The sequence below is a fragment of the Neolamprologus multifasciatus genome, chromosome 6, assembly GCF_963576455.1.
Source record: "Neolamprologus multifasciatus chromosome 6, fNeoMul1.2, whole genome shotgun sequence".
NCBI classification, from domain to species: Eukaryota; Metazoa; Chordata; class Actinopteri; order Cichliformes; family Cichlidae; genus Neolamprologus; species Neolamprologus multifasciatus.
Genome location: NC_140444.1, coordinates 28,314,571 through 28,375,518, shown reverse-complemented (window position 1 = coordinate 28,375,518; position 60,948 = coordinate 28,314,571). Strand labels below are relative to the sequence as shown.

General features: G+C 41.4%; 3 protein-coding genes, 2 long non-coding RNA genes and 2 pseudogenes across 9 annotated transcripts; 4 read left to right on the top strand and 3 right to left on the bottom strand.

Moving 5' to 3' along the window:
• The first annotated feature begins 5,540 nt into the window (after positions 1 to 5,540).
• LOC146517209 (uncharacterized) lies at positions 5,541 to 9,224 on the top strand. Of its 2 annotated transcripts, XM_085161613.1 has the most exons (4): positions 5,541 to 5,944; positions 7,343 to 7,882; positions 7,958 to 8,869; positions 9,094 to 9,224. In XM_085161613.1, the coding sequence occupies exons 1-3, from the start codon at positions 5,893 to 5,895 to the stop codon at positions 8,224 to 8,226; spliced, it is 861 nt and encodes a 286-aa protein (XP_085017739.1). In that variant the 5' UTR covers positions 5,541 to 5,892; the 3' UTR covers positions 8,227 to 8,869; positions 9,094 to 9,224. The 2 variants fall into 2 exon arrangements, with proteins under 2 accessions (XP_085017739.1, XP_085017738.1); XM_085161612.1 differs by having other exon boundaries at positions 5,542 to 5,944; positions 7,343 to 8,869.
• Positions 9,225 to 10,577: 1,353 nt separating this feature from the next.
• LOC146517208 (uncharacterized) lies at positions 10,578 to 11,520 on the top strand (annotated as a pseudogene).
• A 5,616-nt stretch (positions 11,521 to 17,136) lies between these two features.
• On the bottom strand, positions 17,137 to 17,906 carry LOC146517207 (uncharacterized). Its single transcript, XR_014874504.1, has 3 exons — positions 17,785 to 17,906; positions 17,451 to 17,638; positions 17,137 to 17,319 (listed from the first exon to the last, which is right to left on the bottom strand). It is a non-coding gene; the product is annotated as an uncharacterized LOC146517207 (long non-coding RNA).
• An 8,711-nt stretch (positions 17,907 to 26,617) lies between these two features.
• On the top strand, positions 26,618 to 29,906 carry LOC146517206 (uncharacterized). Of its 2 annotated transcripts, XM_085161804.1 has the most exons (4): positions 26,618 to 26,916; positions 27,820 to 28,359; positions 28,435 to 29,346; positions 29,571 to 29,906. In XM_085161804.1, exons 1-3 carry the CDS (start codon positions 26,865 to 26,867, stop codon positions 28,701 to 28,703), a joined length of 861 nt encoding a protein of 286 aa, XP_085017930.1. In that variant the 5' UTR covers positions 26,618 to 26,864; the 3' UTR covers positions 28,704 to 29,346; positions 29,571 to 29,906. The 2 variants fall into 2 exon arrangements, with proteins under 2 accessions (XP_085017930.1, XP_085017929.1); XM_085161803.1 differs by having other exon boundaries at positions 27,820 to 29,346.
• A 1,227-nt stretch (positions 29,907 to 31,133) lies between these two features.
• On the top strand, positions 31,134 to 32,053 carry LOC146517205 (uncharacterized; annotated as a pseudogene).
• A 6,157-nt stretch (positions 32,054 to 38,210) lies between these two features.
• LOC146517204 (uncharacterized) lies at positions 38,211 to 40,592 on the bottom strand. The gene is made up of 2 exons (XR_014874708.1): positions 39,804 to 40,592; positions 38,211 to 39,501 (listed from the first exon to the last, which is right to left on the bottom strand). It is a non-coding gene; the product is annotated as an uncharacterized LOC146517204 (long non-coding RNA).
• Positions 40,593 to 48,440: 7,848 nt separating this feature from the next.
• LOC146517203 (uncharacterized) lies at positions 48,441 to 59,582 on the bottom strand. Of its 3 annotated transcripts, none has more exons than XM_085163751.1 (3): positions 58,092 to 58,382; positions 57,947 to 58,009; positions 48,441 to 57,844 (listed from the first exon to the last, which is right to left on the bottom strand). In XM_085163751.1, the coding sequence occupies exon 3, from the start codon at positions 56,922 to 56,924 to the stop codon at positions 53,070 to 53,072; it is 3,855 nt and encodes a 1,284-aa protein (XP_085019877.1). In that variant the 5' UTR covers positions 56,925 to 57,844; positions 57,947 to 58,009; positions 58,092 to 58,382; the 3' UTR covers positions 48,441 to 53,069. The 3 variants fall into 3 exon arrangements, 2 of the variants coding, with proteins under 2 accessions (XP_085019877.1, XP_085019878.1); XR_014874685.1 differs by lacking the exon at positions 48,441 to 57,844 and adding an exon at positions 59,289 to 59,582 and having other exon boundaries at positions 57,852 to 58,009; positions 58,092 to 59,157; XM_085163752.1 differs by lacking the exon at positions 58,092 to 58,382 and having other exon boundaries at positions 57,947 to 58,065.
• Positions 59,583 to 60,948: the final 1,366 nt, after the last annotated feature.

Genomic DNA, 60,948 nt, shown 5'->3' with positions numbered 1-60,948 from the left:
AATCTAACAGCAGTGTACTCAGTAACTTCCTGTTCCTGCATGTGTCTGTGAGGCTGAGCTGCTCTGATGTTGGAGTAGAGAGGATCTGCCTGGTTATTGGAGAAGTGGATGCTGGTATACTGAAGATCATCCTGCTCCTCTGGCTGTCTCTAATCAGCTAAACACTGTATAGGAAAACAGATCTCAGCTACAAATGTGATCAAATGTATTTGAGTTAAAGAACAACAGCAAAGAAGAATTTGTGAGTCCAACAGGAAGTTTAAAACCACAATGTTGGTTATTTGTACAACACTGATGTGACTGTTTTCACCTGTTCTCTGTTGTTTGCTCTTCAGACTTAACAGGTTTCTTGGACATCCTCTTTTTTTCTGGTTGGGACAATTAATGTTGAACAAAATAATGACATTCATAAACTGTTAAAATCAAACTGTATCTCACAAACAATAATGTAACAGATCTGCTCACTGAATCCACAAGAAGACAGACGACTATGACAGGCAGGAGAACAACAGCAGTTACTCCAGCAGCTTCTAATGTTCCTGCTCCTGTGGAAACAAAGATAAAATAAAACACTGACAGTTAAGTTAGCATTACAACAACTGAGCACAGAGTTGATTCAGGCATGAGATCAAGTCAAACTAAGCCACGACATTGTAGAATAAATGTTACTGTGCCTGGAATTTTAGATAATTGTACTCTTTGTAAAACTGCACAGGAACTTGTTCATGCATGAATAGCCAGTAAAATAAGCTACTGTAAGACTTGAGTTCACTGAAACTCATGTAACACTTTCCTTATTTTATGGCCTCAATTATCTGATTGTAACATAAAGTAGAGCCACTGCAGGTTAGAACAGTTAAAGCGGTGCTCTGATCACTGATGTACTGGCATATAGTTAAAGTTAGACAACTTAGATTAGTCCTTCAGCACAATGAGTTAACTGGTGCCATCCCAGCATTGAAAATTTGAGCACTTAATGAACAAAGTTTTAGGAAGACATATCCTCCTCCAGACTCCTGCTACACCACTGCTGATGTCAGAAGTTCATGTGAGAAAAACAGAAACATTACAATTAAATTTGAAGTTAAACCAGCATCACTTCCTGAGTACAGAAAGTAACACTAAGAATGTAGAGTCATATATCATACGTCAACAACTGCTACAAAACTCATTCCCAGTACAGAACAGTGCTGCTGCTTAACTATTAACTATTAACTTCTGAGCTCATGCAGTGAGGAGGATACTGTGTGAAGAAAGGCCATCAGTCAAGTGGAAGTTAAAGTCAAACACTGACAGAAGAACCCAACAATGCAGCCAAAACTCTTCCTCAGAGCAACAGATGTTTTATATACAGAAAAGCAACAGAGCAGGTTAATATATCACCAACAACAACAAGGACAAAAGTATAAGATGTAAAATGTGGAGAGTGTGATCTTTGAGGTAACCAAGTCGCTTCCAACTGTTGGATAAATATCCTCCTCACTGCCATCATCATTAAATCCACATGAGCTGAATGTCATTGATTACCTGCTACAACAGTCAGCTGTAAGGTGGAGTTATGAGTATATATGTACATCTGCATAATGACTGAAACTAGCACCACTGAATGAACAATGGACTGGGAGGTCAGTTCCTAGATCATTAAAATGTAAAGTCACATGACCACTGATCAACGGCTATGAGTACTATTGAAAGAGAGCTGGGGAATGGCAAGGCATGGCATCGTAGCCACAGCTGCCCTGGGGCGTACTGACAGAGGCGAGGCTGCCAGACACCGGCGCCACCGGGCCCTCTGACCACCACCAGTAGGCAACGGGTGAAGTCTCTTGCCCAAGGACACAACGACTGAGACTGTCAGAGCTGGGGCTCGAACTGGGAACCTTCCGATTAGAAGACAAACTGCCACGATCAAAGCTAAAGCTTGGCTGGCCAGTGAAGTGGGAGCCAAAGCACACTTGGGAATGTTCACGTGTTGACAATATGTGATTAGAAAATGAATTAAGAAAAATAGTGTTGCCACGCCGGGGATTCGATGCCGGCCCTCCAGCTCCCGCACAGGAAACACTAGCCGGAAGGCTAGGCTAAAGCTAGCTTAATTCACTGCTTAATTCCTCATTCTTTAAGCATTATTCATCCTTAGTATGTCATTTATAAATAGAGATATACATTCTTAGAAAGAATCAATTCTGAGTCTGATCTCCTTACTCCAAGGACCTTTTCTGAGTTATCATTGTACCAGAGGAGGAGGGCATCTACTACTTATTTCATTTCACCTGAGTTCACCTGTGGGAAAGCACAGCCCCTGAATATTTCTTTGAATTCAGGAGGACTTTGGAACTAATCTTGAGTGATTACTGACTTATCTGACTAAAGCTAATGAACCAGAGAAATTCTAAATTCTATTCTAAAACATCCCAGGTCTGAATTTGTGTCTGCACCTTCACACTCCAGATATGAAGGCTCATACCTGTTTTACCTCCAGTGTTGTGCCAAAAAGTCATTGTTTACCAAAAACTGATTTCCAGTGTTTCCGTGTGTTTTTTATGTGTAATGTTTTTATTTATATTGATAAATAGTCTTTAGTGAACATGATTTACAAAAGGGTTATATGTCAAATTTAATAATGACCCGTTTTTTCAAGTATCTTTATAACTGTGTTATTTTAACTACATTAAAACCAATCCAGTCCTTTTGGGCCACTTCGAAGCTCTCAAACCAGAAACACTAGCCGCTAGGCAAGGCTAAAGCTGCGACCTGGCACGTTTAAAAGCACACAGCTGAGACACCAAAAGACACTTGGGAATGTTCACGTGTTGATAATATGTGATCAGAAAATAAATTAAGAAAGACTAAAGGTGCTGCTACGCTGGGGAATCGATCCCAGCCCTACAGGTCCCGGAAACACTAGCCGATAGGCTAGGCCAGGGGTCGGCAACCTGCGCTTTCGGAGCCGCATCCGGCTCTTTTGTCCTTATACTGCGGCTCCAGATGGTTTGGGAAAATAAATTATAAGTATTTAGCTGAAGTGTATTTTATTTGTATTTAGTTCTTTTTTTAACTTGTAGTTCTAAATTGGAAGATTTTGATATTAAATATAAAAAATAAAATTTTATTTTATTATTTTTCATCGCTCAAAATAAGCGTCACACTCGCGGAAGTCGGTATACCTGCCGAAACGCCGTGTATTTATCGAGACTTCCAACCCCAGATAGGCCAATATGTTAAAAACAAGCACTGCTCACGCCTCACAGATAACAGCTTACAGTGCTGCGTAAGGTGAAAGCAACTTCGTAGAGGCCTGATTTGCAGACGCTGTGCTCAGAGGTTGAGGAGCAAAAGTTCCATTGTAAACATACCAGACCCGCTGCTTTTCAGCATGTCTTTATTGACCACTTTCTTTTGAGGGACAGTGTGTTAGGATCGGAAGCTAATAAAAGCATTTTGTAATAAGCTGATGCCGCTTGTCCACGGCCAAAGATTTTTTTGATTTCCTCCAGAATATCGCAGCTTAAAGGGAACTTTGCGCATGAGCCAAATGTATTAACGATCAAAAATCTTAGTTGCAGGTATTTCCAAAATTCCTGCCAAGGTAAATCAAATTCTTCTGCAAGTTTTTCAAATGATTAAATGTACTGTTTTCGTAAAGATCCCCCAACACTGTTATACCTCTCTGAAACCAGAGCTTCCAAAAGAAGGGTAACTTGGCGATAGAAAGTTTGGGATTATACCAAATACCAGCAGATTGGTTGAGATGTGGGTCAAATTGGAATAATTTGGACATTCTTTTCCATACTTCTTTTAAATGAGAAAATACCAGATGTGATTGGATGTGGGGGGACAGATTAGTTGATAAGCTATATAATGGTGTAAATGGCGAGCATGCAGTACTTTCAATGGAGAACCAAGTAGGCGTTTTCTCAGGGGGTAAAAACCAATGTACCAAATGCCTAAGAGAAAAAGCATAATGATATAAAAGTAGATTGGGCATCCCTAACCCACCTCTGTCTACTGCAGGGGTCGGCAACCTGCGGTTTCGGAGCCGCATGTGGCTCTTTTGTCCTAATACTGCGGCTCCAGGTGGTTTGGGAAAATAAATTATAAGTATTTAGCTGAAGTGTATTTTATTTGTATTTAGTTCTTTTTTTAACTTGTAGTTCTAAATTGGAAGATTTTGATATTAAATATAAAAAATAAAATTTTATTTTATTATTTTTCATCGCTCAAAATAAGCGTCAAACTCGCGGAAGTCCATATACCTGCCGAAACGCCGTGTATTTATCGAGACTTCCAACCCCAGATAGGCCAATATGTTAAAAACAAGCACTGCTCACGCCTCACAGATAACAGCTTACAGTGCTGCGTAAAGATGTAAGCGACTTCGTAGAGGCCTGATTTGCAGACGCTGTGCTCAGAGGTTGAGGAGCAGAAGTTCCATTGTAAACATACCACGGCAGACCTGCTGCTTTTCAGCATGTCTTTATTGACCACTTTTCACACACGGTTGCTGTACGCATACAGCCGGATGTAGCTTTTCAGCTCACAGCCCGACACACACCAACACAACAGCAGAGAGAGTACAGACTTTAAGGCGGCGAGGCATGATTGTGGGTGCCGCTCAGGTGCGTCTGACTCCCCTGCAGCGGCACTGCAGACCACGCCCCGCCACACACATTAACCAGGTAAAATACATATTTAGGCAGAATTTTGCAAATATCTATTTTTCATTTTTTAGCAGCATTGTGCTTTTTTTCAAATTACTTTTTAAAAGTCAGGTCAAGGCTCCAAAAGCCCAAAGGCGGTATAAGGGTGGCGGTTCACAACAGTTTTTGTTTGCTACATGGATCATTATGATTTAGCTGGGTGTCTTTCCTTTTGTTATATTTCTTTAAGAGTTCAAAATGTGTTAATTACATAAAAAAAAAAAAAAGTAATTTTCTCTGTAGCACTTCATGGATTTCATAAGCAACACACTTTAGTTGCTCTGTGGATTCTTTTAAAAACCAGTTAAAAACTTTTCTGTTCAAACAAGCCTTTTGTTGATCTACGTATTTTATATTCTTTACATTATTTACATTTGATCTTTTACATTGTGTATAATGTCTATTGATTGTATTGTTTATTTTAATATTTGTGTACAGCGCTTTGTGACTGCCTGTCTGTGAAAAGCGCTTAATAGATAAACTTTACTTACTTACTTACTTTAGTTGTTCACACAAAGCATGAAGGTAAAAAAAAACAAAAAAACAATCTATACAGTGTCATCTTCAATTTAAATGTCAAAAAAATATTTGTGGCTCCAAGTGCTTTCTTTTGGGCGGAAACCAGGTGGCTCTTTGGGTGTTAAAGGTTGCTGACCCCTGAGCTAGGCTAAAGCTTAACCTGCAGCCTGGCCCGCCTGCAAAGTGGGAGTTTTAAAACACATGGCTGAGACGCCAAAACACACTTGGGAATGTTCACATGTGTACAATATGTGATTAGAAAATCAATTAAAGAAAAATTTAAAGGTGCTGTCACACCAGGGGAATCGATTCCGGCCCTCTAGACACTAGCCGGCAGGCTAGGCTAAAGCTAAAGCTGCGATTTGGCACGCTGGCCAAGTGAATTAACTGTTAATTACCTTGCAGTGAGCTCCGTTCATATAGTTCTATCAGATGCACGTGCACATGCATGTTGGCAACCGTAACCATGGCCTGCCGAGGGTATATAAATGCTGCACAAGGTTCCGTTCGTCCCTTTACACTTGCTATTGGACTTGTTTTGACCTGCTCCAACCTCAGCCTGTGGAAAGTTACGTTTTGGAAAATATTTTTCTGAAAGCGATTTTACTTGCAAGAAACAACAAGTACTTCATCTTTGGATTGTTTGTGCTTGTTTTTCATCTTAACAGCAAAGATGGCTCGTCGTGGACCCCGACTCCTCGACAGTCCCCTGGACTTCGCTGCAGGTACTTTTAACATTTCTTCAGTTATTTTAAGAGTCACTAAATTATTGTTCCAGTGTGAATATCAAGTTTTAATGTTATCAAAATATGTGTATTCCAAGATTTTTCCCCGTAAATTGTTTGTATGCTTTAAATTTTACGGGAGAGGTATAGAAATTATTAACGACTGGTGTAGGAATTTGAAAAAAAAGAAGAGGTGTTACTTTGATTTGAAGACTTTGACCCTTTTTTAATGAAATGGTTAAAAATAGCTTAATGGACTAAAATTTGTAAAATGCCCCAAAATCTGTCTCTGTGGTAACAGCATCTTCAGCGTGTCATGACATCAGAACACAGGTGTAAACACACCAGATCCCGGTCCCCTCCTAACATCCTGTTCTTCTCCGGATCAAATGCTTTATTGAAATTAACTATAACTTTTTCCCAGCTACAAAACGTGATGATAAAAAATAAAAATAAAATAATATAAAAAAAATCTGAAAACAGTAATCATAGTTCAGTAGTAATAATGGTATTAAGACCTACCTTATGTTATGCTAATATTTTTAATAACATATCTTATTATATAGCAAACAGATACACAGGGATAGCATAGTTTGTTTTTTATTTGACCATGGTTTTCAGACATACCTGCAGAGCTTTGTGTGTTTGCAATTTTAACATCTGCCAAGGAGGCTATGTTTTTGGTAACTTTTGCTTGCCTTTTTGTGATTGGTCAAAAATGAACAAAAATCTGTGTGGAGTCTGTGGTCAATATATTATAGTACTGTGTAAAGATTTAAAATATCGCGTTACATCTGACCTCAGTACAACTGCTTTTGTACAAACAAAAGCAGTTGTACTGCCTTTGTTTGTACTGGCAACATTTAGGGGGAGATGGGGAGTCTCAATGTTACATTATAGTTTGCATCCACATATTGAACCTCTGATGAGGTTTCAAAACGTGTTATATCGTTAATGAAAGAATTAGTTAGTTATAAATTTACTGTACTATATTTATACAATAAGCTATTCATGTCCAGTTATTTACAAATCAATACATATTATCCAGTACTTACTCCAACATAGTGTTTACATAAAGGCTTACAAAGAACAAATAAAACAAAATGAATGTATACTAAATACAATAGTGTTACCTTAATAGTACACAGAGTGAGCTGCTTTGGTGGAGGTTTAGAGCTCTTCTATTAAAAATGGATGCTTCACTTAATGATGTGAACTTGGTTGACTTAGTTGTTTTTTTCTTGCATGAACAGGTAGAAGTGTCATTCAGTCTGACATAAATGTAGCCTACAATGCTTTTCTCTCATCATCTGCTCAAACTAACAGATGTAGGTCTGTTGCTTTAGCATTTGGTGTTTATTACATTCCTAATGTTATTTTAAACTTGTTTCCTCACAGGTCGTCTTGACTACGTGGTTGAGCGTCCTGCAGAAGAAGGCCTTCCAGAAGTCATCAGGATCCTGGATGACACTGACAGTGAAGGTGAGTATGGTGAGTATCTCCCTGTCTCACCCTCCCCCTCTTCTCATGAAGCACAACATCCTGATGACAGTGAAGAGGAAGGTGAGTACCCTCCCTACCCACCTGAGGACGTTGAAGAGGTGAGTGAACAGACTGACAATTCATCTGACTGGAACGACTCACAAGAGTGGGGCGATTGGCCTAGCGATGACTCGGGGTATGACACCATGGATGAGAGAGATGATTCTCCTCTCATCCGGGAGCTTTCTCCAGAGCCGTTTTGGCACGATTGGCAACGTCCTATTTCTCCAGGTGATGCCCCATTCGCCATGCCGCCTTTCGGCCACGCCAACGACCCACTCTTCCCTCTAGTCGTTGCCCCAGTCGGTGATCCGTCAGCTGCTCCTCCTTCAGCTGCTCCTTCTTCACCTGCTCTCTTATCTACTCCCTCAGCTGCTTCCTCTCCTGCTCCGTCACCTCCGCCCTCAGCTGCTCCTTCTTCACCTGCTCTCTTATCTACTTCCTCAGCTGCTTCCTCTCCTGCTCCGTCACCTCCGCCCTCAGCTGCTCTTTCTTCTTCATCTGCTCTCTTATTTTTTCCCTCAGCTGCTTCCTCTGCTGATCCTACAGCTTCTCCTTCTCCTTCAACCTCAGCAAAGAGAAAGAGAGAAGACGTCTGCAGTGAAGAGGTAAGTGCAAAGGTAAGCAAGGTAAGTGATGACACGTTCTATGGCCCTTCAACATCATCGGGTTCTTTTGGTGTCAGACGCTTCTGGGAAAGGCCTTTTAACCTTTCACATGATGACAGCGACTCTGACTAGATTATGTTAGAACTTGTTTTTAAACTTGTAAATATCTTTTAATTTTTAATTAACTTTGTAATATTTAAGTTAAGCCTTTGTGTCTTGTGATGTTTGTAAGACAGCTAACTAAGAATATCTGACTTTTAAAAAATATTAACTAACACATGTGAAATGTATTGTTTTTTTCTTAATATGTGACATTGCCTGTGTGACTGTAAGGTAGTGTTTTAGGTATTGTTACTTCTATTTCTGTTGATATCACAGGTAACTATTTAAATGACTTACATATTTTTTCTCAAGCTCTAGCTCAGCATGCAGGACAAAGGTAAGTCCGTACTTAATGTCAACACAAATAATTAGATTGTGTTTACATAAGGTATAGCCTGTGGCTAAGGGATCAGAGGTAAGGTAAAAACACATAACAGAATAAAAGTAAATTGAACAACTCAGTGATCTGTGAATTCATGCTTTTCTCTTTGTCTTTTTGTCTCCGGGTGCTTTACACTCGTCCTCTCCCAGCATTCAGCACTTCAGACACTCAACGTCCAAGACGGAGCTAACACAGAGAGATACTCCACCCAGAAGACAGCCTTACCCCAACCTGATGAGAAGGATGGATGACCAAATGACAAACTGGAGAGTGGTGCTGTGTTCCAGCTATGTAAGTTATCACCTCACATTGGCTACAAACTGTTTTGAAGACTAAATCCTTCCAATAGCTGGTATAAATCATCGTCCTACAGTACTGTAGGTCTAAGTATATTTATAGTTTTTGTGTGTATATGTTGAGTTTAAAATTGCATTTTAACAACATGCTGCAGCTGCCTACTATGGAAATGCTGTTTCGTGTTAAAATGACGTCTTTCTTGTGTTATTACTTTGCAGGGCAGCTGAGAGTGGACAGAGCTGCACAGAGGACCAAAGATCCACTCTCAGCACTTCATACCTGACTGGCCACAGCACCACCCCTCTTCACCCAGGGTGAGGAGGGTCCTGACCCCGCCTGCGCAGAGGGAGTTGTGAACATGCACTTCTGTGTCGGTGGGTTTAGGAGCCTCCTCACACACACATGGATGAAGACTGTCACTGGAAGATGTCTCCATTGCATCAGCAGGACAGGACATAATCATTTGTAAAATATTACAGTTTGTGATGTTTTATACATGTTTTTATTGCTTCATTTCAAACTAGGAGATATAAAATAAACCAGTTTTCAGAATATTTTCTGTGTATTTAGTTGTTTTCTTAATAAGTTATTTGGAACATCATTGCAACCTGTCAGCTTTTTATTGAGGATTTAGAAAGTTGCTGGTGGCCCGAGGCTGTACAGTGGGGTGTTGTTTTTGTCACATGATGAAAGTGACCTCATGGGGAGCAAAAAGAACAACTGAACTATTTGGGGATTCACAGACTTTGGTAATCGTTAAAAAATGGAGAAAAACAGTTCTGTGTGAACAAGAAGCTCAAATATAAACCATCCTGACACACTGACACAAATGATCTGCTATCAGTGTTTTCATGAACCTGGGTAAAGGTAATCTGCATGAGTTTAACCTCCCTGTCAAAAACTTGCATGATTCTGTTAGCACTGAAACAATGAGGTCTTGCTCGAGCTACTGAAAATTAATTTTCAGTAGCTCTGTAATTTCAGCTACTTCTGTAATTAATCAGTAACCAATTTATTACTTTAAGTTACAGTGTGAGGGGCATTAATGAACATAAATTAGATTCAACTGGATTATGTGTTTAGGTCAAGAGACACAGACCTTCATCTTTAAGAGGCTCTTCTTAAATGTCTGATCACTATGTTTGTGTTTGTTTGCAGCATCACTGCAGCAGAGAGGGTATAACACAAGGCCACAGTCATGTGGTATCCTGTCCTGCTATTAAGTGAATAAAATACTGAAAAAAACATCTAGACACTAAATACAGTCACTGGCCACTTCATTAGTTACACCTTGCCAGTACTGTTTTGGGGCTTCTTTCACCTTCAGAACTGCCTTAATTCTTTGTGGCGCAGATTCAACAAAGACCTGGAAACATTCCTCGCAGATTTAGTTTCATATTGACATGATAGCATCACACAGTTGCTTCAGATTTGCCGGCTGTGCATCCATGTTGCAAATCTCCTGGTCCACCACATGCCAAAGATAATCTGCTGGATTGACATCTGTTATAAGATGAGTATACTGTGGTCATAAAACGATGGGCATGGTCAGCAGCACAACTCAGGGAGGTTGTACCTCTGAAGAGGCTTCTTCCCATTACACCTGAAGTTTTGACCAGTGAAAAGTTTCCTCACACAGTGTTTCCTAGTGTTTCATCAACAAAGGAGAATTTGTTCCTCAGACTGTGCAAAAATTGCTTTCATGGTTATCCTGCTGCGAGGGTGAGCTCTGAGATGGGCCCAAGCCATGCTTGCTCCTCAGCAGTCTTTATTTAACCTGATATGTCAAACCCAATTATTGTGGAAGATTCCTCCGACTCCTGAGAAGGAGTTATGCTTTTTGTTTTGTTACTTGTAATAAATGTAGCCTTTCTGCAGCTCCAGAGGCCTGGATTGCTGAATTGGACACTTGCAATCCCACCCTTGAAAACCCCGTAGCTGGTCAGGCCCCTGTAGCCAGAGCAGTGGAAGGTGGCGTAGGCCCTGCTAACTGTCTCCCAGCAGGTTATCCTGAGCAGACGGGAAAACATGATGGCTGGGTGACGGTGAGGAGGAAGCATAGTCTTAAACAGAAGCCCTGACGCACCACAAAACTGTTCATGTGTCTAACTGTTTCCTCCACTCGGCGACACACCGGCCGGGGATCAAACTCTGGTAATTGGTGATTCTGCCTTCTGTTCTGAAGACAGCAGCAACCATAGTCAATTGTCTTCCAGGGGCCAAAGCAGGTGACACTGAGGGAAATTTAAATCTGCTGGCTGAGGGTAAACCTGAATTCAGTAAAAGTATAATTCACATCAGCAATAATGACACCCAGTTACATCAATCAGATGTCACTAAAATCAATATAGAATCAGTGTGTAACTTTGCCAACACAATGTCAGACTCTGTAGTCCCCTCCCCAAGCAGACCAGGAGTGTCATGTTTAGCCACATGTTCTCCTTAAATTGCTGGCTGTCTGACTGGTGTCCAATAAATGATGTGGGCTTTATAGATAATTGGGAAACTTTCTGGAGGAAATCTGGTCTGGTTGGGAGACAATCCCACTTTGGATGAAGCAGCTCTTATTTCTAGAAATCTGGCAAATTTATGAAATCCCCTGAAACATGACTATCCAGTGTTGGGACCAGGAAGCAGAGTTGCAGTCTCACACACCTCTGCAGCTTATCTCCTCCTGTTATCCCCCTAAAACCCCATCTCCATAGAGACTGTGTGTATATATATATAATTTATAGATAGATAAAGTATGTAGTGCCTCCATATTATAACTGTGTAATCATCTGATATTTTCCTACAGTTAAATTTCTTTACGTGTGGACGGTGATCTGTTATTTTGTCAAACTCTTTAGCTGTATGCACATACTGTGTCTTCTTTGAGTATTCAACCTTTTCCATTTAAAGTTTCATTAAATATCAAAAATGATGTTTTGAGACTTTAATGCAGAATCAAAAAAAGAAAAAGTATTTTTTTATTTAGAAACTTTTAAAGACCATCATTTTACACACACACACACACACACACACACACACAGAGTCATGTCTTTGTTGTTGTATTAAAGCTCATCTTTGGTGTTGTTGGCTTTTTTTGCCTCCTCAGCTTTCATGGCCTCGGTGTACTTCCTCCTGTCTTCATCCTCCTGGATACACAAAGGAGAAAAGTATATTTTTAACTGAAAGAAAAAGGCAGCTCTCAAACACACAGACAGCTATAAAAACACACAAAGGCACAAGTGTAAGGAAGATCATTCACCTTAGCACTGTATTTTTTGGCTTTCTCCATCTCCTTCTCTACAAACTTAATCAGGGGTTTCAGCTTCTTTTTTCCAGTGTAAACCACCACCTACGACACAGACCACACAGAGATCTCACTGTAATGAGCCTGGTTTCCTCTAAAGAGCAAATAATTTCTTTTTTAAAATCTGTTTTTCGTGATGATATCATGGGCTTTAATAAAAACGATTAATCGCCTCATAATTGCCTCATACCCTTTCAGCATACAGAGCAGGAAACAAGCAGAGTGATATGTGCCCTGCACTGACAAGTTGATATCATTGGCTGAAGCATCGATACGAGCGATGACCACGTCCTCGCGCTCCTCAAAGGCCTCAGCTAGTTCCTCCCACAGCGGAAACACAGCGCGGGACTCTTTACTGTAGGGCAGATCTTAAATACAAACACATACGATTACTTTAGGAAAATCTCTATGTTTGCACTTTTAATCACAACATAAATTTGAACTTTCCTTGTATCAAATGCCCTAAATAAGGGCATCATTTTTTTTAATCTGTCAAATTTCATCACATTGTTTGGGATGCATCTCTGCAGTCTGTCTATAGATCTTAAATAGAATTTGAGTGATGGTTTTAGCTGAACTACATAAAGGATTGGCACAGACTTGGTTGCTTGTGTTGGTTTGCTCATTTTCTGAAAGGTTAACTGATCATTGCATTGAAGGGGACTTCTTCAAGTGTTTGTATTGCCTGGCAGATCTGTTCAAACACTTTTTTGACTCATCATGTTAGAGAATCGTTTTCCTTATACTCTCAGGGCCCTTTAAATACACTCTGAACAACTCAAATCATGTGCGTTTTAAATTTAAAGGCTTGAAGGTGCTGTTTAGCTTATGGGATTCAGAGGGTCATTGCCAATTTTAATCACAAATTAAAGCATGACATTCAAATGAACAGTGTTTACATACAAAACAGGACAAAAACAGTCTTGTCTGGGTTAAAGGCAACTTTCTCCAGATTCATCCCCACCAGCTCCTTCACTGGTTTTTGGTCCCATCCTTCAGGTATCGGCTCGCTCTGCATCTTAGGCTGTTAGAAATACACAAGTCCATTAAACACATAAAGACGAGCTGCCTCCCGGGTTCTGTCTCTGTGCCACTGTCAAGAGATTTATTCTAAAGACACTTCTTCAGCTAAGAATCTAAAGGTAGAAACACACAGACGCTGCAGTTTTTACTTGCAAGGGCATGATCACAGAACGCTCACACCAGAGTGGGGGCCCTGTGATGTGCGCTCTGTTCCTGCACTTGCCTTTATTTATATACAAAAGTAATACAACAGTGAATACGTCTATTCATTAACAGAGGAATGTTAGTATGTAGGGAGTGAAGATAAAAGTGGTTCAGGTGTATGTGTGTGTGTGTGTGTGTGTGTGTGTGTGTGTGTGTTATTCTGAAGGACGTGGCCCCTCTTCTTGAAGATAAGAGCATCCAGCTCCCCTCTTCCTGGCAGGAGTGAAATGATAACAGCTTGCTCAGCTATTATCACTGTGAGAAAGAATTTATAAAGCAAGTCTTGATTCCAACAACAGTCATAAAAGGGTCATCATGCAGTATTCTATAATATGCAAATTTATATCACTAAAAGATTATACTGACTACTAAGTACAATTCTTTTCTATTGACAGTCCCACACCGTGGGTGCCGCAGCCTGCTACTGAAGGAGCTGCTCAGTGCTGTCAGAGTCTACTGCATGGGGTGGGAGATGTTGTCCAACGGGGATGACAGCTTAGCCGCCATTCTCCTGTCACTCACCACCTCCACTGGGTCCAGAGGGCATCCTAGAACAGAGCTGGCCCTTCGGATCAGCCTGTTCAGTCTCTTCCTGTCCCCAGCAGAGATGCTGCCACCCCAGCAGACCACACCATAAAAGAAAGCAGAGGCCACCACAGAGTCATAAAAGGTCTTCAGGAGTGGGCCCTCCACTCCAAACGACCTGAGTCTCCGCAGCAGGTACAGCCTGCTCTGCCCTTTCCTGTAGAGGGCGTCTGAGTTATGAGTCCAGTCCAGTCTGTTGTTCAGATGAACACCAAGGTACCTGTAGCTGTCCACAGCCTCAATGTCCATACCTTGGATGTTCAGTGGTTGCAGTGGAGAATGCTTGTGCCTGCGGAAGTCTACCACCAGCTCCTTGGTTTTACTGGCGTTGATCTGGAGGTAGTTCAGCTGGCACCAGTCCACAAAGTCTTGAGTCAGTCCTCTGTACTCCTTGTCATCCCCATCAGTGATGAGGCCGACTATTGCAGAGTCATCAGAGAACTTCTGCAGGAAGCACTGGGTGGAGTTGTGGGAGAAGTCTGCAGTGTAGATGGTGAAGAGGAACGGAGCCAGAACCTTTCCCTGTGGGGCCCCCGTACTGCAGACGACCCTGTCTGACACACAGCCCTGAGTCCTCACGTACTGTGGTCGGTCGGTGAGGTAGTCCAAAATCCAGGTAGTGAGGTGATGGTCCACTCCAGAGTTCTCCAGCTTGTCCTTCAGAACCGAGGGAAGAATAGTGTTGAAGGCACTGGAGAAATCAAAGAACATGATTCTCACAGTGCTTCCAGCGGTCTCCAGGTGAGCGAGGGAACGAGGTGAAATCACAACTTAAACTGCTTCATTATGATCGCTCACTCTACAGAGCCCTGTTGCCAGTTTCTGTTTAATATCATGTGACGGTGCTGTGTGATATCGTTCTACCACTGTGGTGCTTTGAACATGTCTATTTGAGCAATAAGTACTTTTGATGAATAAACATTCCTTGTTTAAACATGTGTCATGGTGTGGTCTCTCTTTGCTTTTGACTTCTTGATGTTTGTAAACATTTAGTGAACTTTATGAGTTTATTTCTGCCACACAGCAGACCACGACAGCTGTAACTAGAGAACGGTCGAGGAATCTGTTTATTTGAAGCAGCTACTGCAGTTCATGGAAACTGGTACAGTTAGCAAAGTGTGATCCATGGTCTGATTTAGATGAATGAAATCACTGAACAAAGTGAGGAAGCTGATCCACTTTGACATGCCTGTTGTAAAAAGACTTTATTGGATTCCTACATCCAGGTATTTCTGGATAGCTGCTTGTCCCTTAAAAAATTATTCTTCATTTAAAACCTGCATTTTGTATACACTCAGATCTTGGTCTATTATTAAAAGTGTTACATTTCACAACAACATGTTAGGATGCCTGGGTCGTTGACCCAGAGGTTTGAGTTTATTATATTATTTATCATTTCTAGTCTTTGGTTTCTTTGTCTGTGTTCTGTCTTATGGTTTACGTCTCAGTTCCCTCTGTTTCAGTGCCTGCGTGTGAGTCTGTGTCTTTAGTTCAGTCTGTGTTGTTTTCTGTTTTCCTTTTAGACCTGAGCGCAGCATTTGACACTGTCGACCACACAATCCTATTAAACCGTCTAAAGACATGTGTCGGCATTCAGGGTCCTGCTCTAAAATGGTTTGCCTCTTACCTAGAGAGCAGAACATATTCTGTGATGCTGGGTAACAAATACTCTTCCCCAGCTACACTAACCTGTGGAATACCTCAGGGCTCTATTCTGGGTCCGGTCTTATTCTCCTTATACATGCTCCCATTAGGCTCCATTTTTCAGAAACACCAGATCTCTTACCACTCTTATGCAGATGATACACAGTTCTACCTTTCTCTAAAACCAGGTGCTGATAGTACGCTGCAGAAAGTCTCAGAGTGTCTTAGCGACATACATTGCTGGATGTCTCTGAACCTTCTCAAACTAAATCATGACAAAACCGACATTATAATCTTCGGTAAGCAGGACTCTATTAGTCTCATAAGAAACAATCTGGGCCCATTATCAGCTAATGTACATCCCCATGTAAAAAATCTTGGTTTCATTTTTGATTCCACTCTCAAGCTGGACAAGCAAATAAATTCAGTTGTTCGTGGCAGTTTTTTCCAACTCAGGAGCGTTTCTAAACTCAAAAATATCCTGTCATCTAAAGACCTGGAAACTGTTATCCATGCTTTCATATCGTCACGTCTTGACTATTGTAACTCTCTCTATTTAGGCATTTGTCACTCAAGCCTGTCACGCCTGCAACTTGTTCAAAATGCAGCCGCAAGGCTCCTGACGGGTACTAGAAAGAGAGAGAATATTACCCCGGTACTCGCATCTCTACATTGGCTACCAGTTAAACATAGAATTGATTTTAAGGTTTTATTATTTGTTTTTAAAGCCCTCCATGGTTTGGCGCCAGGTTACATTTCAGATCTTCTTAGCCTGCACTTGCCCACTCGATCTCTGCGCTCCTCCAGTCAGATGGTTTTATCAGTTCCACGCTCCCAGCTCAAATCTAGAGGTGACAGGGCTTTCTCCATTGCCGCCCCGAGACTCTGGAATACTCTCCCCCCCTTCATAAAATTCTCTTCATCCTTGGAAGTCTTTAAATCGAATCTCAAGACCTACTTATTTTCCAAGGCTTTCGGATCTCGTTGATATTACATGTCTTACAATTTTTTTTTTTTTTTTTAAATTTTTAAATTTTAAATTTTTTAATTCTTTTATTATATTATTCCTCTGTTCAGCACTTTGGCCGACACTTGATGTCTTTTAAATGTGCTATATAAATAAAGTTGACTTGACTTGACTTGACTTGACTTATTTTGAAGGTCCATGTCTGATGTTAATGTTTCTGGTTTTGCTTCCCCTGTCTCATTAGGCCTGATTTGCCCCAGCTGTTTTTCCCTGCTGTTGCCCATTCCCTGATTGCTCCTCTATGTATTTAAGCCCTGTGTTCCAGTTTGTCAGTGTTGTGATCTACCCTTATCTAGCTGTGTGTTCTGTCTGTGTAAGTGTATTTTGTATTCCTAGTTTTGGTGCCCTTTTGAGTTCACGTCTGTCTCCGGAGTCTGCACTTCGGGTCCTTTTCCTTCCTGCACACAGCTGTCACATAACACAACAAATATACGAAAAAAAGAAGAAGAGGAAAATACACAACAATAAAATTTTTCTGCTGAACACAACAATATAACACATTTTCACAACTATTTTATGAACCAGTTAGCTACAATTGAGCTTAATCTTTTTTTAAGTCTACATAAATATCACATCATCATCATCATCAACCCGTCCCTTCATCTGGTTTTGTTGACTGTGGAGAAGAGTGCACATGAAGACTCTCCTGTTTCCTGACTTCTGTCTCTGAAAACAGAGAAGAACATTTCATGATTTGGAGGATGTAGCATAAACTGAAATTATTTCCATTAATGGTGAAAAAGAACAGTAAAGGCAGTGAGTTTGTTTCTTAGACATGAGAGGACAGTCTCTCTCACCTCTTGGCTGCACTGCCTCTGTTAAATCTAACAGCAGTGTACTCAGTAACTTCCTGTTCCTGCATGTGTCTGTGAGGCTGAGCTGCTCTGATGTTGGAGTAGAGAGGATCTGCCTGGTTATTGGAGAAGTGGATGCTGGTATACTGAAGATCATCCTGCTCCTCTGGCTGTCTCTGATCAGGTAAACACTGTATAGGAAAAAAGATCTCAGCTACAAATGTGATCAAATGTATTTGAGTTAAAGAACAACAGCAAAGAAGGATTTGTGAGTCCAACAGGAAGTTTAAAACCACAATGTTGGTTATTTGTACAACACTGATGTGACTGTTTTCACCTGTTCTCTGTTGTTTGCTCTGTCTTCAGACTTAACAGGTTCCTTGGACATCCTCTTTTTTTCTGGTTGGGACAATTAATGTTGAACAAAATAATGACATTCATAAACTGTTAAAATCAAACTGTATCTCACAAACAACAATGTAACACAGAACAGCAGCAGTTACTCCAGCAGCTTCTAATGTTCCCGCTCCTGTGGAAACAAAGATCAAAATAAAACACTGACAGTTAAGTTAGCATTACAACAACTGAGCACAGAGTTGATTCAGGCATGAGATCAAGTCAAACTAAGCCACGACATTGTAGAATAAGTGTTACTGTGCCTGGAATTTTAGATAATTGTACTCTTTGTAAAACTGCACAGGAACTTGTTCATGCATGAATAGCCAGTAAAATAAGCTACTGTAAGACTTGAGTTCACTGAAACTCATGTAACACTTTCCTTATTTTATGGCCTCAATTATCTGATTGTAACATAAAGTAGAGTCACTGCAGGTTAGAACAGTTAAAGCGGTGCTCTGATCACTGATGTACTGGCATATAGTTAAAGTTAGACAACTTAGATTAGTCCTTCAGCACAATGAGTTAACTGGTGCCATCCCAGCATTGAAAATTTGAGCACTTAATGAACAAAGTTTTAGGAAGACATATCCTCCTCCAGACTCCTGCTACACCACTGCTGATGTCAGAAGTTCATGTGAGAAAAACAGAAACATTACAATTAAATTTGAAGTTAAACCAGCATCACTTCCTGAGTACAGAAAGTAACACTAAGAATGTAGAGTCATATATCATACGTCAACAACTGCTACAAAACTCATTCCCAGTACAGAACAGTGCTGCTGCAGTTTCAGCAGCATTCAATTGTAACTTTGTCTACATGTTTAACTTCTACTATTAACTATTAACTTCTGAGCTCATGCAGTGAGGAGGATACTTTGTGAAGAAAGGCCATCAGTCAAGTGGAAGTTAAAGTCAAACACTGACAGAAGAACCCAACAATGCAGCCAAAACTCTTCCTCAGAGCAACAGATGTTTTATATACAGAAAAGCAACAGAGCAGGTTAACATATCACCAACAACAACAAGGACAAAAGTATTTTACAATAAGATGTAAAATGTGGAGAGTGTGATCTTTGAGGTGACCAAGTAGCTTCCAACTGTTGGATAAAATATCCTCCTCACTGCCATCATCATTAAATCCACATGAGCTGAATGTCATTGATTACCTGCTACAACAGTCAGCTGTAAGGTGGAGTTATGAGTATATATGTACATCTGCATAATGACTGAAACTAGCACCACTGAATGAACAATGGACTGGGAGGTCAGTTCCTAGATCATCAAAATGTAAAGTCTCATGACCACTGATCGAAGGCTATGAGTACTATTGAAAGAGAGTTGGGGAATGGCAAGCTACATCGTAGCCACAGCTGCCCTGGGGTACACTGACAGAGGCGAGGCTACCAGACACCAGCGCCACCGGGCCCTCTGACCACCACCAGTAGGCACGGGTGAAGTCTCTTGCCCAAGGACACAACGACCGAGACTGTCAGAGCTGGGGCTCGAACCGGGAACCTTCCGATTAGAAGACAAACTGCCAACTCTTGAGCCACAATCAAAGCTAAAGCTTGGCCAGCTGGTGAAGTGGGAGCCAAAGCACACTTGGGAATACACACTTGGGAATGTTCACGTGTTGACAATATGTGATTAGAAAATGAATTAAGAAAAATTTATAGTGTTGCCACGCCGGGGATTCGATACCGGCCCTCCAGCTCCCGCACAGGAAACACTAGCCGGAAGGCCAGGCTAAAGCTAAAGCTGCAGCTTGGCCCGCTGGCCAGCAAAGTGGGAGTTTTAAAGCACACGACTGAGACGCCAAAACACACTTGGGAATGTTAACATGTGTACAATATGTGATTAGAAAATGAGTTAAGAAAAATGTAAAAGTGCTGCCACGCTGGGTAAACGATCCCAGCCCTCCAGCTCCTGAAACGATAACATTAGCCGGAATATATGTATATATATATATATATATATACAGTGGGGCAAAAAAGTATTTAGTCAGCCACCGATTGTGCAAGTTCCCCCACTTAAAATGATGACAGAGGTCAGTAATTTGCATCAGAGGTACACTTCAACTGTGAGAGACAGAATGTGAAAAAAAAATCCATGAATTCACATGGTAGGATTTGTAAAGAATTTATTCGTAAATCAGGGTGGAAAATAAGTATTTGGTCACCTCAAACAAGGAAAATCCCTGGCTCTCACAGACCTGTAACGTCTTCTGTAAGAAGCTTTTCTGTCCCCCACTCGTTACCTGTATGAATGGCACCTGTTTGACCTCATCATCTGTATAAAAGACACCTGTCCACAGCCTCAACCAGTCAGACTCCAAACTCCGCCATGGCCAAGACCAAAGAGCTTTCGAAGGACACCAGGAAAAGAATTGTAGACCTGCACCAGACTGGGAAGAGTGAATCTACAATAGGCAAGCAGCTTGGTGTGAAAAAATCAACTGTGGGAGCAATCATCAGAAAATGGAAGACATACAAGACCACTGATAATCTCCCTCGATCTGGGGCTCCACGCAAGATCTCATCCCGTGGGGTCAAAATGATCATGAGAACGGTGAGCAAAGATCCCAGAACCACACGGGGGGACCTGGTGAATGACCTGCAGAGAGCTGGGACCAAAGTAACAAAGGTCACCATCAGTAACACACTACAACGGCAGGGAATCAAATCCCGCAGTGCCAGACGTGTTCCGCTGCTGAAGCCAGTGCATGTCCAGGCCCGTCTGAAGTTTGCCAGAGAGCACATGGATGATACAGCAGAGGATTGGGAGAATGTCATGTGGTCAGATGAAACCAAAGTAGAACTTTTTGGTATAAACTCAACTCGTCGTGTTTGGAGGAAGAAGAATACTGAGTTGCATCCCAAGAACACCATACCTACTGTGAAGCATGGGGGTGGAAACATCATGCTATGGGGCTGTTTTTCTGCCAAGGGGACAGGACGACTGATCCGTGTTAAGGACAGAATGAATGGGGCCAAGTATCGTGAGATTTTGAGCCAAAACCTCCTTCCATCAGTGAGAACTTTGACGATGAAACGAGGCTGGGTCTTCCAACATGACAATGATCCAAAACACACCGCCCGGGCAACAAAGGAGTGGCTCCGTAAGAAGCATTTGAAAGTCCTGGAGTGGCCTAGCCAGTCTCCAGACCTCAACCCCATAGAAAATCTGTGGCGGGAGTTGAAAGTCCGTGTTGCTCGGCGACAGCCCCAAAACATCACTGCTCTTGAGAAGATCTGCATGGAGGAATGGGCCAAAATACCAGCTACTGTGTGTGCAAACCTGGTAAAGACCTATAGTAAACGTTTGACCTCTGTTATTGCCAACAAAGGTTATGTTACAAAGTATTGAGTTGTATTTTTGTTATTGACCAAATACTTATTTTCCACCCTGATTTACGAATAAATTCTTTACAAATCCTACCATGTGAATTCATGGATTTTTTTTTCACATTCTGTCTCTCACAGTTGAAGTGTACCTCTGGTGCAAATTACTGACCTCTGTCATCATTTTAAGTGGGGGAACTTGCACAATCGGTGGCTGACTAAATACTTTTTTGCCCCACTGTATATATATATATATATATATAATTGTATTTTTATATTTCAATATCACAATAATCTTCCAATTTAGAACTACACGTTAAAAAGAACTAACATAAATAAAATACACTTCAACTAAATACTTATAATTTATTTTCCCAAACCATGCGGGGCCGCACTATAATGATGCGGCTCCGGAGCCGCAGGTTGCAGACCCCTGGGCTAGGCTAAAGCTTAAGCTGCAGCCTGGCCCGCCTGCAAAGTGGGAGTTTTAAAACACATGGCTGAGACACCAAAACACACTTGGGAATGTTCACATGTGTACAATATGTGATTAGAAAATTAATTAAAGAAAAAAGAAAAGAAAAGTGCTGCCACACCAGGGAATTGATCAAGGCCCTACAGCTCCCGTAAAGGAAACACTAGCCAGAAGGCTAGGCTAAAGCTGTGACCTGGCCCGCTTGCCAAGTGGGAGTTTTCAAGCACAGGCTGAGACGCCAAAACACACTTGGGAATGTTCATGTGTTGACAGTATGTGTAATTAGAAAATGAATTAAGAAAAATTGAAAGTGCGGCCTGAGAACAGACAGCAGCCTTAACTAGCGGGACAAAGTAGCACATAGTACTTGAAGGAGTCATCACAGCCAATCAGTTCTCAGGAAAATGGAACATCACATAAATATTTCTCTTCTTTTATTTTCATCAATGTATTTCCTTTCATATATTTTCTGTCAATATTTCTGCCTGATTAGAAGCTCATAGGCAGTTCCTGTCACTCTACAATAAAATAATGTAAAGGCTGCCCTCTCTGCCCTCCCACCAGCTGACCTAACTGACCCAAGTAAACTGTGATAAGATACCCTACATGGACTAAGGTTCTTGGGCACATACATATAGATTTGCTTGGCTGTAGAAATCCATGCCATGAAGCTCCCAGCGCACATTTTTGATGCTTCTGTCTGTGGCAGAGGACTATGCACCCCTACCCATTTATTATGAACAAACAGCACAACTGTTTTTGCTTTTTTAAATTTTTTTATAATACACATGCATGATTTAGATTTATACTTATGTGGCAGCTATTTACTGACCTGACAGTTATTTGAAATCATGTCATGTCATCAATAAGACATGTTATTTTCCATGAAAACTAAAAGTGGGCAGATTCTCAAAAAATGAATGAGACGTGCATGACCTTCTATGACTCTGTGGTGGTGGCCTCAGCCATCTTTTATGGTGTAGTCTGCAGCAGCATCTCTGCTGGGGACAGGAAGAGACTGAACAGGCTGATCAGAAGGGCCAGCTCTGTTCTATGATGCCCTCTGGACCCAGTGGAGGTGGTGAGTGACAGGAGAATGGCGGCTAAGCTGTCATCCCTGTTGTACAACATCTCCCACCCCATGCAGGAGACTCTGACAGCACTGAGCAGCTCCTTCAGTAGCAGGCTGCGGCACCCACGGTGTGGGACGGAGAGATTTCACAGGTCTTTCTTCCCTACTACTGTCAGACTCCACAACAAAGACTTCAACTGATCAAACACACACATCCACACATGTGCAATAGCAATAACACTATTATGACAGGGCGTCACACTAACACAGTTGCTTGTGTCCAGCTTAGCTCTGTTATTATAAATTGGATTCAAAACGCGCCCAGTTTAATGACTTAAACTAAACTGGCATTAAAGTTTCAATGAACTAAAGTGGTCCCCCTGAGTCAGCACCCAGAAAGCTCTTATCTTTAAAAATGTGGCCATAAATACGAGCGTTGCTAGGACCTTAAAACACTGGGGCTAAATCCAGACCTGAAATCTTTGGAAGTTTCACTCAGTAACAGCACCTTTTTAATATTATTGACTAAATTTTATAGTCACAGTTATATGAAATGTCAAACAATCACAGAGTGATGCTGAACTAAACAATCAATGCAATTTGAGTTGTTCTAGTTTGTTTCTTATATTGGATTTATTGTAAGCAGCGGGACTAAAAAATAGTAAAAATATGAATGAATCTCTGCTCTCACAGCTTTTATTGTGCCATAATGTCTCCTTTGAAACTGTGCTCTTGCTCGTCTTTTGGATGCTCACCTCTTCTTCACCTTTCCTGTTGCTTTCACCAAACTGCTGCACTCTTGTTCTCTGCTCTCGCCTCCTGTTCTGGTTATAATTAGAATGCAGTCAGCATGTGCCAAACAAACTCCCCCCAAATCTATCATGTTTGATATGATGAGGAGGTTTTTAGCATCTTATTTATACACTTATTCAACAAACTGTATCAATCAATTATTAAACAAATATCAGACTGTAGAAAAGCAAATAATAATGCACTGAGCAAGTTCATGCCCTAAGAGCTAAATGGCCATCAAAAGAATATCCTGAATGCCTAATACAGGACAGGCCAACATTTAATGCAGCCACAGATCAACATCAGTCAGCTTTCTGCACTTTCCACCTGATCACATCTGTCTTCAAAGTCATGTCACTTCCTCTTTGGTTCATTTATGTTTACTTTTAAATTTGCAGTGACAATAACTTTAGTGACATAGTGCACAAATTATTTCCTATGGATAGCTGGGTTATCTTGGTTTATTTAAGTTAGTATTTTTAAAGGTGCAGTCAGTCATTTTTTAGGTTACTTGATAGAAAAAACGGATCTTGTACTCATAAACATCCATAGAAAAGTGGATAACAATGACACATTGTTAAATGTGTCATTGGTCACTGCTTAATTCCTCATTCTTTAAGCATTATTCATCCTTAGTATGTCATTTATAAATAGAGATATACAGTCTTAGAAAGAATCAATTCTGAGCCTGTTCTTCTTACTCCAAGGACCTTTTCTGAGTTATCATTGTACCAGAGGAGGAGAGCATCCACTACTTGTTTCATTTCACCTGAGTTCACCTGTGGGAAAGCACAGCCCCTGAATATTTCTTTGAATTCAGGAGGACTTGGGAATTAATCTTGAGTGGTTACTGACTTATCTGACTAAAGCTAATGAACCAGAGAAATTCTAAATTCTATTCTAAAACATCCCAGGTCTGAATTTGTGTCTGCACCTTCACACTCCAGATATAAAGGATCATACCTGTTTTACCTCCAGTGTTGTGCCAAAAAGTCATTGTTTACCAAAAACTGATTTCCAGTGTTTCCGTGTGTTTTTTATGTGTAATGTTTTTACTTATATTGATAAATAGTCTTTAGTGAACATGATTTATAAAAGGGTTATATGTCAAATTTAATAATGACCCGTTTTTTCAAGTATCTTTATAACTCTGTGTTATTTTAACTACATTAAAACCAATCCAGTCCTTTTGGGCCACTTCAAAGCTCTCAAACCAGAAACACTAGCCGCTAGGCAAGGCTAAAGCTGCGACCTGGCACATTTAAAAGCACACAGCTGAGACACCAAAAGACACTTGGGAATGTTCACGTTCATGTGTTGATAATAGTGATCAGAAAATAAATTAAGAAAGACTGAAGGTGCTGCCACGCTGGGGAATCGATCCCGGCCCTACAGATCCCGAAACTGAAACACTAGCTGATAGGCTAGGCCAGGGGTCAGCAACCTTTCACACCCAAAGAGCCATTTGGACCCACTTTCCACGCAAACGAAAACACTGGGAGCCGCAAATATTTTTTGATATCTAAAATGAAGATAACACTGTATATACTGTTTTTTACCTTTATGCTTTGTGTGAACAACTAAGGTGTGTTGCTTATGAAATCCATGAAGTGCTACAGAGAAAGTTCCATGTTATTTATGTAATGAACATATTTTGAACTCTTAAAGTTCAATAACAAATAACAAATAACAAAATAACAAAAATAACAAATAACAAAAGGAAAGCTGAACTAAAATGATCCAGCAAACAAAAACTGTTGTGAGCCGCCACCCTTATATCGCCTTTGGGCTTTTGGAGCCTTGACCTGACTTTTAAAAAATAAAAGCACTATGCTGCTAAAAAATTTAAAAATGGATATTTGCAAAATTCTGCCTGAATATGTATTTTACCTGGTTAATGTGTGTGGCAAGGCGTGGTCTGTAGGGGAGGCGGACCACCTGAGCGGCACCCGCAATCATGCCTTGCCACCTTAACGTCTGTGCCATCTATGCTGTTTGTTGGTATGTGTCGGGCTGTGAGCTGAAAAGCTACAGCCGGCTGTATGCGTACAGAAACCGTGTGTGAAAAGTGGTCAATAAAGAGATGCTGAAAAGCATGTTCATGCAAACATTGTTGGGTCTGCAGTGGTACGTTTACAATGGGACTTCTGCTCCTGAACCTCTGCGCATATCCCATATGCGAACAGCGTCTGCAAATCGGGGCTGTACGAAGTCACTTTCATCTTTACACGGGACTGTAAGCTGTCATCTGTGAGGCGTGAGCGGTGTTTGTTTTTTAACATAGTTCACAGTGGAGAATAGCTGCTGACATAATGTGGATCCGAAGATCCATAATTGACCTAGGGTTGAAAGTCTTGATAAATGCAAGGCGTTTCGGCGGGTACACCGGCTTCCGCGAGTGTGACGCTTATTTTGAGCTAAAAAAAAAAAAAAAAAAAAAAAAAAAAAAAAAATATATATATATATATATATATATATATATATACACATATATATAATTGTATTTTTATATTTCAATATCACAATAGTCTTCCAATTTAGAACTACACGTTAAAAAGAACTAACATAAATAAAATACACTTCAACTAAATACTTATAATTTATTTTCCCAAACCATGGGGGGGCTCCGGAGCCGCAGGTTGCAGACCCCTGGGCTAGGCTAAAGCTTAAGCTGCAGCCAGGCAGTGGGAGTTTTAAAACACATGGCTGCGACACCAAAACACACTTGAGAATGTTCACATGTGTACAATATGTGATTAGAAAGTTAATTAAAGAAAAAAGAAAAGAAAAGTGCTGCCACACCAGGGAATTGATCAAGGCCCTACAGCTCCCGTAAAGGAAACACTAGCCAGAAGGCTAGGCTAAAGCTGTGACCTGGCCCGCTTGCCAAGTGGGAGTTTAAAAGCACATGGCTGAGACTCCAAAACACACTTGGGAATATTCACGTGTTGACAGTATGTGATTAGAAAATCAATTAAGAACAACTGAAAGTGCTGACACACCGGGGAATCGATCCAGGCCCTCTAGACACTAGCCGGCAGGCTAGGCTAAAGCTAAAGGTGCGATTTGGCAGGCTCCGTTCATATAGTTCTATCACGTGCAGGTGCACATGCATGTTGGCAACCGTAACCATGGCCTGCCGAGGGTATATAAATGCTGCACAAGGTTCCATTCCTCCCTTTACACTTGCTATTGGACTTGTTTTGACCTGCTCCAACCTCAGCCTGTGGAAAGTTACGTTTTGGAAAATATTTTTCTGAAAGCGATTTTACTTACAAGCGACAACAAGTACTTCATCTTTGGATTGTTTGTGCTTGTTTTTCATCTTAACAGCAAAGATGGCTCTTCGTCGACCCCGACTCCTCGACAGTCCCCTGGACTTCGCTGCAGGTACTTTTAACATTTCTTCAGTTATTTTAAGAGTCACTAAATGATTGTTCCAGTGTGAATATCAAGTTTTAATGTTATCAAAATATGTGTATTCCAAGATTTTTCCCCGTAAATTGTTTGTATGCTTTAAATTTTCCGGGAGAGGTGTAGAAATTATTAACGACTGGTGTATGAATTTGAAAAAAAAAGAAGAGGTGTTACTTTGATTTGAAGACTTTGACCCTTTTTTAATGAAATGGTTAAAAATAGCTTAATGGACTAAAATTTGTAAAATGCCCCAAAATCTGTCTCTGTGGTAACGGCATCTTCAAGATGTCATGGCGTCAGAACACAGGCGTAAACACACCAGATCCCGGTCCCCTCCTAACATCCTGTTCTTCTCCTGTTCAAATGCTTTATTGGAATTAACTATAACTTTTTCCCAGCTACAAAACGTGATGATAAAAAATAAAAATAATATAATATAAAAAAACCTGAAAACAGTAGTCATAGTACAGTAGTAATAATGGTATTAAGACCTATCTTATGTTATGCTAATATTTTTAATAATATATCTTATTATATAGCAAACAGATACACAGGGATAGCATGTGGTAAAAAGATTTCACGTATCTGTCCTTAAAATATCGCGTTACATCTGACCTCAGTACAACCGCTTTTGTACAAACAAACAGGTTTAGAGCTCTTCTATTAAAAATGGTGCTTCACTTAATGATGTGAACTTAGTTGACTTAGTTGTTTTTTTCTTGCATGAACAGGTAGAAGTGTCATTCAGTCTGACATAAATGTAGCCTACAATGCTTTTCTCTCATCATCTGCTCAAACTAACAGATGTAGGTCTGTTGCTTTAGCATTTGGTGTTTATTACATTCCTAATGTTATTTTAAACTTGTTTCCTCACAGGTCGTCTTGACTACGTGGTTGAGCGTCCTGCAGAAGAAGGCCTTCCAGAAGTCATCAGGATCCTGGATGACACTGACAGTGAAGGTGAGTATGGTGAGTATCTCCCTGTCTCACCCTCCCCCTCTTCTCATGAAGCACAACATCCTGATGACAGTGAAGAGGAAGGTGAGTACCCTCCCTACCCACCTGAGGACGTTGAAGAGGTGAGTGAACAGACTGACAATTCATCTGACTGGAACGACTCACAAGAGTGGGGCGATTGGCCTAGCGATGACTCGGGGTATGACACCATGGATGAGAGAGATGATTCTCCTCTCATCCGGGAGCTTTCTCCAGAGCCGTTTTGGCACGATTGGCAACGTCCTATTTCTCCAGGTGATGCCCCATTCGCCATGCCGCCTTTCGGCCACGCCAACGACCCACTCTTCCCTATAGTCGTTGCCCCAGTCGGTGATCCGTCAGCTGCTCCTCCTTCAGCTGCTCCTTCTTCACCTGCTCTCTTATCTACTCCCTCAGCTGCTTCCTCTCCTGCTCCGTCACCTCCGCCCTCAGCTGCTCCTTCTTCACCTGCTCTCTTATCTACTTCCTCAGCTGCTTCCTCTCCTGCTCCGTCACCTCCGCCCTCAGCTGCTCTTTCTTCTTCATCTGCTCTCTTATTTTTTCCCTCAGCTGCTTCCTCTGCTGATCCTACAGCTTCTCCTTCTCCTTCAACCTCAGCAAAGAGAAAGAGAGAAGACGTCTGCAGTGAAGAGGTAAGTGCAAAGGTAAGCAAGGTAAGTGATGACACGTTCTATGGCCCTTCAACATCATCGGGTTCTTTTGGTGTCAGACGCTTCTGGGAAAGGCCTTTTAACCTTTCACATGATGACAGCGACTCTGACTAGATTATGTTAGAACTTGTTTTTAAACTTGTAAATATCTTTTAATTTTTAATTAACTTTGTAATATTTAAGTTAAGCCTTTGTGTCTTGTGATGTTTGTAAGACAGCTAACTAAGAATATCTGACTTTTAAAAAATATTAACTAACACATGTGAAATGTATTGTTTTTTTCTTAATATGTGACATTGCCTGTGTGACTGTAAGGTAGTGTTTTAGGTATTGTTACTTCTATTTCTGTTGATATCACAGGTAACTATTTAAATGACTTACATATTTTTTCTCAAGCTCTAGCTCAGCATGCAGGACAAAGGTAAGTCCGTACTTAATGTCAACACAAATAATTAGATTGTGTTTACATAAGGTATAGCCTGTGGCTAAGGGATCAGAGGTAAGGTAAAAACACATAACAGAATAAAAGTAAATTGAACAACTCAGTGATCTGTGAATTCATGCTTTTCTCTTTGTCTTTTTGTCTCCGGGTGCTTTACACTCGTCCTCTCCCAGCATTCAGCACTTCAGACACTCAACGTCCAAGACGGAGCTAACACAGAGAGATACTCCACCCAGAAGACAGCCTTACCCCAACCTGATGAGAAGGATGGATGACCAAATGACAAACTGGAGAGTGGTGCTGTGTTCCAGCTATGTAAGTTATCACCTCACATTGGCTACAAACTGTCTTGAAGACTAAATCCTTCCAATAGCTGGTATAAATCATCGTCCTACAGTACTGTAGGTCTAAGTTTATTTATAGTTTTTGTGTGTATATGTTGAGTTTAAAATTGCATTTTAACAACATGCTGCAGCTGCCTACTATGGAAATGCTGTTTCGTGTTAAAATGACGTCTTTCTTGTGTTATTACTTTGCAGGGCAGCTGAGAGTGGACAGAGCTGCACAGAGGACCAAAGATCCACTCTCAGCACTTCATACCTGACTGGCCACAGCACCACCCCTCTTCACCCAGGGTGAGGAGGGTCCTGACCCCGCCTGCACAGAGGGAGTTGTGAACATGCACTTCTGTGTCGGTGGGTTTAGGAGCCTCCTCACACACACACGGATGAAGACTGTCACTGGAAGATGTCTCCATTGCATCAGCAGGACAGAACATAAGCATTTGTAAAATATTACAGTTTGTGATGTTTTATACATGTTTTTATTGCTTCATTTCAAACTAGGAGATATAAAATAAACCAGTTTTCATAATATTTTCTGTGTATTTAGTTGTTTTCTTAATAAGTTATTTGGAACATCATTGCAACCTGTCAGCTTTTTATTGAGGATTTAGAAAGTTGCTGGTGGCCCGAGGCTGTACAGTGGGGTGTTGTTTTTGTCACATGATGAAAGTGACCTCATGGGGAGCAAAAAGAACAACTGAACTATTTGGGGATTCACAGACTTTGGTAATCGTTAAAAAATGGAGAAAAACAGTTCTGTGTGAACAAGAAGCTCAAATATAAACCATCCTGACACACTGACACAAATGATCTGCTATCAGTGTTTTCATGAACCTGGGTAAAGGTAATCTGCATGAGTTTAACCTCCCTGTCAAAAACTTGCATGATTCTGTTAGCACTGAAACAATGAGGTCTTGCTCGAGCTACTGAAAATTAATTTTCAGTAGCTCTGTAATTTCAGCTACTTCTGTAATTAATCAGTAACCAATTTATTACTTTAAGTTACAGTGTGAGGGGCATTAATGAACATAAATTAGATTCAACTGGATTATGTGTTTAGGTCAAGAGACACAGACCTTCATCTTTAAGAGGCTCTTCTTAAATGTCTGATTACTATGTTTGTGTTTGTTTGCAGCATCACTGCAGCAGAGAGGGTATAACACAAGGCCACAGTCATGTGGTATCCTGTCCTGCTATTAAGTGAATAAAATACTGAAAAAAACATCTAGACACTAAATACAGTCACTGGCCACTTCATTAGTTACACCTTGCCAGTACTGTTTTGGGGCTTCTTTCACCTTCAGAACTGCCTTAATTCTTTGTGGCGCAGATTCAACAAAGACCTGGAAACATTCCTCGCAGATTTAGTTTCATATTGACATGATAGCATCACACAGTTGCTTCAGATTTGCCGGCTGTGCATCCATGTTGCAAATCTCCTGGTCCACCACATGCCAAAGATAATCTGCTGGATTGACATCTGTTATAAGATGAGTATACTGTGGTCATAAAACGATGGGCATGGTCAGCAGCACAACTCAGGGAGGTTGTACCTCTGAAGAGGCTTCTTCCCATTACACCTGAAGTTTTGACCAGTGAAAAGTTTCCTCACACAGTGTTTCCTAGTGTTTCATCAACAAAGGAGAATTTGTTCCTCAGACTGTGCAAAAATTGCTTTCATGGTTATCCTGCTGCGAGGGTGAGCTCTGAGATGGGCCCAAGCCATGCTTGCTCCTCAGCAGTCTTTATTTAACCTGAAATGTCAAACCCAATTATTGTGGAAGACTCCTCCGACTCTTGAGAAGGAGTTATGCTTTTTGTTTTGTTACTTGTAATAAATGTAGCCTTTCTGCAGCTCCAGAGGCCTGGATTGCTGAATTGGACACTTGCAATCCCACCCTTGAAAACCCCGTAGCTGGTCAGGCCCCTGTAGCCGGAGCAGTGGAAGGTGGCGTAGGCCCTGCTAACTGTCTCCCAGCAGGTTATCCTGAGCAGACGGGAAAACATGATGGCTGGGTGACGGTGAGGAGGAAGCATAGTCTTAAACAGAAGCCCTGACGCACCACAAAACTGTTCATGTGTCTAACTGTTTCCTCCACTCGGCGACACACCGGCCGGGGATCAAACTCTGGTAATTGGTGATTCTGCCTTCTGTTCTGAAGACAGCAGCAACCATAGTCAATTGTCTTCCAGGGGCCAAAGCAGGTGACACTGAGGGAAATTTAAATCTGCTGGCTGAGGGTAAACCTGAATTCAGTAAAAGTATAATTCACATCAGCAATAATGACACCCAGTTACATCAATCAGATGTCACTAAAATCAATATAGAATCAGTGTGTAACTTTGCCAACACAATGTCAGACTCTGTAGTCCCCTCCCCAAGCAGACCAGGAGTGTCATGTTTAGCCATATGTTCTCCTTAAATTGCTGGCTGTCTGACTGGTGTCCAATAAATGATGTGGGCTTTATAGATAATTGGGAAACTTTCTGGAGGAAATCTGGTCTGGTTGGGAGACAATCCCACTTTGGATGAAGCAGCTCTTATTTCTAGAAATCTGGCAAATTTATGAAATCCCCTGAAACATGACTATCCAGTGTTGGGACCAGGAAGCAGAGTTGCAGTCTCACACACCTCTGCAGCTTCTCTCCTCCTGTTATCCCCCTAAAACCCCATCTCCATAGAGACTGTGTGTATATATATATAATTTATAGATAGATAAAGTATGTAGTGCCTCCATATTATAACTGTGTAATCATCTGATATTTTCCTAGTTAAATTTCTTTACGTGTGGACGGTGATCTGTTATTTTGTCAAACTCTTTAGCTGTATGCACATACTGTGTCTTCTTTGAGTATTCAACCTTTTCCATTTAAAGTTTCATTAAATATCAAAAATGATGTTTTGAGACTTTAATGCAGAATCAAAAAAAGAAAAAGTATTTTTTTATTTAGAAACTTTTAAAGACCATCATTTTACACACACACACACACACACACACACACAGAGTCATGTCTTTGTTGTTGTATTAAAGCTCATCTTTGGTGTTGTTGGCTTTTTTTGCCTCCTCAGCTTTCATGGCCTCGGTGTACTTCCTCCTGTCTTCATCCTCCTGGATACACAAAGGAGAAAAGTATATTTTTAACTGAAAGAAAAAGGCAGCTCTCAAACACACAGACAGCTATAAAAACACACAAAGGCACAAGTGTAAGGAAGATCATTCACCTTAGCTCTGTATTTTTTGGCTTTCTCCATCTCCTTCTCTACAAACTTAATCAGGGGTTTCAGCTTCTTTTTTCCAGTGTAAACCACCACCTACGACACAGACCACACAGAGATCTCACTGTAATGAGCCTGGTTTCCTCTAAAGAGCAAATAATTTCTTTTTTAAAATCTGTTTTTCGTGATGATATCATGGGCTTTAATAAAAACGATTAATCGCCTCATAATTGCCTCATACCCTTTCAGCATACAGAGCAGGAAACAAGCAGAGTGATGGGTATGTGCCCTGCACTGACAAGTTGATATCATTGGCTACAAGTTGATATCATTGGCTACGAGCGATGACCACGTCCTCGCGCTCCTCAAAGGGCTCAGCTAGTTCCTCCCACAGCGGAAACACAGCGCGGGACTCTTTACTGTAGGGCAGATCTTAAATACAAACACATACGATTACTTTAGGAAAATCTCTATGTTTGCACTTTTAATCACAACATAAATTTGAACTTTCCTTGTATCAAATGCCCTAAATAAGGGCATCATTTTTTTTAATCTGTCAAATTTCATCACATTGTTTGGGATGCATCTCTGCAGTCTGTCTATGGATCTTAAATAGAATTTGAGTGATGGTTTTAGCTGAACTACATAAAGGATTGGCACAGACTTGGTTGCTTGTGTTGGTTTGCTCATTTTCTGAAAGGTTAACTGATCATTGCATTGAAGGGGACTTCTTCAAGTGTTTGTATTGCCTGGCAGATCTGTTCAAACACTTTTTTGACTCATCATGTTAGAGAATCGTTTTCCTTATACTCTCAGGGCCCTTTAAATACACTCTGAACAACTCAAATCATGTGCGTTTTAAATTTAAAGGCTTGAAGGTGCTGTTTAGCTTATGGGATTCAGAGGGTCGTTGCCAATTTTAATCACAAATTAAAGCATGACATTCAAATGAACAGTGTTTACATACAAAACAGGACAAAAACAGTCTTGTCTGGGTTAAAGGCAACTTTCTCCAGATTCATCCCCACCAGCTCCTTCACTGGTTTTTGGTCCCATCCTTCAGGTATCGGCTCGCTCTGCATCTTAGGCTGTTAAGAGATACACAAGTCCATTAAACACATAAAGACGAGCTGCCTCCCGGGTTCTGTCTCTGTGCCACTGTCAAGAGATTTATTCTAAAGACACTTCTTCAGCTAAGAATCTAAAGGTAGAAACACACAGACGCTGCAGTTTTTACTTGCAAGGGCATGATCACAGAACGCTCACACCAGAGTGGGGGCCCTGTGATGTGCGCTCTGTTCCTGCACTTGCCTTTATTTATATACAAAAGTAATACAACAGTGAATACGTCTATTCATTAACAGAGGAATGTTAGTATGTAGGGAGTGAAGATAAAAGTGGTTCAGGTGTATGTGTGTGTGTGTGTGTGTGTGTGTTATTCTGAAGGACGTGGCCCCTCTTCTTGAAGATAAGAGCATCCAGCTCCCCTCTTCCTGGCAGGAGTGAAATGATAACAGCTTGCTCAGCTATTATCACTGTGAGAAAGAATTTATAAAGCAAGTCTTGATTCCAACAACAGTCATAAAAGGGTCATCATGCAGTATTCTATAATATGCAAATTTATATCACTAAAAGATTTTACTGACTACTAAGTACAATTTTCTATTGACATTCCCTCCTGTTGTTCACGTATAATTTTTGGTGAGATATCAGTATGTAACATCTTGTCGTACATTTTCTGTGACATCATCATTAATCACGCAAAATCTTCAAGTTCCAACAGATCAGGGTCATCATCATCATCATTTGTCACGGCTATGTATGCAGCAACAGTGGAAACAATTATGCGGTTAATCATGAGCTTTAAACATGGCAATATACATGTTGCAAAAACACAAAGTAAAAGTAAGAATATCCCAACTCCGATGAGTAGTCTCTTTAGCACCTGTACCCAGGACAGATCCAGGCCTGCTGGATCTGTCTCAAAGCGTTTAGTGCGTCAGTCATGTTTGATGAGTGTACATTGTCTGGTATGTAAGTGCAGCAGGTGTTGTTGAAGAGGACACAAAGTCCCCCTTTCTCTGCTAGTATGCCCTGGTAACTGGTCCATCCAGAGCCATATCATCTTAGAATATACATACAACAAGCCAAACCACACCTTGGTCACACCAACCCTTTTGGTGGCAAAAAACTGTTGGTGTGGTCAAGTGGGTGCTGTAAAACAAAAGCTCAGGACAGAACAGTTATCAGTCATGTACTTCATACAAAATTAGCATATATTGAATTTCATATTGATCCTCTGAGTGTAATGGTACATTTTAATTTGAATTTATCAAAGCTAAACACAATAATTTTTCTTTATTTTGCTCTTGTTCTTGTGCAGCACCACATCTCAGCACATGCCCCTGTCGGTTCTATTCTACTTTTAAATTGCTGACTATTTCAAGAAAGAACCTAAATGACGGGGACCAGTGTTTATTGTTACATATCTGAATGTGACAAGTCTACCATTTCCCTGTTATTCATAGGTATTGTTAAAGTTTTGGCTTTTGCCTCTATAAAAGTTAATTGACTTTTTACAGTGGCCTGCTATGGTTAATAATAACATGTTCAATCATGAGTGAAATCAAAGCTTTTCTTCCCTTTAGCATTTAACATTCCCAACAATATAATGTGATACGTTAATCGAAACACAGCTAATAAAACACAGTTTTCTTAATGCAAACATCAGTAACTCAAAATTAGCAACCAAAGGGTTAAGTCTGCCGTTCACACTCTCATGTGAAGCTACATTCTCCCCCTCTGCTCTCTCTTATCCTCCTGCTCCTGCAAAAACAAAACAAAGCAAGACAAAACATCCACCCTTCTTTTACAGGCTGGGTGAATTGTTTGTGGACATTTACTAATCCTAAAGTCAGTACCATTCTTGTCTCAGTATCAAGTCAGTTAAAACCTTTAGTCGTCAGTCCATCACAGTCCAGTCACATGCATACATTCACACACATTCATACCAGATATTGCTGATAATGGAGTCTCACGCGGAACCTATTCGAGTATCCATCACCAGCAAGATGACGTCATCATTTTAAAGGAAAACAGTTCCTTGTTTTTTTTGGACTGGATTGACTCGCTGCAATCCTTTTAGCCTCAGGACTTCTCATGTGATCAATGTCCCATATAAGTGAATTTCTCCAGAGCCCATTATAATCATGGAGAAAAATACTTTGCGACTGTTTTCAGTAAGAATATTTTATAGCGCTTTAAAGTTCAATCTCTCAGGCCTGGATTAAAGAGCTGATTTGTTAAATCAGGAACTCACAAAATACCAAAATATCACCACCGGTGGATCACTCCTCTCAGATGTTCTTATTTCAGTGCACTGTAACAAAAGCAAAAACAAACGTAACCAATAAAATACTAATAAAGTAACAAATACTGGGGCCCATTGCAAACATGTCCAAGCATAAAACCATCTTTCTCTCTCTTAGAGAAAGAAAACAATCCAAACCTCACTGATAAAATCAACCTAGTGTTAAGCAAAACCCAAAAATCAACCAAAACTTCACCAGAAAGTTTTTCTCCCTCCCGGGACAATATTGTGTAGGAATACAGGTACCGTAACTCCTTTTTGCATTTTTTTTTTATTTTTATTTTTCTCACACTGGAAACCAGAATACCTAGAGAGAAACCACTGCAAACTAGCCAGACTTTTTTTTTTTTTCAGTGTGTTCCTCCTTCAATTAAATCTCAATCACAAAAATGTGGCGCTCCGAAATAAGACTCACACCGTTAATTCATCATTTTCACTCTGTACCACTGCTCCTCATCAGGCTGTGTGGAGCACAGTAAACAATTCAGTCAAGGCCTTGAGCCATAAACAGACATCACTCACAGACATTGTTTTCATAACCAAACTGCTTCAGACCCTGTCCCCTAAATCTACACAAATGCCCTCTGGGTGACATGAAATGCATTTAACCAATAAACAATCAATGGCTTCTTGTTGTTGTAACAGATTCTGTATTTGGATGTTTGTGTGCAGCATTTTGCGTATCAGCATAGCATTTGTTAGTAAAGCATTCTTCATTGCATCAGCGTGTGTGTGTATCACTCTTCATTGCACAAGCGTGTGCATGTGTGTGGATCACTTCTCAGTGAATTGAGTCAGCATTTCGATTTGTGTGCGTGTGCGTGTGTCATTTCTCACTCAATCATATGTGTTCATATGTGTGTTTCTCTTCATTCTGAGTCAGTGTATGTAGATGTGTGTGTTTGTGTGTGTTTGTGTTCATCACTTTCCTGTTCTGGTGTTCTGGGTAAACCACGGCCTGAAGCGTGACCTGGGGTCCTGCCCCCCTCCTTTTCAGTCCGTTTGTGTCCATTGGTGCTGTTGCTCAAAGTTCTCTCCATACTGGTTCTGGCCCCAATTGAGGCAGTCCTTTTCTCCAGTGTCCTGCATCTTCTCCTTGTCCAGCTCCTCCTTAACTTGACCCTTTTGCTTCTGTACCTCCTTCAGGGTTTGCTCCTGCTGTTGGAGCTTCTCGTCCCGTTTGGCGACCTCCTGCTCCAGCAAGCTACGGCCTGATTTCAAGTCCTATATCTGGGACTCCAAGCCTGACTGATGGGTTCGATTAGCAGCCAGCTCCTCCTGAGCCATGCTCAGTTTCTGCTCTGATGAGGGCAGAAACCTCAGAGTCTTTTCCGTACACATCAGATTGCTGCAGCTCTGCTGTTCGGCTCTCCTCAGAGGTCAGCTCCTGGCCGAGCCCCGACACCTGTACCTTCAGCTTATGTTCTTCTGGTGCTTTTGTCCAATCTGAGGTGCCTCCTGACCTCAGTTACTCCTCCTGTCTCTGGCACACCCTTTTTGCTGCCCGATCATCCGTGTTGGTCCGTCACTGTCCTACACAGTTTTAATGCAGAGTTGTTAAGGTCAGCATTCTTTTGCTCGGCCTCACTTTTCATCCGGGCTTAATGGGCGTCTCGTCACTGCTCTGTCAGCTGAAGCTGTCTGGAAATCTCCCCCGTGTAGTGAAACGGGCCTTGGATTTAACGTTCTCCGTCTCCGCTGCATGAGATCGTTTTCCTGCAGCACTGTTGACATTTTCAGGTTGTTGTTGTGGGTCCAACTGCTGTAGCATTTGGTCAGGGTCACATCAAAGATGGTAGAAGGGAGAGCCAAGATGGTAGAGAGGAGAGCAGGAGTCCAGGTCAGCCTCAGCTTTCAGGGCCGACAAAGCAGCCTGTAATCAAGCATAAAGAGAAAAAACAAAAACAAAACAAAAAACAGACAAACAGGAAAATGATGTTGTTTTGGCTGTGTTATTCAGAGAGGGGAGAAACACCGGGCCAGGCCCTGTGTCAGCCTTCTCTCCCTCTTTTTTGTTTTTTCTCACCATATAATCAACTCATAACTCACCAAGTTGACAGGACAACACAGGTACATGTTAAAATTCTTAAGATCATGTTTAAAAGCCCCAAAAAGGAATTTTCCTTCATTCAGTAATCACTTGTATTAATCAATCAGCAGAAAAATCTCACAATTTGACTCTTTTAACCACTAAATTTGTTGTTTCATCACTGGTTGGTCATACCAGTGTCTTTCTTTTTGAAGTCAAGTTGTTGTCCTGCAACCCAGAAAGTTTATTTGTTAGTAGTGGATAAACTTTATCATTTAACAACAGGTGTATGTTAAGTTTCGCTGCTTTAACCTTGCTGGAAAATCTTCACGTGTTCATGAATGTAAGCTGTTTCTTCATTGCTTGTGTGTGCGTTTGTAGGTGGATTATTTTAACTTTTTTTTCTCAAACGAAGCATTTCTCTAACACGTGCCTTTTTCATACATTTCTCTGGTTGTGTGTGTGTTTTTATTTTGTTTCCCACATTTTGATTTCCCACCTTAAATAACAGCATTCCATGTCTTCAGCCAGGAATTAGAGCTTGCTTGTGAGATTCAGGGACACATGGTGTCAACAACAATCCAGCCAAAAACGTGCCTGAAAATTTCCAGTGATGGTAACCGATAACTGGAGGAGAAGATGTCCTTTAAGCTTCTTTTCAGGGTGGGGACAAAGTGAGAGGTCAAGCTGTAAAATTTTGAGCCAGAGCTTGGCCTGTCTGTCGTCCCAATTCTGTTAATCTATCCTTTTGCCGCTGTACTCAGGTTTCCAGGTTGAGAGAAATCCACCTGTATTAACAAACTAAAACATTTGTAACACAGTAAGGGGAATTGTTGAAAAGAATATATCAATGGGCCAATAGGCTCGACTATAGGAGCACAGGGGTGTGTTTAAATGAGACACAGAGACAAGAATGTAACTCAAAAGAACCAGCCAACTTTAGTGAAATAAACCATAAGGTTGACAAGCACAGGTTAATGACACTTTACAATGGTAGAAAGGAAACTTACAAAAATTAAAAGAAAAGTAAAACACATAAACTACTAAAGCAATGACTTGGTCAAGTGTTACTTTTGGTTTTCAATGTTCGGGTTTCAATGTTCGGGTGCACCCTAGTAACCTGACTCCTTAACTCTTATAGAAACAGATTACACAAATCCAATGGACATTCAAATGAAAATCTCACACTCTTTTCACATGTGGAGAATATTCTACACAACAGCTCATTATTTAAAGTCCCAAATAAAAAATGTCCAAGGGGTAAAGTCCAAAAAATTCCCAGGGTGTGAAAGAAAATAGGGGTGAGAGAATGTCAGTCAGTAGTCTTATGTATAACCAGCTGTGCGTGAAAGTGTGAGTGATACAGTCCTACCACACCGCAAGGTGCAGCAGATCATCAAGTGGAAAAGAAGCGAATCTCAGTCTCTCTAAGTCCAGGTGGGAAGGCTCGCCATCTATTTCACCGGAGGAATCCACCTCAGGAACAATTCAGCATACAAAAAAACCTGACCTGTCAACAGACAGGGTCAGAAGAGCAATTCAAATATTAATTATGCTGTTCTAGCTATAATTCACAATTTAGGATCTTGTTGAAGTCACATTCAACATCAATTTGCAATAAAAATACTCAAATTTGCAAAAATAAAACATTTCTCTTACACAAACTATGCATTAAACCAAGTAAAGTCAGTGCATATGCATATATGTCACATATGCGACAATTATTAATCAAACAATTGAGATTAATTCAGTTTCTCAACAATAAAATGTGAAACAGACGTGAACTAACTGAGACATACAACATGTGCTCACCGATCTCAGTGCATCACGGCCGAAGACAATGGTATGGTGTCTCTCGGTCGGAAAATGCGGGGCTCTAAATAACGTAACAGGACATGTTGTTTTTCTCTTTAATAACAGTAATACGACGTGAAGGAAAATAAACATAAGTTGCGCTTCAAGTGTTACCTTACTTCTGGAAGCAGATTGAGATGAACTTTCAGGCAGTTGATAGCAACCACAGCTAACAAAGGCTAACAGTTTAGCTCCACGCGGTACTTTCTAAAGTCACCAGAAAACTGCAGCATCTGCCTGTTTACTCACTGTGGCTACTTTTAACATGAAAGGCAGCTGATAACCAGTGAACTTATGTGCAGCACAGTTGGTTGCAACTTATATCTAATACTTTTTCCAGCTCAAAAGCTTCAGTCTCTCTTTTCTCCTGCCAGCACGCGACTACCTCCACACATAGCAGCGAACACAGAGCACGTGGGTGGGACATACAGCGGCAGGTTGCTCTCCCATTGGTCAAAGCATACTGGGACCTGTGCATTTTGATTGGTTGGGCAGGATGTCCATCTCTCCTCATATCAGTCCTTAAAGTGGTACCCTCATTGTATGTGGGTTACACATTCACTTACTATTTCTTTTCTGAAAACATCCATTCGCTTCATCTGCCTAGATTTTACTCTCTCTCTCTCGGTGCATACTTCACACAGTCAGGCAGTTGCCTTTTATGGGCATGCAAAGTTCCGTCACACACACCCACACAGCTACTCACCCCCAGCAGCTGCAAAGCGTCTTCACGTCCTCTATCCACACTCTCTTATTTTATATTATATCATTTAATTTAGCCTTTTGTTTATTCCACTTTATTCCTCTTGTATTTATATGTACTCAGTTGGGTCTGTATCCGGCCCTTTTTAAACTTTGATCTCTAATCTTTTACTTGATGAGGGATTATTATGTTCTTCCTAGTCTGAACTGCTTCTTTGTTTCTTACAGTCATGTACAAAATGTCCCTCTTTTCCACACCTCCAGCATGCAGTGCTAAAGCCACTTTTTTGGTGTGTGTGTGTGTGTAGGTCTACCTCTACCTCTTGCTGTTCTACTATGCATTTCTCTGTCTTTCTTTTGGATTAGTCCTGCTCTGGTTTGTTGTGTTTCTAAACATTTATCATCAGGTGTTAATTTTGCTTGTTTATTCTCGTTTTTCAAAGATTTTGCTGGGCCGTCACTGGCACGCTTGACTTCAGAGTGGTTTACTGATACGGCCTTCGACTTCACCCTAAAGGTGAAGTGGTATCAGTTTTATGAGATGAAACTCAACCGTTCTCCTTTGTCACCAGTACGTGAGCCTCAAGCAAAGAAAACAAAAATAGAAGTAGTTCAGCAGCGTATTGTGCTGTAAAATCAACTTACTTCCAGACACATACACACACATATAGACATTTGCGCGCTAATTTGTCACGAAGTACTTAACGGTTACCTCTAAAACCAGTCTAAACACAGTTCCTTTTGGCGAACTTAAACCTAATTTGTCACGAAGTATTTAACGGTTACCTCTAAAAACCAGTCTAAACACAGTTCCTTTTGGCGAACTTAAACCTATTTTATCACGTGTCTTTAAACCTTTGCGGCCGTTTTATATACCAAATTAGTGTTTCTCACCCTCAGACTTCTCACTGGTGGTTCGGATTGTCAGACTGAATCCCACCGCCGTGGACCCGAATTTAACGTCCCAGGTCTTTCGGCCTCGTCTAAGAGGGCTGTGCACAGACTTTCGGTGCTGGCTTCCCACGGCGTCAGGAATCAGTGCTGGATCGTGGAACAGAGTCACAGATAACAGTTCTGATGTTTCTGCTCCGGCTTCGAAGTACCAAAATAAATGTCAAGAGATTTATTCTAAAGACACATCTTCAGCTAAGAATCTAAAGGTAGAAACACACAGACGCTGCAGTTTTTACTTGCAAGGGCATGATCACAGAACGCTCACACCAGAGTGGGGGCCCTGTGATGTGCGCTCTGTCTCCTGCACCTGCAGAGGAATGTTAGTATGTAGGGAGTGAAGATAAAAGTGGTTCAGGTGTATGTGTGTGTGTGTGTGTGTGTTATTCTGAAGGATGTGGCCCCTCTTCTTGAAGATAAGAGCATCCAGCTCCCCTCTTCCTGGCAGGAGTGAAATGATAACAGCTTGCTCAGCTATTATCACTGTGAGAAAGAATTTATAAAGCAAGTCTTGATTCCAACAACAGTCATAAAAGGGTCATCATGCAGTATTCTATAATATGCAAATTTATATCACTAAAAGATTATACTGACTACTAAGTACAATTTTCTATTGACAGTCCCACACCGTGGGTGCCGCAGCCTGCTACTGAAGGAGCTGCTCAGTGCTGTCAGAGTCTACTGCATGGGGTGGGAGATGTTGTCCAACGGGGATGACAGCTTAGCCGCCATTCTCCTGTCACTCACCACCTCCACTGGGTCCAGAGGGCATCCTAGAACAGAGCTGGCCCTTCGGATCAGCCTGTTCAGTCTCTTCCTGTCCCCAGCAGAGATGCTGCCACCCCAGCAGACCACACCATAAAAGATAGCAGAGGCCACCACAGAGTCATAAAAGGTCTTCAGGAGTGGGCCCTCCACTCCAAACGACCTGAGTCTCCGCAGCAGGTACAGCCTCGCTGCCCTTTCCTGTAGAGGGCGTCTGAGTTATGAGTCCAGTCCAGTCTGTTGTTCAGATGAACACCAAGGTACCTGTAGCTGTCCACAGCCTCAATGTCCATACCTTGGATGTTCAGTGGTTGCAGTGGAGAATGCTTGTGCCTGCGGAAGTCTACCACCAGCTCCTTGGTTTTACTGGCGTTGATCTGGCGGTAGTTCAGCTGGCACCAGTCCACAAAGTCTTGAGTCAGTCCTCTGTACTCCTTGTCGTCCCCATCAGTGATGAGGCCGACTATTGCAGAGTCATCAGAGAACTTCTGCAGGAAGCACTGGGTGGAGTTGTGGGAGAAGTCTGCAGTGTAGATGGTGAAGAGGAACGGAGCCAGAACCTTTCCCTGTGGGGCCCCCGTACTGCAGACGACCCTGTCTGACACACAGCCCTGAGTCCTCACGTACTGTGGTCGGTCGGTGAGGTAGTCCAAAATCCAGGTAGTGAGGTGATGGTCCACTCCAGAGTTCTCCAGCTTGTCCTTCAGAACCGAGGGAAGAATAGTGTTGAAGGCACTGGAGAAATCAAAGAACATGATTCTCACAGTGCTTCCAGCGGTCTCCAGGTGAGCGAGGGAACAATGTAGGAGGTGAAATCACAACTTAAACTGCTTCATTATGATCGCTCACTCTACAGAGCCCTGTTGCCAGTTTCTGTTTAATATCATGTGACGGTGCTGTGTGATATCGTTCTACCACTGTGGTGCTTTGAACATGTCTATTTGATCAATAAGTACTTTTGATGAATAAACATTCCTTGTTTAAACATGTGTCATGGTGTGGTCTCTCTTTGCTTTTGACTTCTTGATGTTTGTAAACATTTAGTGAACTTTATGAGTTTATTTCTGCCACACAGCAGACCACGACGGCTGTAACTAGAGAACGGTTGAGGAATCTGTTTATTTGAAGCAGCTACTGCAGTTCATGGAAACTGGTGCAGTTAGCAAAGTGTGATCCATGGTCTGATTTAGATGAATGAAATCACTGAACAAAGTGAGGAAGCTGATCCACTTTGACATGCCTGTTGTAAAAAGACTTTATTGGATTCCTACATCCAGGTATTTCTGGATAGCTGCTTGTCCCTTAAAAAATTATTCTTCATTTAAAACCTGCATTTTGTATACACTCAGATCTTGGTCTATTATTAAAAGTGTTACATTTCACAACAACATGTTAGGATGCCTGGGTCGTTGACCCAGAGGTTTGAGTTTATTATATTATTTATCATTTCTAGTCTTTGGTTTCTTTGTCTGTGTTCTGTCTTATGGTTTACGTCTCAGTTCCCTCTGTTTCAGTGCCTGCGTGTGAGTCTGTGTCTTTAGTTCAGTCTGTGTTGTTTTCTGTTTTCCTTTTAGACCTGAGCGCAGCATTTGACACTGTCGACCACACAATCCTATTAAACCGTCTAAAGACATGTGTCGGCATTCAGGGTCCTGCTCTAAAATGGTTTGCCTCTTACCTAGAGAGCAGAACATATTCTGTGATGCTGGGTAACAAATATTCTTCCCCAGCTACACTAACCTGTGGAATACCTCAGGGCTCTATTCTGGGTCCGGTCTTATTCTCCTTATACATGCTCCCATTAGGCTCCATTTTTCAGAAACACCAGATCTCTTACCACTCTTATGCAGATGATACACAGTTCTACCTTTCTCTAAAACCAGGTGCTGATAGTACGCTGCAGAAAGTCTCAGAGTGTCTTAGCGACATACATTGCTGGATGTCTCTGAACCTTCTCAAACTAAATCATGACAAAACCGACATTATAATCTTTGGTAAGCAGGACTCTATTAGTCTCATAAGAAACAATCTGGGCCCATTATCAGCTAATGTACATCCCCATGTAAAAAATCTTGGTTTCATTTTTGATTCCACTCTCAAGCTGGACAAGCAAATAAATTCAGTTGTTCGTGGCAGTTTTTTCCAACTCAGGAGCGTTTCTAAACTCAAAAATATCCTGTCATCTAAAGACCTGGAAACTGTTATCTATGCTTTCATATCGTCACGTCTTGACTATTGTAACTCTCTCTATTTAGGCATTTGTCACTCAAGCCTGTCACGCCTGCAACTTGTTCAAAATGCAGCCGCAAGGCTCCTGACGGGTACTAGAAAGAGAGAGAATATTACCCCGGTACTCGCATCTCTACATTGGCTACCAGTTAAACATAGAATTGATTTTAAGGTTTTATTATTTGTTTTTAAAGCCCTCCATGGTTTGGCTCCAGGTTACATTTCAGATCTTCTTAGCCTGCACTTGCCCACTCGATCTCTGCGCTCCTCCAGTCAGATGGTTTTATCAGTTCCACGCTCCCAGCTCAAATCTAGAGGTGACAGGGCTTTCTCCATTGCCGCCCCGAGACTCTGGAATACTCTCCCCCCCTTCATAAAATTCTCTTCATCCTTGGAAGTCTTTAAATCGAATCTCAAGACCTACTTATTTTCCAAGGCTTTCGGATCTCGTTGATATTACATGAGTAGTAATATACTGGCACTTTTTTTGCCCCCCCCCCCGTTTGGCCGGATTCGTGCGTGTGCGCATGCGCGTTCAGGTGTGCTCGGCGCATGCGCGTTCAGGTGTGAAAACACACCCTCTGGGCGGTAACGACTCCTCCTAGTGGGATGGCTTAGGTTATATAGGTATAAAAGTGATCCTTTCACATTCTAAGAGCATCACCGCCACGGCCTAAGGAGCACAGACACATCGCGCTAAGGACCCCACCGACTCATCGACCTAAGGAGCACAGAATACCATCTGTATCAACCATGACACCCAGCCAGGACATCGCCCATGCCACAGCCGCTCTAGGTATGTCTACAGGAGTATGCAGCCGGGGTCCTCAACGTAAAAAGCAACGCTGTGAAAATGCCGTAGATGGGACTGTATTTAAGTTAGAATATCGCGGCGCTGAAGGGTATGTGTATACCATTAAATATACCGAAGGGACAGTTGTGCTTAGTGTAGATTGTGGCGAGGGATTGTTTTGGGGGGAACCCCAAAGCATGTCTACCAAAAACTGGAAGCTCTTCCGCACCGTAGTGTGTGCGGACCTGGACAATGTGGGCTTCCCAGAGGTGCTGTATGTTTCCCAGTGGAACAGTGCATCAGGCCCTGAGCTTTACAGGGTTGAGGCTGATCGTTTCAATCGCAACCCTGAAGACTTTATTTTTCTCAGTGTGTGTGATGACAGGGATAGTCTTATTGCTTCCAGAGGGCTTGAAAACTGGAGGTTAAATCCTTACCCTCTAAACCTTGAAGAGCGCACAAGATGGTTTAAGGACTTGTTTTTTATACAGTGGTGCGACTGGAGAGGTTTGTCGCGTCTGTTTAGCCAGATTGACGACGCGATCAAGAGGGACAGACTCAACACTGCGTACGAGAGTATTAGAAAACGCCTTGTTTTTGACGATCTGGCGAGTTGTCCGAAGACTGGTTTGCCTGCTACCCTGTGCAAACCTAAAATCATAAGACCTTCCGACAACTAAACAATAAACTGGTAGGTTTAATGTGCGGGTGTGTGTGTGGGGTTGCGTGTGTATCTATGTGACAAATTAAGAGCTTGTGGTTTTCATTTTACAGAGCATGACACGCCATCGTGGGACCTGTCAGAGTCACCATCAATAGGGCTGCTAATCCCGACTCCCCAGACTCCACCACCCTCACCATCATGCTCGCAGGACCCCCTCATATCAGACCTGTGGGAGGAAACTGTAATCGACATCAAACTCGCAACTCTCCACCTGTTGATGTTGGCGCTGAATGAGTTTCTACAAGAGACATGTTACGGATGCCAAACAGGCCACCCCAGTCAGGTGCAACACAGCTGCTTGCAGGAATTGTCTGAGTATTTCTTCGACACCTACTATGACGATGTGATGATAAGGCTCAAGACTGACCGATTCATCCCAGCCATCCGGCTGTTTGTACGCTCATACACCACAGATGGGACTGGAACACAAATCCGCAGAGTTGCAGAGCACCTCATGTGTGAACTGAGATCAGAGCGAAATATAGTATGCGCCATTAATGACAACATTGTGAACCTGCTAGAAGCAAGTACTTGCGCCCGCCGTGTTAAACCAGCCATGCTCCGCATGATTGGAAACTACTGGGGTGGGAGACACCTGGTTTAATGTGTGCTGTTCAAGTATCCATTGTGTGTGATTGTGTCTGTGTGAAAATTAAATAAAAAGACGTGTTAACACTAATTTCTTAGTCATTTGTGGTTTGCACAGTCATGGAAAGCACATTGCATAAAATATATCATGATCCAGCCCATCCTGCGGGGTTGGCCAGTTTAAATAAGCTACGTATAGCGGCAGGGGAGGCATCAGGTGTAACACCTCCAATATCTCAGGTCAAACATTATTTAGAACAAGACGACACTTACACACTCCATAAACCTGTGAGGATCCATTTCCCCAGAAATAGAGTATTGGTGACAGGGGTCAACAAACAGTTTCAAGCCGATCTGGTTGACATGTGTGAATATGTGGCAGATAATGATAATGTGAGATATCTGCTAACATGTATAGATGTATTCTCAAAATACGCATGGGTTAGATGCCTAACAAACAAGACAGCGAATGTTGTATCAGCTGCTTTTGAGGATATACTTAGTGAGGGTAGGATCCCTGTGAAACTACAAACAGATGAAGGCAAAGAGTTTTATAATACAACCTTTAAACAGCTAATGAAGCGATATAATATCAAGCATTTCTCAACAGCTAGCGAGGTTAAATGCAGTATTGTCGAGAGATTCAATCGTAGCTTCAAGGGCAGAATGTGGAAGTACTTAACATCAGCCAACTCCCGGAGATATGTAGATGTCATACCAGATCTCACACAAGCATATAACAATGCTTATCACAGATCTATCCAAATGGCTCCGGCAGAGGTGAATAAGGATAATGAGAAGTCGGTCTTTAATGCGCTGTACAAAACGAGGCCTCAGAAGGAACTGTGCTTTAAATTTAATATTGGCGACACTGTACGAATATCAAAACTGAGAGGAAAGTTTCGAAAAGGATACGAGCAGACCTACACCGATGAGATTTTCACAGTCAAGGAACGTATAGGGAGACAGCCCCCAGTGTACACACTAGCGGATCTAGCAGGAGAGGTATTGAAAGGGTCATTTTATGAGCCTGAGATACAACGTGTGGTTGTTGATGAAAACAAAACATTTAAAATTGAAAACATATTGGCTAGAAAAAAAGTGGGTCGGAAAAAGCATGTGCTAGTGAAATGGCTAGGATGGCCCGACAGCTTTAATTCGTGGATTCCAGAAAAAGACATCGTTGAGGCGTGATTAACTCAGATGACGCAGCTCTACACACATTCATTCAACACTGAGCATAGACGGAGAAAGCATGAATAAAAAGAACAACAACAATGCAGGGTTCTATGTAAGCCTCTTCTCGAATGCTTCGGCGCATGTTTACCCGGGTAATAAGACATCTAATTTTAGAACAAAGCTAGCAAAACCTGTTGTTTTGGATCAGCCGTATGAGGTCGCTGTTATAGAGATACAGTACCCACGCATATGGATGTCTTTTCCACAATCAGATTCGCAAGTGGAAATTCATGACCCAGTCAAAGATGGAACCATCGCCGTAACCATGATCGAACTGTCTGTGGGTCATTATGCATCTGTGGAACAGATAATAAAAGAATTTAATTTTAAATGTCAGCAGTACCAAACCACTGGAGACCTTAAAATGCAATACAACACAGTTACTAACCATGCCTGTGTTATGGGACCTAGGGGGACTATTCTCACATTTAGAGGGAGACTGGCGGAAATCCTAGGATTCGAAACAGGAGAACCATTTGTACTTCATTATAAAAACACATATGCCCCGCACCCCGCAGACATATACGGGGGAAAATATAACATCTTTATTTATGCAGACATCGTTGATTACCAGCTTGTGGGTGACGCCCACGCGAGGCTATTAAGAGCTATAAATATCACGGACGATGACCGCCGCTTGCCTATTCTACAATTTGACAGCCCACACTACACACCTGTGTCAAAGACATTGATCGACGACATAGAAATTGATTTGAAAGACGATCGAAATCAACACATACCCTTTTTATACGGCAAGGTGTTTGTCAAGTTACACTTCCGACCGATAACCCACCATTTTTGAAAAAAAAGGATGGCCGTCTACAACACTGATGACTCAAAATATGTAAAATACTACTTATCACAGGCTGGTGGAGAGCTCGGAGGGTATGTTGGGACCAGTACGCAATATGGGTCAGGGCTGGGTGGGTTGTTCCGCAGCTTGTTTAGATTTGCTGTACCACTGTTTAAAAAAGGAGTTAGCATAGTCAAACCACACCTAAAAACAGCCGCATCGGGCATAGTGTCTGATGTCATAACCAACATAACCAGACCCTCAACCACTAAGCAGGACGGTAGCGGATTGTATGTGTATACGCCCAGACCATCTAAGACCCCACCCCCAGGGCAGCCGTTGTCTAAAAAGCGTAAAACCACAAAACCTAGCAGGAGAGCTAGCAAACGGACACCGCCACGCAGAGTGAAAAGACCCAGAACCAGTCGTTCTAAAACTGCAGCGTTTGACATATTCTAAATGGCACTGTTACACAGTCATTCTGGAGAATGTGTAAAAACAGAGCTGGACCTGTTTACTGTTCCCTACACACAGACTAGCATTGAGAAAAGTACATTTATCGAAATCCCACCTGTATCTGCAATCACTGATGGAGGGCCGATCGAGTTTTACATCTCATCGTCCGGTGAAGATTACCTGGATCTAAATGACTCATATATCCACACACGTGTAAGAATCACAAACGCTGATGGATCAAACCTGGCTAGGGACGCTAATGTAGGATTTATTAATTATCCTGGATGCAGCATATTTAGTCAAGTTGATGTTAATTTGGGAGACCGACTCATTAGTCAATCATCCAACACATATCCATACAGAGGTGTGATAGAATGTCTTATCAATTATAATAAGGACACTTTAGACACACAGTTCAGCACCGGGTTATTCTGTAAGGATACATCATCACACATGAATGACACATCTATAGAAGGAGAGAACCAGGGCCTGGTGACCAGAGGTGGCTACACAGCAAATAGCAGTATTGTTGAATTGATTGCACCAGTACATGCAGACCTGTTTTTTCAAGAAAAACTGTTACTTAATGGAATCGACCTGTCACTGAAATTTGTGCGCTCTAAAGACGAATTTGCTCTCATGACAGCGGATGCCAATGCATACAGAGTTAAAATTGTCTCAGCCAGTCTCTTTGTCAAGAAAGTTAGTGTATCACCGACCGTCAGACTTGCACACAGCAAGGCATTGCACCATGCAAACGCAAAATACACGGTAGACAGAGTGTCTTTAAAGACGTTCTCCATACCTGCAGGGGCTAGAATATCAACAAATGACAATTTATTTATGGGTAGGATACCTAAATTTGTGATCATTGCATTTATAGACAATGAAGCATACACTGGCTCCTACCAGCGTAATCCATTTCATTTTGAAAACTGTGATATAGAATTTATGTCTTTATATGCTGATAGTCAGGCTTATCCTGCTAAACCATTCCAGCCAAATTTCCAGAGAAAACACTATACCAGAGAATTTTACCAGCTGATACAAACCACAGGAAGACGTTTAAAGGACAGATCCTTAGCTATTACACGTGCTGACTTTGGTAACGGCTACACTTTATTCTGTTTCAATCTGGAAGCTGACGAAGGACATTCAGGGAATGTGTCGTTAATTAAAACTGGGAACGTGAGATTGGAAACCCGTTTCAGAAATCCACTACCCCGTACAGTGAACCTCTTGTGTTATTCGGTATTTGATTCAGTCATTGAAATATCTAACATGAGACAGGTGCTCTTGGACTACTATTGAGACAAAAACGGTCATGAACACTATAGAACTATCAGCCGTGATCGGCAGCATTATCAATAAAAACACACATTTCCTAGGCGTGTTAGCCTATGATCAGCTAACCACTGAACGGCTTCAAAGACTCCCTGCTATGGGTATTGTAAACACCCACCCTTCTACGATGCCCGGGGAACATTGGCTTGCTGTTTATATTTCGAGAGACAGACGCGGTTATTTTTTTGATAGTTTTGGTCACTCGTTAGACAGTTTTCCCCCAGCAATAAAGATGTTTCTTCTAAAAAACTGTTCCACTGTTTTATATTCAGGAAAACAAGTGCAGAACGACTTCTCCATCACATGCGGTCAACATTGTGTATTTTTTTTATATCATGTGCAAAATGGTGTATCTTATGAGCGTCTGCTTAACATGTATAGGTCTGATTTAATTTGTAATGATGCTATGGTGTGTCGATTTGTCAACAACATACAACCTGTTGCTGTATGCAGTGATTACGTGTGTGTGCAATGCGGATACTGACATGTACTAATGAGAATAATAAAAACAACATGAGAGCATGATAATCGAGTCAATGGTATTTATTATCAAATCTCGTATATAAATATATATATATATATATATAGATTCACAACATACATTGTTTAAACATAAATAAAAGAAATCAAACATTAACCAGTAATAAAAAAGAAAAACATATATTTAACAGTAATAAAGACATAATATATTTAACAGTAATAAAATAAAACAAAACAAAACAATTTAGCAGCAATAAGTGAAAAAAAACATTACAGTAGAAAAACACCAAACAGCAAATATTTTTAGCAGAAAAACAATTTCAGGTGCAATAAGAAAAAACCTGAATTCAAAAATCCAACCACTCTACAGGACCCCCCTTTAATTTGTTTTTTTTATTCTTTATTTTTTTTAGTGTACTATGTCGCAGCGGTCCGCCAGGGGTGATCTTTTTTGGTGTGTGTTTTAAAAAACCAGGGTCTTCAGACACTGTGTGATCGGTTTTATACATGGCGACGGTCTTACGTATGCCTGTGTTAGATATGGCTGATAATGGTACGTTTAAATCTGAGACAGCTTTTAAAAACTCTGTCCAGCCGATAGGTCTCAAACCCTCAGAGGGTGTGTGTGTGGTTGTGACACCTTTAATTAGATCATAAATGTGTGAACCAGGGATGGTGTGTTTATCAACAACAATTTTGCCTTTGTCGTTGTAAGAGATCAAGTGTGGCGAACGGCTCACCGCTGATAGAATAAGTTCTGCATTCCTCCTACTCCTTTTAGGTATGTGTGTTAAAACATTCTCCGCTCCCTCATGATCCCTCACCCCTGCATCACCATGAACAGGCGATGTGTCCGCCGACTGGGGTTGCACATCCCTGTTAAATTGTTCAGGTAATGATAAAGACAATACATTCTTTTCACGGGCACCTTGTCTCACAAGGGTAAGGTATCTTTGGAGAATATCGCTGTATTTTTTAGCCTTCTCATACACATCTATGTCAGAATCTTGTAACACTTGTAACATCTCCTTGTCCAACTCGTTCTGAGACTGTTGTCTGATGCTGCCTGTTTGCTGCTGCTGCTGCTGCTGCTGTTGCTTTATTAAGTCCAACTGGTGTTGGGGTACCAAAAACATCTTTTGTACATGTTCCATTTTCACCTGTTTGCTATCAGACTGGTTATGAAAGGGATTGCAGCCCCTAATAGCGGTAGTAAAAACCCTCCAGATTGGTTGATTGTCTTTCTCTTTTTCAAAGTTTTTATTTTTTTGTCTGCAATCAGTCTGATTATTGATTTTTTCTTTTTCAGCTGTCTGTACTGCTGATTGGTCAGTGGAATGTTACCATGCAATACATTAAAGGCTATCTCACACAGCGCATTGATAAAATCTAAGTTTGAATTACTAATAATAACTCTGCGTAGAGTAGGAGGAGCCCTGTATATCATCTCCAACAGAGACAGATTCCTCCGCATGCGTGATGACATCCTTTCACCTCTTTGCTGATTTTTGTTTTGGAATGTAAACAACCGGACGCTCTGATAGTAAATTTGTTCTGAGTCTTAAATAGTCCGGGGTCTTAGCTTTATAGTCTATTAAAAGATACCCGTATGTTGTGGATGTGGCATCATTAAACGCTTCTATAAAATATTTAGTATTACCCGGAAACATTTGCCTACCTAAAAGCATAACCTGATATTTATCTCTCGGATTTTTAAACAATATTAGGTAGTTAGTGTTCAAGGAAATGGTTCTACTGGATTTTCCTTGAATAAACAAATTTTGAACCAGATATATACAACTCAAATTCCTATGATGCACATACTTTGTGAACACATTTTGTACTTCTAAATTGTTAGCTGCATCGTTCATTACATCGTCTATAATTAACAAATTGTTCTTTTCTGCAGGAAGAAGGGTGTCATCAGCAAGAGATTCGGGTATACCGTTAACAAAGTTTATGTCTCTTATCTTAAGAAGCTGGTCATATAATGGCTGCCAGCATGAGTATATATATACAATATTGTCAATGCTGCATGATATAATCCTGGAAGAATTTTCAATTATGCTTTTAACAAAAAAAGTCTTGCCGCAGTTACTGGGACCGCTGACCACCATACTGAACGGGTGCTGCAACCGGGCGTCAAACCCCTGTTCTAATTTAAAATCCATAAGGTACGGTTGTATAGTCTGGGAGCACACGGCGCTTATTGTAAACAACTTTAACTTTTTTCACAATGGTTTTATTCTTCAAATGAAGCTTCTTTTTATCGCGTCTGATGCTATCAGACACGGCAACTAGGTGTGCGTCTGATGTCTGATTGGTTACAAACTTGTGGACTAAACCTTTCAAGGAGTCGTGGGTGACAACTTTTGAGTTTAGTGCGTTCAGTGTCACGCCTTTACATTTGACCTGGGTCTTGCCCAGCGATGTGTGATACGCGTAGCATTTTGGCCCACCGGAAACAAATTCCGCTATGTAATCCTCCACACCACCCTCTCCACAGTCTAATTCACTTGTGAGATCCCCCAGAAACGGACCTAGAGGAGGCATCCACTCGCCAGGGTGTGCCGTGAAAATGACACTGTCCGTGTCACAATACAGCACGCGCTGCTGCAAGTTGTCTAGCAAATCATACAGCATGAGTCTGGCGTGTGCAGTGGTCATGGCCCCGACAAAGACATTAACGTCCTTCACACGGGAAGCTCTACCATCAGCATGCCGCCACTGCACCATTGCGATGTCGTCAGAGATGAAACAAAACTGACGCACGTCGTACTGGTCGCTAAACATTAGCTGGCTAAATCTGGAAGGGTCTGTAATGAGCTCAGATGATGCCATATTTGACCTCATGCTGAAACGACCCCATAACGAGTTTAGCAACAGCTTGTTACAGTTACGAACAGCTTTATTTACACAAATCTTGGATGGGTCTAGCATTATTCCCTCCTTCTCATAATACTCGTCTATGTACTTCTTCTGTTCGTCAGGTGTCTTGACGTGTTCAGGATACCCCGAGGCCTCCTGTTTGAGTTTTAGGAAGGCTTTCACATAGTCTTTAAACAATGTGTCGGTCTTATTGGGGAAATGCCACACCTCATCAATAGCAAGAACCTTGTATCCCTTCTCAACAGCTTTTTCAAGCTCAAATGAGACCCACGTGCCTTTCAACACCTGCTCACTGTCCCTGTGCCCACATGCAGTATGCTGGTTTTGGTCTTCAGCACACATGCTGCAGAGTGGAAACATCAGTTTTCCGTGGCACCTGTAGGGAAGGACGGGGTGAAAAAGACCCTTAGGGGGGAGCACTGTGCATTTAACAAAGCCAAAATAATTTTCTAGCTTGTCAAAGTTGGTGTAAATGACTTGAGGGTGTCCTACAGGATAGTCTTTTTTAGACTGCACTGTGGGATAGAGACTGGTGAAGTCGTAGTAAAATATTTTTTCATCACAACCAGTCTTGTGGTACAGCTTTATAGCATTTGTGCGACCTCCAAAAAGGGCGTCTCGGGGATTCATGCGTTCTGGCTTTCTGTATGTGTGCATGAAAGCCACAACTGTAGGGTCTGTCTGCTTCAAGGCAGCCCATTCACATTCCCACATCACTATTACGCTCACACTGTGTTGTGATCTCAGTGCATCAACTTTGTCACAAAACATGCGATGCAGCAGTCCATAGGATGCTTTGCTGACAGGATTAACTTCACTCTCGGGGTAACATTTAACACAGCCGTGGTGAAAACATCCTGCAAATTCATAAGCTGTATTACTTGTGGGGTCAAAACCGTCCACAAAATACGGTCCAACCCTCTGTTCGCCTCCTCTGAGAGCATGTTTTACCACTTTGTTGGTGGTGTGGGACACGTATTGAAGCCATTCGATAGAGACGTTAGAAAACGTCTTATTCTGCTCAACGTATGCCCCGTCATACGTGAGAGCGAGCGTGTCTCTAGGCAGAAACAGCGTTTTATACACACCCATACTAAATGCAGCCAAGGTGGTATACATGAATGGATCAACTTGTGTACAACCCAGTAACGTGTCACGATAAATGCAGCATGCTTTACGCAGGACATCAACATCGTTAACACAGTAACGCCTGAGTTCAGCCTGAAAATCAAACGGATTCTGTGAGGCAACCTGGTACCATTCCATGAATCGCACCTTATCGCTTTCAGACATGTGCTCATAGCCGTAGAAGGAGGGGTCTGGGTACGGGCCCACATAATGCTCATTATCCCTCGTATTAAACCTGTGTGGGAAATGGCCCTTCTGCAGGTCTTGAAAACCTAAAGCAGAGGGTATTTTGGCAAGGCCCATGGGCAAAAAGCTGAACGAATCAATCCATCGCTGGTCATAGTCCCTGTCATACATCAAAATCACACGACTGCCGCTCATTATGACACTAGGTGTTATGCACTGTCTGACAAAGTACTCGAGGAGTATGTAGTTGTCAAAGCCAGATGCATTATGTGCTATGAACGTGTACCCACGAAACCTTGGGCGTCTGTAATGTTGCACAAACGCCTCCACACACTTTAATGTGTTAAATGTGAACTTATTGCCCTTCAGATCAGACGCACACACAAAGTTAGCCTCGTGTTTACCGTTGTGGTACCTAGTCTCGAAATCATATAAAATGTATTTATCGCTAGGCTTCTGTTTTTCAACAGGCTGTATGAAACACTGATGGTCGGAGTCTCCGGGTAATTTAGGCTCGCGGCAGTGCTCGCATCTAGGCTGGGCACATCTGTGTGGCAATTTCTTGGATTCTCTATATGTGGTGCCACAGTGCATGCAATGTTTCATATTATCACAGGGGATCATGTTGTGTTTTAATTCAGGTAATTTGTGTTGCTGGTAACAGTGTTGTGATTTGCAGATGCGGTTACAGTCGCTGCATTTCACTGTGGGACCCCTGTGGTGTTGACAGAGTGTATAACATGTGTTACATCTATGTTTACAGCTATGGTGTAATGCTGTATTATATGTACTGTAACAGAAATTACACACATAGGATGCACCAAGAAAAGCGGTCGGGTTTAAAATCATGTGGTAATGTTGATTATGGAGATACATCATCAACGTGTTTGTGTTTGGCTCTTCATGTGTGAAAAAACATTCCAGGCGTTTACGCCCTTCTGTGTGGTAATAGATTACAATCTTAATGTTGAAGTGGTTCTCAAATTTACTGACATCGGTGAATGATACTTGCTGTGTGTCACATAGACCTACTTCAGCATGCATCTGTTTAGCTGTAGCGAGTTTTTCTAGCTCAGAGGCTGATGAGTTTAATGAATGTGCTATACATAGGGAGAAGCACAAATTGTTGTGTGTGTTGTTTGGTGTGTATAAATGTCTGCCTTTCTTTGAGAGAATCTCATCATAAGGGATTTGTGCCAGTCTTAAGCGAGCCCCACCACTACTGTTCTGAGCTACCGTGACAATAAACTCTAATTCATCATCACCGATAGATTCATCATTACTCTGCATAACTTGTGCAATTCGATCGAGAAACAGCTCCGGATCATACCGATCATCAGCGTTTAAAACAGCCTGAACATCTGAAGCCAGCGAGGGGCCACGCAGGACCACGTTTAGAACACTGCCCTGTTGAGATCCAGCCACAGCTCGGTCTACCACATTGGCTAAGCACTCGCGCACTCGCGCAGGTACTTGTTCTGGATGATCAAGACTTATACCCCTAAAATCAAGGCGCTCACGCAATTCGCGAGCATTAAAATTAGGTATCTCTCTAATGTGTGGCTGGGAGCGCCTGCCAGATCCAGATTGCACAACGGGCTCAATCACGATAGTATCACTTTGTGAGAAATTTACAATGACTGAGGGGGTGTGTGGTGTTGCAGCGGTGCCCGGACACGCATGTGTGTCTGTAGTACTAGTAGAAGCGGTAACAGACTCAATAACACCAGCAGCAGCAGCAATACGGTTAGCATCAGTAACAACAGTTACCTGATGTACTATCACTATTATTAACAACAACAATAGCCCCATCAGCAATAGCAGGCGTAGGAACAGTCTGACAAGGATGTGTATCAGATGAGGCTGATGCAGGCACACTATTAAGTCTAGCTATAATATCGTCTAATTTGTTATTTGTTTCTTCAGCCCACTGCATAAAAGTCTCTAAGTCAAAACATCTAACAGGAGTGGAGGTTCCGTTATTATGCTTAAATAATTTATTTGGAGGGTCCATGGTCTGGATTTTAAAAGTCAGGGACTTGAAATTTTGCTGCAGATGATGTCTAATGTACTACACACTTTTTTTATGAATTTGGTAAACTCTTGCCTTTGTACCTGTGCTTCTTGGTGGTATTGATTGAGTCTAGCTTCAATCAAACATAATTTATCAACTAATGAAGCTATATGACTGTTCAGCAGGTTGAGCGTCTGAAACCTTCATGTAAGCATCATACGCCGCTGATATTTGAGAGTCTGTTATACCGTCGTCTTCAAAATCTACGTGTGAATCAATGCTATTTCTGACACATTCTGGTGTGGTGGGTATATGAACAAGATCGAAATCTGATATACTGTACTCAAAAACATCAGAGAAATCACGAGGCAAGCACTCACTCGGGGGTGTTGCAGGACCGCTGATGAAGATCGCTTCTGACTCTCCACTGTTGCACAAAGCTCCAGGTTTTTGTTGTTCTGGGAGGTCGATACTGCTTAAACATTCCAAAAACATCTGGAGTACGGTGTCCTGATCATTATGAGGTGGGGTACTGTGCTGCAGTCTGTGAAGATAGATATGTGTTAAAACATTTATACATGTACCCATTTCAAACAGAATAAGCGTGTCTCCCTCTCTATCTCTTTTTATCTAATTTATATATACCTATGCTTACCTTGTAGTGTGCGTTATTCCCGACGGCCCTGGTTCTCCACACATAAGGTTCTCTGGCGTGGCTCTGTATGTGTAAAACGGTCGGTTTTAGAACATTTGGAATTGTTTAAACCCATTTGCTGTTTTTTTTTAAAATACACAATTATACATCCCGTTGTATACATACCTTTTGTAAGGATGGGCTCTGTGGTCACGGTGTCTGAATGTTTTCCTGCTCAGTTTGTTAACCCTGGAACAAATCAAAGAAAAACTCTGTTATTATATAATTTAAAACAATCGCAAGCTTAAAAATCGCGTAATTCTGTACACACCTTGTGCCTGTTAGAGATGTTGTTCCATCTGTAAAAGCACCCGTTTCTAAAGAAAAGGGTCCTGTGCCGTTCTCCCGAACTCCTAAAAATTAAGCTTTTGTTTTAGGAAAAAGATAGTTTGAATATCCTATAATATGTTAACATAACACTTTTAAAAATACAATAATAGGTTTTGTTTTACTTACCGTTTAAGATGTCCATGTTATAAAGAACGATGTTAGTTTTGATGATCTCAAAGAAAATGGTGTTGTCGCGACGAATGCAGAGTTCACCCTGAGCCCAGCATGGCTCTCAATTAAATACCTTCTCCAGGAGGGGAAGGTATTTAGGGGCAAAAAAAGTGCAAGTGTATTACTACTTACATGTCTTACAATTTTTTTATTTTTTTTTTTAATTTTTAAATTTTAAATTTTAAATTTTTTAATTCTTTTATTATATTATTCCTCTGTTCAGCACTTTGGCCGACACTTGATGTCTTTTAAATGTGCTATATAAATAAAGTTGACTTGACTTGACTTGACTTGACTTATTTTGAAGGTCCATTTCTGATGTTAATGTTTCTGGTTTTGCTTCCCCTGTCTCATTAGGCCTGATTTGCCCCAGCTGTTTTTCCCTGCTGTTGCCCATTCCCTGATTGCTCCTCTATGTATTTAAGCCCTGTGTTCCAGTTTGTCAGTGTTGTGATCTACCCTTATCTAGCTGTGTGTTCTGTCTGTGTAAGTGTATTTTGTATTCCTAGTTTTGTTGCCCTTTTGAGTTCATGTCTGTCTCCAGAGTCTGCACTTCGGGTCCTTTTCCTTCCTGCACACAGCTGTCACATAACACAACAAATATACAAAAAAAAGAAGAAGAGGAAAATACACAACAATAACATTTTTCTGCTGAACACAACAATATAACACATTTTCACAACTATTTTATGAACCAGTTAGCTACAATTGAGCTTAATCTTTTTTTAAGTCTACATAAATATCACATCATCATCATCAACCCGTCCCTTCATCTGGTTTTGTTGACTGTGGAGAAGAGTGCACATGAAGACTCTCCTGTTTCCTGACTTCTGTCTCTGAAAACAGAGAAGAACATTTCATGATTTGGAGGATGTAGCATAAACTGAAATCATTTCCATTAATGGTGAAAAAGAACAGTAAAGGCAGTGAGTTTGTTTCTTAGACATGAGAGGACAGTCTCTCTCACCTCTTGGCTGCACTGCCTCTGTTAAATCTAACAGCAGTGTACTCAGTAACTTCCTGTTCCTGCATGTGTCTGTGAGGCTGAGCTGCTCTGATGTTGGAGTAGAGAGGATCTGCCTGGTTATTGGAGAAGTGGATGCTGGTATACTGAAGATCATCCTGCTCCTCTGGCTGTCTCTGATCAGGTAAACACTGTATAGGAAAAAAGATCTCAGCTACAAATGTGATCAAATGTATTTGAGTTAAAGAACAACAGCAAAGAAGGATTTGTGAGTCCAACAGGAAGTTTAAAACCACAATGTTGGTTATTTGTACAACACTGATGTGACTGTTTTCACCTGTTCTCTGTTGTTTGCTCTTCAGACTTAACAGGTTCCTTGGACATCCTTTTTTTTTCTGGTTGGGACAATTAATGTTGAACAAAATAATGACATTCATAAACTGTTAAAATTAAACTGTATCTCACAAACAACAATGTAACACAGAACACCAGCAGTTACTCCAGCAGCTTCTAATGTTCCCGCTCCTGTGGAAACAAAGATCAAAATAAAACACTGACAGTTAAGTTAGCATTACAACAACTGAGCACAGAGTTGATTCAGGCATGAGATCAAGTCAAACTAAGCCACGACATTGTAGAATAAATGTTACTGTGCCTGGAATTTTAGATAATTGTACTCTTTGTAAAACTGCACAGGAACTTGTTCATGCATGAATAGCCAGTAAAATAAGCTACTGTAAGACTTGAGTTCACTGAAACTCATGTAACACTTTCCTTATTTTATGGCCTCAATTATCTGATTGTAACATAAAGTAGAGCCACTGCAGGTTAGAACAGTTAAAGCGGTGCTCTGATCACTGATGTACTGGCATATAGTTAAAGTTAGACAACTTAGATTAGTCCTTCAGCACAATGAGTTAACTGGTGCCATCCCAGCATTGAAAATTTGAGCACTTAATGAACAAAGTTTTAGGAAGACATATCCTCCTCCAGACTCCTGCTACACCACTGCTGATGTCAGAAGTTCATGTGAGAAAAACAGAAACATTACAATTAAATTTGAAGTTAAACCAGCATCACTTCCTGAGTACAGAAAGTAACACTAAGAATGTAGAGTCATATATCATACGTCAACAACTGCTACAAAACTCATTCCCAGTACAGAACAGTGCTGCTGCTTAACTATTAACTATTAACTTCTGAGCTCATGCAGTGAGGAGGATACTGTGTGAAGAAAGGCCATCAGTCAAGTGGAAGTTAAAGTCAAACACTGACAGAAGAACCCAACAATGCAGCCAAAACTCTTCCTCAGAGCAACAGATGTTTTATATACAGAAAAGCAACAGAGCAGGTTAATATATCACCAACAACAACAAGGACAAAAGTATAAGATGTAAAATGTGGAGAGTGTGATCTTTGAGGTAACCAAGTAGCTTCCAACTGTTGGATAAAATATCCTCCTCACTGCCATCATCATTAAATCCACATGAGCTGAATGTCATTGATTACCTGCTACAACAGTCAGCTGTAAGGTGGAGTTATGAGTATATATGTACATCTGCATAATGACTGAAACTAGCACCACTGAATGAACAATGGACTGGGAGGTCAGTTCCTAGATCATTAAAATGTAAAGTCACATGACCACTGATCAACGGCTATG

Excerpts from the sequence above, each read along its gene's own strand:
- LOC146517209 (XM_085161612.1), top strand. The coding sequence starts at position 5,893 with ATGGCTCGTCGTGGACCCCGACTCCTCGACAGTCCCCTGGACTTCGCT. Across the intron at positions 5,945-7,342 it reads TCCCCTGGACTTCGCTGCAG|GTCGTCTTGACTACGTGGTT; the intron begins GTACTTTTAACA and ends GTTTCCTCACAG.
- LOC146517206 (XM_085161803.1), top strand. The coding sequence starts at position 26,865 with ATGGCTCTTCGTCGACCCCGACTCCTCGACAGTCCCCTGGACTTCGCT. Across the intron at positions 26,917-27,819 it reads TCCCCTGGACTTCGCTGCAG|GTCGTCTTGACTACGTGGTT; the intron begins GTACTTTTAACA and ends GTTTCCTCACAG.
- LOC146517203 (XM_085163751.1), bottom strand. The coding sequence starts at position 56,924 with ATGGGGCTATTGTTGTTGTTAATAATAGTGATAGTACATCAGGTAACT.